This window comes from Oncorhynchus masou, chromosome 14 (assembly GCF_036934945.1).
Source record: "Oncorhynchus masou masou isolate Uvic2021 chromosome 14, UVic_Omas_1.1, whole genome shotgun sequence".
Lineage (NCBI taxonomy): Eukaryota > Metazoa > Chordata > Actinopteri > Salmoniformes > Salmonidae > Oncorhynchus > Oncorhynchus masou.
Window position 1 is genome coordinate 12,962,650 of NC_088225.1, and position 67,839 is coordinate 13,030,488.

Genomic DNA, 67,839 nt, shown 5'->3' on the forward strand with positions numbered 1-67,839 from the left:
AACCCTAACTCTGTAAGCTAGGGCACCCTCATAGACGTCATCCTGACCAACTGGCCCTCCAAATACACCTCCGCTGTCTTCAATCAGGATCTCAGCGACCACTGCCTCATTGCCTGTATCTGCTACGGTGCCGCAGTCAAACGACCACCCCTCATCACTGTCAAACGCTCCCTAAAACACTTCTGTGAGCAGGCCTTTCTAATCGACCTGGCCCGGGTACCCTAGAAGGACATTGACCTCATCCCGTCAGTTGAGGATGCCTGGTCATTCTTTAAGAGTAACTTCCTCACCATTTTAGATAAGCATGCTCCGTTCAAAAAATGCAGAACTAAGAACAGATACAGCCCTTGGTTCACTCCAGACCTGACTGCCCTCGACCAGCACAAAAACATCCTGTGGCGGACTGCAATAGCATCGAACAGCCCCCGCAATATGCAACTGTTCAGGGAAGTCAGGAACCAATACACGCAGTCAGTCAGGAAAGCTAAGGCCAGCTTCTTCAGGCAGAAGTTTGCATCCTGTAGCTCCAACTCCAAAAAGTTCTGGGACACTGAAGTCCATGGAGAACAAGAGCACCTCCTCCCAGCTGCCCACTGCACTGAGGCTAGGGAACACGGTCACCACCGACAAATCCATGATTATTGAAAACTTCAACAAGCATTTCTCAACGGCTGGCCATGCCTTCCGCCTGGCTACTCCAACCTCGACCAACAGCTCCGGCCCCCCGCAGCTCCTCGCCCAAGCCTCTCCAGGTTCTCCTTTACCCAAATCCAGATAGCAGATGTTCTGAAAGAGCTGCAAAACCTGGACCCGTATAAATCAGCTGGGCTTGACAATCTGGACCCTCTATTTCTGAAACTATCCGCCGCCATTGTCGCAACCCCTATTACCAGCCTGTTCAACCTCTTTCATATCGTCTGAGATCCCCAAGGATTGGAAAGCTGCCGCAGTCATCCCCCTCTTCAAAGGGGGAGACACCCTGGACCCAAACTGTTACAGACCTATATCCATTCTGCCTTGCCTATCTAAGGTCTTCGAAAGCCAAGTCAACAAACAGGTCACTGACCATCTCGAATCCCACCGTACCTTCTCCGCTATGCAATCTGGTTTCCGAGCCGGTCACAGGTGCACCTCAGCCACACTCAAGGTACTAAACGACATCATAACCGCCATCGATAAAAGACAGTACTGTGCAGCTGTCTTCATCGACCTTGCCAAGGCTTTCGACTCTGTCAATCACCATATTCTTATCGGCAGACTCAGTGGCCTCGGTTTTTCGGATGACTGCCTTGCCTGGTTCACCAATTACTTTGCAGACAGAGTTCAGTGTGTCAAATCGGCATGCTGTCCGGTCCTCTGGCAGTCTCTATGGGGGTGCCACAGGGTTCAATTCTCGGGCCGACTCTTTTCTCTGTATATATCAATGATGTTGCTCTTGCTGCGGGCGATTCCCTGATCCACCTCTATGCAGACGACACCATTCTATATACTTTCGGCCCGTCATTGGACACTGTGCTATCTAACCTCCAAACGAGCTTCAATGCCATACAACACTCCTTCCGTGGCCTCCAACTGCTCTTAAACGCTAGTAAAACCAAATGCATGCTTTTCAACCGATCGCTGCCTGCACCCGCATGCCCGACTAGCATCACCACACTGGATGGTTCCGACCTTGAATATGTGGACACCTATAAGTACCTAGGTGTCTGGCTAGACTGCAAACTCTCCTTCCAGACCCATATCAAACATCTCCAATCGAAAATCAAATCAAGAGTTGGCTTTCTATTCCGTAACAAAGCCTCCTTCACTCACGCTGCCAAGCTTACCCTAGTAAAACTGACTATCCTACCGATCCTCGACTTCGGCGATGTCATCTACAAAATTGCTTCCAACACTCTTCTCAGCAAACTGGATGCAGTTTATCACAGTGCCATCCGTTTTGTCACTAAAGCACCTTATACTACCCACCACTGCGACTTGTATGCTCTAGTCGGCTGGCCCTCGCTACATATTCGTCGCAAGACCCACTGGCTCCAGGTCGTCTACAAGGCCATGCTAGGTAAAGCTCCGCCTTATCTCAGTTCACTGGTCACGATGGCAACACCCTTCCGTAGCACGCGCTCCAGCAGGTGTATCTCACTGATCATCCCTAAAGCCAACACCTCATTCGGCCTCCTTTCGTTCCAGTACTCTGCTGCCTGTGACTGGAACGAATTGCAAAAATCGCTGAAGTTGGAGACCTTTATCTCCCTCACCAACTTCAAACATCAGCTATCTGAGCAGCTAACCGATCGCTGCAGCTGTACATAATCTATTGGTAAATAGCCCACCCATTTTCACCTACCTCATCCCCACAGTTTTTATTTATTTACTTTTCTGCTCTTTTGCACACCAATATCTCTACCTGTACATGATCATTTATCAATCCAGTGTTAATCTGCAATATTGTAATTATTCGCCTACCTCCTCATGCCTTTTGCACACATTGTATATAGACTCCCCTTTTTTTCTACTGTGTTATTGACTTGTTAATTGTTTACTCCATGTGTAACTCTGTGTTGTCTGTTCACACTGCTATGCTTTATCTTGGCCAGGTCGCAGTTGTAAATGAGAACTTGTTCTCAACTAGCCTACCTGGTTAAATAAAGGTGAAATAAAAATAAAAACCCAATGATCAGTTAGAGTTAACCCTAACCAAATGATAAGTTAGAGTTACACGCTTCCGTTATTTTTACAAGTTCTGAAGGAGCATCTTGTTCATGTAAGAGAGACTGCAGAAAAGCCTTCAGGCATGTGAGAAATGATGCATGGTATTGTGAACACACCAGATGGGGTCCCGAGGCAGAGTACACTGAGGTTTAGGGTGTTAATGAGATGGAAATGTAGGTAGCAATGTAGGTAGCACAGGGCTCATTTTAATGGATGACGCTGCAGGGTTACTCAGGTTGGAGCAGGCTGGCATCCCACATGACAGGTAGAAAACCTGCATGCAGAAAATATCCCATTTGTCAAATTTGGCTGGGGACACAAGCTCATTATAATGACAAGAAGTGCACCTCCTACAGAGCTGATTATTAATCACTGTCTCATGTGTACACTATCAAAGGAGCACTCCCATAATGACTCCACTCTGCCTTGGTGATAGACCATGCAGTCAGCCAAGCAGACACTATTAGTGGATTAAATGGTTTCCTTCTCCTGAAATATCAAGTAATAATCAATGGGTTTTCAATGGTGTAAATATTTAAAAAATGTATAGGTATGCTTACACATATTGAGGCCTTTTCCAGACATGTGACAATGACGTTTACAATCGAGTGCATACCATGGAAGGGTCCCTAACATGTCTACTGTGTGGTATCTGGCCATAGGCTTCACCTAGTTATCTTAACTTAACCGACCCCTAAGAAAATCGAGATAACCAAGGAGGGAGCAACCGACCTCAAGTTAACGTTTCACTTTCTTTCTTTTTTTCGCTACCTATCCTGGCAGCAAGACATATTCTAAAACGGTTTTTAGAATGTAAAACGCCAAGACTATTGCGGTAGTTACAGGTCTCGATCATTCTTCTGGAGCATGCTATTCTTCTTCCCTGGTACCTTCCCTGAACGAGAGGCGCGCCGAAGTGTTCATTATGGACTGGGCTACTCTAGCCTCCTATTACGTCTCGCTGAACTTTGTGGTCACTCCCACAAACGAATTGGTGTTTTCTTACTAACTTCCCAGCAGTTTTCATACCAAACGTTACACATCGTAGAAGTGGAAAATACAGTCAAATCTGATTGAAGAGTTCATAACTTTTTCAACCTGAGTCCTTGAACCATATCTTTCTGTGCGCTTGTTCTACATTCCAACTGCGAGTGAAAGTTACGCAAGGTAAGGCTATTTACCTATTTGTTCAAATGCTTTACACGTCATTTCAGTTGTATGTAAACTATTGTAGTTCATCATCTCTTTTAAAAGCCCACTCTGCCTGTCAACTTCGTATTATCATATCCAATGAAGTTGTACCATGTGTATCCCACATGTTTTGTTTTGCAACATTGCTTATTATAATGTTATAACTGGGCTGGTTCAATATAATTACACATTTTTATGAATATCATGTGAAATTAATCTGTTCAGCTTTCATTGTATTTCTGTTCAAAGTGGAAAAACGAAGTACCTGGCATCATTTCACAATAGACTGACTGTTGTTAAATAATAAAATGGTCCTCTTTGGGCATTCCTGAACTGAAGAACTTTGTCACCTCACTTGGCAAAGTTTAAGACACAAATCCCTGATTTTGGTATAGGAGAGATGACTGTGACTTGGTGCATTTAAAATAGCTGCTTTTGTGGACCACTCAATACTGATAAACAAGCTGTCTGTCACAGACGACTGACACATCTCTAACAGTGAGCGCTTCATTAACTAACCTACTCCATGGCAACATCCCCTAAAATGGCTTCAATGCTTAAGGAGACAAATTGCTTAGAGATTCTCAGCCAGGACACAATAATCAAATTGAGTCTAATTGGAATGAAGTGCTACTATATTCCAGACACACCGCACCCTCCCAACACCACCACTCCAGCTCTGGCCTCTATGCTGCAGTACAGACAGTCCCTCATTCCTCTTGCGACGTCTTCTGCCACAGAGCTTAAACACATATCAGCATCAGGCTAAGGATCTTCATAGGAGATAACTAGTCTAGAATTGACACAGGCTCCACCTACCAAATATAGAGCTTGTCGTCAGGCAAAGTATCACACATTACCATAATGATAGTCATGTGAATAAGGATATTCATGTGAATATGAATATCAAAGCAATGTCTTGTAATGAATGAGTAAATGGGTAACGATCATAAAGAACATTAGCAATGATCAGGGCACTAATGTTCATATTGATTTCACATCATCAGAGTGGTAATGTTGGTGCTGGGGTGGACGGAGTCTGAAGCCATCGCTCTGCACTCTGTAAGGGAGGGAAATATGCAGCGAATAGAGTGTCTGCCAGTGTTATGAGCATCCAGATTGGGCCTGAGGCAGGTGAGACTCACTTAAAGACACCCACATGCTCCAGCAAAGTGCTTCATTAGGTAGAACACAGAGGGAGGAACACCGGGGGAGGGGGATGAGGGAGATGAAGGGATGGTTCTCGTGGCTCCATCTGGTCAGAATCCTGAACTACATTACGCTCCTGTGGAGTCAAGCCTTTACAGCCGGTTCGCAGCCTGACTTCTTGACGGTGTGTACAATCTCAAGCACTAAGGTCAAAACAGCCAACTAAAATTCCCGTTGAAGAGATTGCGAGAAACAATATGATAGTACCAAAATATTGTGCCCCCTTAAACATTCAGAGTATTGGTTGTTTGGTTGGAACTAATCTTTCCTGGACAGACTACATAAACATAACCAAATTATGTGAGATTTTAGTTCTGGGTTAACCGAGTTTAGGTTGGAACTCAGGCTTTGCACCTGTCCAGAGCCAACAATTTTCAGTGGTGGTGTGCGCTGCGCTTGGAAAGGCAGGTGAATTTTGATCTCTTGAATATTTGATGTTTCCCATCACGTCAGGTAAGAGACGTACTTCAGAAACTCTTGGTACATGGCTAACTTATTGTCAATCATCTCAAAGAGAAGCAGCGCTGTTTCCTGAAATATGGCTGAGTGGTTCAGGTTCTTCCGAGCCATTACAGTTAAATGTCAGAGCTTCAGTCACAGGGAGGAAATTGTATTCCAGAGAGAGGGACATTAACCATGCAGTTTGATACTGAATATCTGCTGCTCCATAACCTCAGGCAGTTCTGGTCTGGATCAGGTGTGGAGGAATTAGCTTACTGTGCAAAATACTTTTGTACTGTGGTTTGTATGATTGTTACTGTAGATTGAATGGATGTGGAAATGTACAGTACTGTTCCTTAGATGAGGCCAAACTAAAATCCTGCCCGTGGATTTGGAAATCGAGTGTCGACTCAATTAACACATTTGAGCACTGCTCTCCGTGATATCTCCTTGGTGATATCAGCAGCACAGTCTCTCACACAACTAGATTGATGGAGAGCTTTGAGCTGTTTGCATTCAGCCATGCCCGCTCTTCTTCTCCCCACAAAATCTCCATCCAGTCATCAGCTTAATGTAGCCCGTGGAAAGCTGACAGCTTGAGAAAACCCTGAGGATTCTGGGTTCCGGGGGGAGACAATGGGCTGTCACTCCAGAGTCGTGAATCAGACTTACACCTTGATGAAAAGACACCATTAGACACAAAACCTCAACGGATTTGCCTGACAAAGCTGGGCCTACAAATGTGATTATAGACAAAGGATTATGGCTGCTGCGGCTAACAGCGCCTTGCTTTCCCTTCTCTATTATTTATGGGGTTGCTCTGTCCTGTTCCACAGCCCCCATTACTTTCACATGTGACCCACTTTTAAAGGGGATGGATGCCACTGCAGGGGAAATGACTGGTAGGGGACAATAAATCAACATTTATCGGAACATTTCCCATCCAACCCTGACATGACTTGGGCTGTCCTATGTTGGGTGGTTATCTATTGAAAGGAACTTCCACGAAGCAATACTTCAGATTTTGAATACGTCTTTATACTGTACACAAATTCATTCAGTAGTACGCCCAAGGGATATGAGGTCAGATGTGTAGGATTCGGATTGACATTCGGAGGCTCATCAGAGAATGGCTCTTCATTCTGCCTCAATCTAATCTATTTGTAGTTTTTAATTTAACCTTTATTTAACTAAGCAAGTCAAATAAGAACAAATTGTTATTTACAATGGCAGCCTAACAAAAGGCCTCCTGCGGGGACGGAGGCTGGGATATACTTTTTTTAGAACAACACACACATCATGACAAGAGAAACACTACATAAAGAGAGGCCTAAGACAACAAAGGCATAGTAGCACAGCATGGTAGCAACACAACAACAACAAGGTAACATGGCAGCAGCACAACATGGTAGCAGCACAAACACGGTACAAACATTGTTAGGCACAGACAACAGCACAAAGGGCAAAAAGGTAGAGACAACAATACATCACGCAAAGTATCCACAAGTGTCAGTAACAGTGTCCATGATTGAATCTTTGAATGTAGAGAGGGAGATAACATGGATCTAATTACACTTCAATAAGACTATAGTTGGGCCCCTTTCCCTCTAGTGCTGCCTCATAAATAACGTACGGTCCTATTCCAACAATGCGGTGTTAAAATATAAGCCTGGCAAGTGAGGCTAAGTGCTTGATGAATGCTCTTTCCCGTTATGGAGCCATGAACTCATTAGACTTGCACTGTACATTGACAAGGCCCATTTTATTTGTTAAAGTGCTTAAATTGTAACCTCTACCAAGAGACATTGAGCTATTTCAGGAAGCTGCATTAGAATGCTCTGGAAACATCTAAAAATGGTTTGAAATGCTTTTGCTCCATTGCCGTTTTTATGCTGAATTTGAATCAGTGAAAGTACTTGTCAAGTGAGGTGTAGAAGAAAAATATATGAATTGTGCATTGAATACCCTTTTCCAAAGAGTAAATTGAGTGTAAAGTACTTGTGACAGGCTGAATGCACTATTTTCCAAAGCGTTTACACATTTGAATGGACAATCTGTCTTTCATAATCCAAGCTGAAGGAACCACAGTTGACTTCACATGACAAAGCCATGCATACCTTAACGCTGAAGTCAACAACATGACTTCATCTCTAATCTGACTTGAAAAGACACCACCATACATATATTCCGCATATTCCACCCAAATGATGTAACCGTCCCTCCCTAACGGGAATGCAGAGGAGAGAGGCTGCAGGGTCGATGGCTGAAAAACAATGTAGCTAGGGGACAACAACAGCTTAGGTCTTCTGTTTGTTTCTCCAACTGGATCAGGGTGCTGTGGAGGAGCACCTGGTGTGATGAACTGGACGCCATGACTTATCAGATGTGCGTGAGCCTTAGCCTACACAGAATAAACAAGGATTAAGTGGAATATGATGTGCATAGAAAGCATGCGATACGATTTACAGACTGTTGGGGAGGACATACTAGTGGTGCATAATGTATGTGTATATGTGGATCCTCATATGTGTATAGTTCTGCATTTGAGTTCTAGACTATGTGCATGACAGCAGGCCATGTCCTTATGTAGTTGTGTACATGGTTGAGTGCATTTCTGCTATCATGTACAGGATGTCTGGGTTCGGGTCAGGTTCACATGTGTAAATGATTGCATGCATTTGTTTACATATAGTGTTTAGGCTGGTCTATGTTCAGTTCATACACTATGTTGCACAAAAGTATGTGGACACCCCTTCAAATTAGTGCATTTGGCTATTTCAGCCACGTCCGTTACTGACAGGTGTATAATATTGAGCACATAGCTATGCAATCTCCATAGACAAACATTGGCAGAACTGGAGAGCTCAGTGACTTTCATTGTGGCACCGTCATAGGATGCCACTTTTCCAACAATTCGTCAATTGTCTGCCCTGCTAGAGTTTCCCCGGTCAACTATAAGTGCTGTTATTGGGAAGTGGAAACGTCTAGGAGCAGCAACGGCTCAGCCGCGAAGTGGTAGGCCACACAAGCTCACAGAATGGGACTGCTGAAGCGTGTAGCATGGAAAAATAATATATCCTATGTTGCAACACTCACTAACGAGTTCCAAACTGCCAGGAGAACGCTACCTGCCCGAATGCTTATTGTCAACTGTAAAGTTTGGTGGAGGATGAATAATGGTCTGTATGCTACAGCATACAATGACTTTCAAGACGATTTTGTGCTTCCAACTTTGTGGCAACAATTTGGGTAAGGCCCTTTCCTGTTTCAGCATGACAATGCCCCCATGCACAAAAGCAGGTCCATACAGAAATGGTTTGTCGAGATCGGTGTGGAAGAACTTGCCTGGCCTGCACAGAACCCTGACCTCAACTTCATCGAACACCTTTGAGGTTCATTGGAATGCAGACTGCAATCCAAGCCTAATCGCCCAACATCAGTGCCCGACCTCACTAATGCTCTTGTGGCTGAATGGAAGCAAGTCCCCGCAGCAATGTTCCAATATCTAATGGAAAGCCTTCCCAGAATAGTGGAGGCTGTTATAGCAGAAAAGTGGGTACCAACTCCATATTAATGCCCATGATTTTGGAATGTTCAACGAGCAGCCTGTTTCTATGAAGGAGGTGGAAATCCTACAGAGGGAATGACAGCAAGACATCATGTGACTTTACTAGACTATGAGATTACAGGAGATTGCATTATGTACACTCTCGCTCTCTGCAGCCTTCTTACTGTCTCTGTGTGTACAGTAAATGTGATCTCATTGCCTGGAATGTGTGAAGACGAGACGTGAGCAGGCTTTTCAATGACCTTCGTCTTGAAAGTGTCAGAGTTCAGCGCTGCTGTCAGCTGAACGAAACAACCAGTCAGAACAGTGACCTATTAACTAGTGTTCGCGTAAATAGGTGATCTGAGTGTCTATGGGACTGAATATCAGCTTGTCTTTTTTTAAATTTATTTTATTTCACCTTTATTTAACCAGGTAGGCTAGTTGAGAACAAGTTCTCATTTACAACTGCGACCTGGCCAAGATAAAGCATAGCAGTGTGAACAGACAACACAGAGTTACACATGGAGTAAACAATTAACAGGTCAATAACACAGTAGAAAAAAAAGGGGAGTCTATATACAATGTGTGCAAAAGGCATGAGGAGGTAGGCAAATAATTACAATATTGCACTGGATTGATAAATGATCATGTACAGGTAGAGATATTGGTGTGCAAAAGAGCAGAAAAGTAAATAAATAAAAACTGTGGGGATGAGGTAGGTGAAAATGGGTGGGCTATTTACCAATAGATTATGTACAGCTGCAGCGATCGGTTAGCTGCTCAGATAGCTGATGTTTGAAGTTGGTGAGGGAGATAAAGGTCTCCAACTTCAGCGATTTTTGCAATTCGTTCCAGTCACAGGCAGCAGAGTACTGGAACGAAAGGAGGCCGAATGAGGTGTTGGCTTTAGGGATGATCAGTGAGATACACCTGCTGGAGCGCGTGCTACGGATGGGTGTTGCCATCGTGACCAGTGAACTGAGATAAGGCGGAGCTTTACCTGCAAAAAAGCTCATATTTAGGATGATAATTATTCATCAAAAAATGTTTTAGATGAAATATCCTTGGAAAGGGCCTCCCAAGTGGTGCAGCAGTCTAAGGCACTGCAGTGCTAGAGGCGTCACTACAGCCTGCTAGGCCTGCTAGCTACCTAAAGCTACTTGGAACCCTACTAACTCCATGACTGGTCTATCGACGTCACCGCACAAAGAGGCAAAAACAGACTTACCCCCATCGCGACGTCCCCCAAAGGCTAACTTGCTAGCCCCGGTCTACTAACTGCTAGCTTGCCTGCCACGGTCTGCTAACTGCTAACTCCAGCTAACTGCTTGCTTGCTAACCCGGTCTGCTAACTGCTAGCTTGTTTAGCCCCGGCCTACTAACTGTTAGCAAGTTAGCGTCGGCCTGCTAACTGTCTGAATCGCCGTGTTCCCAGTCAGCCCAACCACTTCCTGGACCCATATGTTCACATGGCTACGCATGCCTCTCTCTAATATCAATATGCCTCGTCCATCACTGTCCTGGTTAGTGATTACTGTCTTATTGCACTGTAGAGCCTCTAGCCCTGCTCAATATGCCTTAACCAACCATGTTGTTCCACCTCCTACATATGCGATGACATCACCTGATTTAAACATCTCTAGAGACTATATCTCTCTCATCATTACACAATGCCTAGGTTTACCTCCAATATACTCACATCCTACCTTACCTTTGTCTGTACACTATGCCTTGAATCTATGCTATCGTGCCCAGAAACGTGCTCCTTTTACTCTCTGTTCCGAACGTGCTAGACGGCCAGTTCGTATAGCATTTAGCCGTACCCTTATCCTACTTCTCCTCTGGTGATGTAGAGGTTAATCCAGGTCCTGCAGTGCCTAGCTCCACTCCCCAGGTGCTCTCATTTGTTGACTTCTGTAACCGTAAAAGCCTTGGTTTCATGCATGTTAACAGAAGCCTACTCCCTAAATTTGTTTTACTCACTGTTTTAGCACACTCTGCCAACCTCACCCGTGTCTGAATCCTGGCTTAGGAAAACCACCAAAAACCTTGAAATCTCCATCGCTAACTATAACATTTTCCGCCAAGATAGAACTGCCAAAGGGGGCGGTGTTGCAATCTACTGCAAAGATAGTCTGCAGAGTTCTGTATTACTATCCAAGTCTGTACCCAAACAATTCTAAAAATTCACCTTTCCAGAAACAAGTCTCTCACTGTTGCCGCTTGCTATAGACCTCCCTTTGCCCCCAGCTGTGCCCTCGATACCATATGTGAATTGATTGCCCCCCCCCCATCTATCTTCTGAGCTTGTGCTACTAGGTGACCTAAACTGGGACATGCTTAACACCCCGACCATCCTACAATCCAAGCTTGATGCCCTCAATCTCACACAAATTATCAATGAACCTACCAGGTACAACTCCAAATCCGTAAACACGGGCACCCTCATAGATGTCATCCTAACTAACTCACCCTTCAAATACACCTCTGCTGTTTTCAATCAAGATCTCAGCGATCACTGCCATATTGCTTGCATCCGTAATGAGTCTGCGACCAAACGACCACCCCTCATCACTGTCAAACACTCCATAAAACACTTCTGTGAGCATTCCTTTCTTATTGACCGGTGTATCCTGGAATGACATTGACCTCATCCCGTCAGTAGATGATGCCTGGCTATTCTTTAAAAGTGTCTTCCTCATCACCTTAAACAAGCATGCCCCATTCAAAAAAAAATGAACTAGGAATAGATATAGTCGTTGGTTCACTCCAGACCTGTCTGCACTTGACCAGTACAAAAACATCTTGTGGCGTTCTGCATTAGCATTGAATAGCTCCCGTGATATGCAACTTTTCAGGGAAGTTAGGAACAAATATACACAGGCAGTTAGGAAAGCTAAGGCTAGCTTTTTCAAAAAGAAATTTGCATCCTGTAGTACAAACTCAAAAAGTTATTTGACACTGTAAAGTCCATGGAGAATAAGAGTACCTCCTCCCAGCTGCCCACTGCTCTGAGGCTAGGAAACACGTTCACCACCGATAAATCCACTATAATTGAGAATTTCAATAAAGCATTTCTCTAAGGCTGGCCATGCTTTCCACTTGGCTACCCCTACCCCGGTCAACTGCCCGGCACCCTCCACAGCAACCTGCCAAAGCCCCCACAATTTCTCCTTTACCCAAATCCAGATAGCTGATGTTCTGAAAGATCTGCAAAATCTGGACCCCTACAAATAAGCCGGGCTAGACAATCTGGACCCTCTCTTTCTAAAATGATCTACCGAAATTGTTGCAACCCATATTACTAGCCTGTTCAACCTCTCTTTCGTATCGTCTGAGATTCCCAAAGATTGGAAAGCTGCCGCGGTCATCCCCCTCTTCAAAGAGGGTGACACTCTAGACCCAAACTGCTACAGACCTATATCTATCCTACCCTGTCTTTCTAAGGTCTTCGAAAGCCAAGTTAACAAACAGATTACTGATTACTGCAATCTGGTTTCAGAGCTGGTCATGGGTGCACTTCAGCCACGCTCAAGGTCATTAACGACATCTTAACCGCCATCAATAAGAGACATTACTGTGCAGCTGTATTCATCAACCTGGCCAATGATGTTGCTCTTGCTGCTGGTGATTCTCTGGTACACCTTTACGCAGACCACACCATTCTGTATACTTCTGGCCCCTCTTTGTGTTAACTAACCTCCAGACAAGCTTCAATGCCAAATAACTCTCCTTCCATGGCCGCCAACTGCTCTTAAATGCAAGTAAAACTAAATGCATGCTATTCAACCGATCACTGCCCGCACCTGCTCGCATATCCAGCATCACTACTCTGGACGGCTCTGACTTAGAATACATGGACAACTAAAATTCCTAGGTGTCTGGTTAGACTGTAGACTCTCCTTCCAGACTCACATCAAGCATCTCCAATCCAAAATTAAATCTAGAATTGGCTTCCTATATCGCAACAAAGCATCCTTCACTCATGCTGCCAAATATACCCTTGTAAAACTGACCATCCTACCAATCCTCGAGTTCGGCGATGTCATCTTTAAAATAGGCTCCAACACTCTACTCAACAAACTGGATGCAGTCTATCACAGTACCATTGTGTCACCAAAGCCCCATACACTACCCACCATTGCGACCTGTACGCTCTCGTTGGTTGACCCTCGCTTCATACTCCTCGCCAAACCCACTGGCTACAGGTTATCTACAAGTCTCTGCTAGGTAAAGCCCCGCCTTATCTCAGCTCACTGGTCACTAGAGCAGCACCCACTCGTAGCACACGCTCCAGCAGGTATATCTCACTGGTCACCCCCAAAGCCAATTCCTCCTTTGGTCGTCTTTCCTTCCAGTTCTCTGCTGCCAATGACTGGAACGAACTGCAAAAATATCTGAAGCTGGAGACTCATATCTCCCTCACTAGCTTTAAGCACCAGCTGTCAGAGCAGCTGACAGATCACTTCACCTGTATATAACCCATCTGTAAACAGCCAATTTATCTACCTACCTCATCCCCATACAGTATTTATTTATCTTGCTTCTTTACACCCCAGTATCTCTACTTGCACATTCATATTCTGCACATCTACCATTCCAGTGTTTAATTGCTATATTGTAATTACTTCGCCACCATGGCCTATTTATTGCCTTAACTCCCTTATTTTCCCTCATTTGCACTCCCTGCATATAGACTTTTTGGTTTCTTTTGTTCTACTGTATTATTGACTATGTTTTGTTTATTCCATGTGTAAATCTGTTGTGTGTGTCGAATTGCTATGCTTTTTCTTGGCCAGGTCGCAGTTGCAAATGATAACTTGTTCTCTACTAGCCTACCTGGTTAAATAAAGGTGAAATAAACTAAATAAAAAAATAGGAAACAGACCCGGGTTCGATCCCGGGCTTTATCACAACCGGCCATGATCGGGAGTCCCATGGGAGGTGCACATTTGGCCCAGCATCGTCGGGTTAGGGGATGGTTTGTCCCGGGGGCTTTACATGGTTCATCGCGCTCTTGCGACTTGTGGCGGGCCGGTGCGCTGTAGGCTGACTTCGGTTGTCAGTTGAATGGTGTTTCCTCCGACACATAGGTGCAGCTGGCTTCCGGGTTAAGCGAGCGGGTGTTATGTGCGGTTTGGCGGTTTTTATGTTAAGAGAAAATTTGCCACAACCTAACAAATGGGCTGGAAACCTTTACAGAACCAATTTTGGTTTGCTCCACACAAACCTAAACCTGGCCTCCTGCAGGGCACAGGTACTGATAGCTACACCTTGAACTTCCTCAACAAACACTTTTGCCTTACATTCTTTTCTTGATATTTTAGTCATTTAGCAGATGCTCTTATATATACAGAGCGACTTACTGTAGAGTTCCTACAATTTCACCATGGGAATTGAACCCACAAAGCTGGTATTGCAAACAGCATGCTCTACCAACTGATCCACACAGGACTCCAGCCTCAGCTCAAAAGTGTGACCTAGCTGTCATTTCAGTGTGACCTAGCAGTAAATGAAAGGTCAGTAGTTATATTGCTCATTACTTATATTGCTAGAGTGTTTATTACTGAATGATAAATTTGATGTTGCCGGCCAGACAGTAATTGCTGTAATGCCGTAATGTTGGTCATTGTGGGTAGTTTCATTCTGATCATGGACGAAAATGGCTGAATCACTGAAAGTAACGTAAGGTTCACCAGCTTAAACTCATTGTGCTATGGCTTTTCTCTCCAGTGATGACAACTCTGCTGTTAATGGAACTGTATAACGTGATGATAATGGTCCACAGTGTAAAGGATGAGGTGTTGTGTGTGTGTTGGGTAGAGGTAGAGAGAAGTCTATGTGACCAGAGCAGGTTCTCAAAGTTAACCAGGCATGCTTATAGGCCACATTCTACAGACCAGAGCCATAGCTATTGAGTGCTAGGCAGCCCAGAAAAGTATGTTTCCACCTCCCTGAATGCATATTTTGTAGACCGCCGAACAAGTTGACCAATTCTTTTAAAAGCCCAGCTTTTTAACTATTTATGAGATTAGATTTTCCTGGGTCAACACTGTGTATTCTCGGCCCTCATTGTGCAGAATATTCCATTCACACAATGTGCTGTTGCAGACTGCAGTAACACTTCATGCAATCTAGAGCACATTGTTTCTGCCTGCTTGTTTATGCAGCCAAGTGTCCATGTGTATCCATGTGTATGGACAGTATGTCAGTGGAGGATTGAGGTGGGGTGAAAGCGTTGGCTGCATCTGATCATTTTGTACACTGGTCTGTTCCCATTAACTATAGCTAGGCTCAGTCACCTCGTGGCATTGCTTTGATTTGGCACGGTAGTTAGGGCAGGGAAGAGGATGCAGCCTGACATACTATACATACACAGCAGTTGGGACAGCGTTTCCCTAACTATGGTTCGTCTGGTTTGAAAATGATTTCGGGAGAGAAACTTGGTTCATGGAACTGGGGTTATGCCATTACCCTCCAGCAGGCACTAGATACAGTTGTAAGTAACAGAGCGGTTTCAGTTTTCTTCCTACACATGTGGCCCCATCATTTGAATGGTTTAAGCTACCAAATATCATGACCATCACTGAAAGGTAACACTCTAAGAAACATATGTGTCTGTGTCTTCTGTTTCCTTCTACCATGCCCACAAGCCACGCAGGACTCATTAAAACAGAGTAGACAAGACCAGGCCCTGATCTTCTGAACTTCCCAATACCTTTCTGATGCATTTAATTTACTTCAAACCATACTCCCTTCAGATTGAAATATGTCACAAGTACCAGCAGACTGATTTGTAATAAACTCTCATAGCCCCAATAATAAAAAAGTATACAATGGCTGTTGATTGCATTACTTTTTTTACATGGTGGGGTCACAAAACATTTTTTACATCAAAATGGGGTCACGGGCCAAAAAGTTTTGGGAACACCAGAGTTTGGATCACGTATTAACTGAATACTTGAACAGTTTATGCTCAACACAACCACACTTTCACATCTCATGGTCCCACCCTATTTTATCCAATGACAATAGGACAGGCATTTATACTGAACAAAAACATAAAAACAACATGCAACAATTTCAAAGATTTTATCGACTTACATGTAACGGCTTTCTTTAGGTGAAAGAGAGTCGGACCAAAATGCGGCGTGTCTATTGAGATTCATGTTTTAATGAAACAAGGAAACACGAATCAATACAAAAACGTAACGTGAAAACCGAAACAGCCTAAACTGGTGCAAACTAACACAAGAACAGAAACAACGACAATCACCCACGAAACACTCAAAGAATATGGCTGCCTAAATATGGTTCCCAATCAGAGACAACGATAAACACCTGCCTCTGATTGAGAACCACTTCAGACAGGCATAGACTATGCTTGAAAACCCCACTAAGCCACAATCCTAATACCTATGAAAAACCCCAAGACAAAACACACCACATACCAAAACCCATGTCACACCCTGGCCTGACCAAATAAATAAAGAAAACACAAAATACTAAGACCAGGGCGTGACATTACAGTTCATATAAGGAAATCAGTCAATTGATATAAAATCATTAGGCCCTAATCTATGAATTTCACCTGACAGGGAATACAGATATGCATCTGTTGGTCACAAATACCTTTTAAAAAATTGGGTTGTGGATCAGAAAAAGTCAGTATCGGGTGTGATCACCATTTGCCTCATGCAGGGTGACACAGAGTTGATAGAGTTGATCAGGCTGTTGATTGTGGCTTGTGGAATGTTGTCCCACAACTCTAAAATGGCTGTGTGAAGTTACAAAATATTGACGGGAACTGGAACACGCTGTCGTACACGTCGATCCAGAGCATCCCACACATGCTCAATGGGTGACATGTCTAGTATGCAGGCCATGAAAGAACTGGGAAATTTTCAGCTTCCAGGAATTGTGTACAGATCCTTGCAACATGGGGCTGTGCATTATCATGGTGAAACATGAGTTGATGGTGGAGGATGAATGGCACGACAATGGGCCTCAGGATCTTGTCACGGTATCTCTGTGCATTCAAATTGCCATCGATAAAATGCAATTGTGTTCGTTGTCAGTAGCTTATACCTGCCCCTACCATAACCCCACCGCCACTGGGGAACTCTGTTCGCAAAGTCGACATCAGCAAATCACTCGCCCACACGAAGCCATACACATGGTCTGCGGTTATATATACTGCCAAATTCTCTTGAAATAACTTTGGAGTCGGCTTATGGTAGAGAAACAAACATTCAATTATCTGGCAACAGCTCTGGTGGACATTTCTGCAGTGAGTATGCCAATTTCACTCTCCCTATAACCTTGAGACATCTGTGGAAGGTTCACCTGTGTAATGATCATGCTGTTTAATCAGCTTTTTGATATGCCACACCTGGCAGGTGGATAGATTATCATGGCAAGGGATATAAACACATTTGTGCACACAATTTGAGAGAAATAAGCTTATTGTGTGCATGGAAAATCTTTTATTTCAGCTCATGAAACATGGGACCAACACTTTACAAGTTGCGTTTATATTTTTGTTCAGTATAAACGGCACACAGTTCAGTACTCTTTCTAGGAAAACTGTTAACCTCTGCGCACCGTACCCGTTAGCGGGATGAAATTCGACAACATACGGTGATCGCTACATAAATAGTCATTAAACATTCATGAAAATACAAGTGTCTCACATGTTTCGAAAGCCTAGAATCTTGCTAATCCAACTGCGTTGTCAGATTTAAAAAAGGATTTACTGCGAAAGAATACGATGCGATTATCTGAGGATAGAGCCCCATAAAAAAACAACTATTTCAACCAGCACAAGCGTAACAAAATCACAAACTGCAATAAAATTAATTGTTTACCTTTGACGATCTTCCTCTGTTTGCAATCCCAATGCTCATTGTTACACAATGAATGGTCTTTTGTTTGATAAAATCCATTTTTATAGCCTAACACGAAACATTTTGTGAACCGCTTGTGTTGTGAATTCCGTCTCATTCCATTTTTGACGACACATTCGATGTAAATACACACAGTAAACGTGACTTTTCCAGTCATGTTTGGTTTTATTGCAATCAACTGGTTTGTTTGTAACACAACCAGTTGATTGCAATATGTAATGGCAATATGTAATGTTTATGTGTTGGAAGACCAAGCCATGTAGTAAACTCCGGCGTAAAGAGGGTCATTCGCCATTGAAGTTTCATACCGGAAGGAGCAACTCATGTTACGCACAGCCTTGTTTTGGTAAAGTGCATCTTCAGCTGTTTATATATCAATCAGTATGGCGACTAAGTCAGGGAAAGCTAAATCTAAGTCTAGATATACAGTCTAGATATACAGTACACACAATTTTAGAAGAAATTGATCGGGAAAGTGAGACAGAGATTGTTGGAGGACGATTCATTTAGCGATTCCCAAATGGAGGAATATTTTTTGAACGGAGAGGACATTGTTTTGGACTGGTAAGTTCTTCTCATGCTAATGCTGTTGTTTGCAATTAATAATATAAAATATTATTTGTGATTTTTAAACATTTTAGTAGCAATATATAAAAATGTAATGTAATGAAATGTGAGATGTGTGTGTCTGCCGGCCCACCCCACCCCCACATGAAATAGCCTATTTGAGGCTGTTGAGGGGAGGGCAGGCCCACAACAATGGCCAAAGTGAAATGGAGACAGTAGATACAGTTGGTCTGTTGTAATATAATAAAGACAGTAGATCTAGCTGGTCTGTTATAATATAATAAAGACAGCAGATCTAGCTGGTCTGTCATAATATAATAGAGACAGTAGATCTAGCTGAAATGTCATAATATAAAATAGACAGTAGATCTAGCTGGTCTGTCATAATATAAATGAGACAGTAGATCTTGCAGGTCTATAATAATATATTCAACCTTATGTTCCCTGTACTCCATATATATCTGTTTATTATACTATCTATTATCTATTGTGTTATATTCTCCTACATTCAATTCACATTTACTCAAACGTCAGAGTGTTTTCTTTCAAATGAAATCATATCCTTGGTTCTGAGCCTGAGCTGCAGGCAGTCAGATTTGGGTATGTCTTCAGGCGGAAATTGAAAAAAGTAGGGGGGTAGCTCTAAGAGGCTAAGAAGTGAGAGAGCATTTCCATCCAAGTGTGTTTGCCAAGGAAAGTTGGTGAAGTGTGTGTGTTAGTAAGTGTGGGTGTGTGTTCGTGCGCATGCGCGTTTTAACGTGTTTGAACACATGCATGTGATAGGCGGAGCTCCTGTGTGAGCTCTTGTGAAGTTAAATGGAGTGTATTGCTGCATCTTACTTCCTGTTGGGAAGCAGCATACTGTTTCTCCTTATTCTAATTAGAGACGTTGACAGAGAGGCTCAGACAAACAAACAGAGCACACATGAGCCATCTGTGCCACCAAGCACATCTCTGATGGTAATTGAACCCAATGACGAAGTAATCCACAATGACAATGCAAACGCTTGGTAGGCAACAGACACATGTCCTGCAATCTGGGCCTCAACATGGAAGGAGCTTCATTGTGGTGTGTGTGTGTGTGTGTGTGTGTGTGAGTGTGCGCGCGCACGCGTGGCCCAGGTGGAAGTCCCTAACAGAGAGTCCATTAATGTGAGTCAGTCTCCCCTGCTAAGTTGTGTGCTATCAGCTAAGTACTGGCCTGGAAGTCCTGGCTCTTAGCAGCCCAGGCTGAGGAGGGTTGGGGCTCTCCTGTCCTGAGCCTAGTACAGTTCCACAGTCTACAGTATGTCTGTACAACAGTGATTCCGATGGAACGTGCTGTATTCTCTAGTTGACTTCATTGTACTGGAATGTCAGCTGCACCTCTGTTCCTGGAAATGGTGGTGTTGGTTACAGAGTTCAGGACATCCCATAGTTACTGGTGTATGAATATTGTTGCTGGGTGAACACCTCTGCTAACGCCAATTATCTCCCTGATCCCTGCCTTACATCCAATTTAGAGATGTTTTGGATGTGAATAAAATATTTAGCTAGTATAACTACAGCTGTGTACTGGCCTACCAGGAGGGATGTGTGGCTTCCTGATAACCTCCAGAATCTCACTGGGAGCTTATACCGTTGTCACATCTCCAGAGTTCCCACCATCACATCAGTCACAGAGCTGTGAGCTTCCTCCTCCAGACCTGCTTTCGATTTCGGGGAAGAATGTTCTGTGAGTTATACTTCTGTGGCATTCAAATCAAATATTTCTGATTCCACTCATATTCTGTCACTTTTACGGCTCCCTATACTTTCAGCACTCAATCTACCAAACACACGTACACAGATTCACACACACAAACAAATGCATGCTGACATGCACACCCACAACGACTTAAAGCACTTGCACTTTATTAAAAACCAAAAGTATAAACAATTGAATCCATGCTTTCAGCAACGGGAAGTAGAGGAGGACTTGGAAAACAACGCAGAAAGTAACTTTAAAAACCGAGTTGATTCCGGGGGACATATAGAATGCCTTCCTAGTGCTGAATTATACATTAGAGAGTGGAGCAGTGTAACGTTTGTACATGACTGGTTTCTGGGACAGAGAATCGCTTTCTCTCTGGACTGGCTGACTCTCACCCCCATGTAAAATATGGCTAAGTGGCAGGGTCTGAGTTTGTCTCACTCTGTGGACTGAATGTGCCATGAAGACCAGTGGCCAGACCAGATTGGCCATTTCTTGTTTTTACACTAACGATTGCGATTACGATGCATTTAGGGCCAGGAGTTTTTCCCAGATCATGGGACCTGGCCAGAAAAAAATCTGAGCCCTAGTTATAGTCACAGCTAAGGCCAAGTCTTTTCCTGGGTAGATCACACAGTCAGGAAAAACTCTTGGCACTCAACTTAATGTATACCAGAAATCCTGGAGACCATTTGACCCCCATCCCGGGGCTGGTCTGGTCTCCCCCACAGTGAGTCCATGGGGAGCTCCAGGGAGAGATCCATTCCAGCCCCGGGTGGTCTGGTCTCCCCCACAGTGAGTCCATGGGGAGCTCCAGGGAGAGATCCATTCCAGCCCCGGCTGGTCTGGTCTCCCCCACAGTGAGTCCATGGGGAGCTCCAGGGAGAGATCCATTCCAGCCCCGGGTGGTCTGGTCTCCCCCACAGTGAGTCCATGGGGAGCTCCAGGGAGAGATCCATTCCAGCCCCGGGTGGTCTGGTCTCCCCCACAGTGAGTCCATGGGGAGCTCCAGGGAGAGATCCATTCCAGCCCCGGGTGGTCTGGTCTCCCCCACAGTGAGTCCATGGGGAGCTCCAGGGAGAGATCCATTCCAGCCCCGGGTGGTCTGGTCTCCCCCACAGTGAGTCCATGGGGAGCTCCAGGGAGAGATCCATTCCAGCCCCGGGTGGTCTGGTCTCCCCCACAGTGAGTCCATGGGGAGCTCCAGGGAGAGATCCATTCCAGCCCCGGGTGGTCTGGTCTCCCCCACAGTGAGTCCATGGGGAGCTCCAGGGAGAGATCCATTCCAGCCCCGGGTGGTCTGGTCTCCCCCACAGTGAGTCCATGGGGAGCTCCAGGGAGAGATCCATTCCAGCCCCGTCCACATAGTTAGGATTCCAGGGTGAGGTTATTCTGATCCTCCACACAGTGATAAACTGGGTTCCCTATGGAGGAGTAAGATTTACATGTTACATTTTCCCCTATGTTTCCACCCACCATTCCAAACATATGGGCAGTGCTCTTCTTGAGTATTGTTTGTACAGCATAGTGATTACAGTAATACTGAATGTGTAAAGCCTCTAAACTATTTCTGTATGCATCAGTAATGCATACTGTACTGTATGGTGTCAGGCTACAGAATGTGCCTCCTGCTGTGCTACTGGTGTAAATATCTCCCAGTGTTCCACCCCCCTCTAGTCTCACAGTCACATTCAGTGAGCCGTACCTTAAGCGGAAAACACAGAGGAGATTTCCAACCCCCTTGGAGAACATAAGGCGCTGACTGTCAGACGTCTTGCATTTGTTTGTGGCTGAGAAACACAGGTCAGATATATCTATCTCTCTCCCACACACACATCACCCACCCATTTACATCCCCCACCTTTCTGTACATACTATCTGTGTTCCCCTGTGAGACACACAATGTGACACACACAACACACTCACTCCGTCCCTGGATCTCACCCACAGCTGGAGAGAAATCAGTTCAGCCTGAGTGGGCACTCCATGTTCCGTGAGCACTCCTCTCTCTGCTGACGAGAGACAGAGAGCTCAGTGACAGAGAGCTCAGTGACAGAGTGGGGACAGGTGAGGGACACCCACACACCAGCCTCAGTGTCTGTGCTTCCATTCCATTTTGGTCCCGCTCCAAGACTCCGCTCAGTGGAAAAGGGTTGCAGGGATTCTGGCTTAAGTGCTCGATTTGTAGCTGTTGGAAGTACATTGTGTTTTCCCCTCAGGTCAGGTCACAGAGGACCCAGGTGTCTCTCTTTCCTCTATCTTTCTCTTTCAGGTCAGGGTCTCTCAAGGGGCTGAGTTGCAGTACAGTGTACAGGGACATTTGATGCATGGAAAGTTTCTGTCCCTTTGGCCCTAGTCATTTCTCCTCGGAAGTTAAATTTAAGTTAAGCAGAAACCCTGGGAAGCTCCCTGGAAGGTCCGGTCTCTTGACGTCCTCCCAGGAAATCTCTCTATCTCTCTCTATGGAGTGTGGGCTCTTATGATAAGCAGCACACATCACATTAGCTGATTCTCAGGAGAATGCCATGCAACAAATGGTGTCTAGAAACTGCAGCAACACCCCCCCCTCTCCAGGGTAGCAGCAGCAGCCAGTTGTACCCAGACAGACACAGAAGGACTGGGGTGTCCTAGTGGGTGTGTGTGTGTGGGGGGGGGGGGGGCTCTGGGATGGCTGGCGGTTGGCAGTGTGTAAGGCGTCCATCATCTGGACAAAGAGAGTCCCCCGGGTTGGCAGCGTCCTCGTGCTTCTTCTAATGAACCTCTGCCTGTGGCACTCCATCACCGTGACAGTGCCCACTAATGACCCCAGTGTTGGGTGTGAGACGTCACAGCCCCTCCCTCTCCATCATAGCCCTGCCGTCAATACAACACCCCCTCTAGAGCCGTCCGTCACCCTCACTACAATGCCCACCTGGGACTAACAATAGCCCTGTGTGGCTGATTATGGCTATATCACACTGTAGCTGTGCAGCCCTCAGACACCAAACAACCATCCTCAATCTCTAACCACTTATGCTATATAGTATCAATCTGAGTTGGACAGAACAGTACTTAAAATATAGTCACCCGTGCCTCTTGAGTACCATTCTCCATGGAAGGCTAGTTATACCAATCATGTATATCATGTGTATAGAATATTTGTTCATTTACAGATACAAGGTAAATATCTGAGGTTGAATTATAACCTGTACAATTAAAATAGTGTATAATTATAATCTCTTCTGCTCTCATGAAATGGCTGTCATTGGCTGTAAATCCTAATGGATATTTTATTGCTTAACACATCTGCAACTTCAATCAAGCAGCCGTCTCTCAGAGTGAGCTTTGGTGTGTGTGTGTGTGTGTGTGTGTGTGTGTGTGTGTGTGTGTGTGTGTGTGTGTGTGTGTGTGTGTGTGTGTGGCCATTCTGACAGTTGTTGGAGTTTGACTCAAGGGGCTCTTCCAGCTCTTCTTATGTCAACACTTCTAAGTATGTTTAAAGAGATGACAGGAGGAGATACTGTAGTACACTCTTTAGTAATACTCTGTAGTGTAGTACACTCTGTAGTAATACTCTGTAGTAATATTATGTAGTGTAGTACACTCTGCAGTAATACTCTCAAGTGTAGTACACTCTGTAGTAATACTCTGTAGTAATACTCTGTAGTGTAGTACACTCTGTAGTAATACTCTGTAGTGTAGTACACTCCCTAGTAAACTCTTTAGTAATACTCTGTAGTGTAGTACACTTTGTAGTAATACTCTGTAGTGTAGTACACTCTGTAGTACACTCTGTAGTAATACTCTGTAGTGTTGAACACTCTGTAGTAATACTCTGTAGTGTAGTACACTCTGTAGTAATACTCTGTAGTGTAGTACACTCTGTAGTAATACTCTGTAGTGTAGTACACTCTGTAGTAATACTCTGTAGTAATACTCTGTAGTGTAGTACACTCTGTAGTAATATTCTGTAGTGTAGTACACTCTGTAGTAATACTCTGTAGTAATACTCTGTAGTGTAGTACACTCTGTAGTACACTATGTAGTAATACTCTGTAGTGTAGTACACTCTGTAGTAATACTCTGTAGTGTAGTACACTCTGTAGGGTTACTCTGTAGTGTAGTACACTCTGTAGTAATACTCTGTAGTGTAGTACACTCTGTAGTAATACTCTGTAGTGTAGTACACTCTGTAGAGTTACTCTGTAGTGTAGTACACTCTGTAGTAATACTCTGTAGTGTAGTACACTCTGTAGTAATACTCTGTAGTGTAGTACACTCCCTAGTAAACTCTTTAGTAATACTCTGTAGTGTAGTACACTTTGTAGTAATACTCTGTAGTGTAGTACACTCTGTAGTAATACTCTGTAGTGTAGTACACTCTGTAGTAATACTCTGTAGTGTAGTACACTCTGTAGTAATACTCTGTAGTGTAGTACACTCTGTAGTAATACTCTGTAGTGTAGTACACTCTGTAGTAATATTCTGTAGTGTAGTACACTCTGTAGTAATACTCTGTAGTAATACTCTGTAGTGTAGTACACTCTGTAGTACACTATGTAGTAATACTCTGTAGTGTAGTACACTCTGTAGTAATACTCTGTAGTGTAGTACACTCTGTAGGGTTACTCTGTAGTGTAGTACACTCTGTAGTAATACTCTATAGTGTAGTACACTCTGTAGTAATACTCTGTAGTGTAGTACACTATGTAGGGTTACTCTGTAGTGTAGTACACTCTGTAGTAATACTCTGTAGTGTAGTACACTCTGTAGTAATACTCTGTAGTGTAGTACACTCTGTAGTAATACTCTGTAGTACACTCTGTTGTAATACTCTGTAGTGTAGTACACTCTGTAGTACACTATGTACTGTGGTACACTCTGTAGTACACTCTGTAGTAATACTCCGTAGTGTAGTATAATATGTGGTATACTCTGTACTGTAGTACACTATTCTGTAGTACACTACATAGTACACTCTCGTGTAGTACACTCTGTAGTACACGCTGTACTGCAGTACACAGTGTACTGTAGATTAGTACATTATGTAGTATACTCTGTAGAGTAGTACACTCTGTAGTATACTCTGTACTGGAGCACACTCTGTAGTACACTCTGTAGTACACTCCGGACTAGTGTCATTGTCATGTCATTGATGATCAAAGCTGTGACAGGTTGGTTTACAGCGTTTTATATACAGTTGATGATAACGTACGACTGGAGTGAAAACAGAGGGGGAAAGGCAGTGTGAACCGAAAACATCTTCTGAGAGCAGCTCTCCCCTCCCACTCTTACTGTAAGTCAAACTGATCCATAGTCCTTTTCTCAGCCTCTGTGTTACTTCCTCTTCTCATACACTTTATGTGTGTGTGAGGTTGCTGCTCCAGGAATCAATCGTTCCTTTCATTTCAATCAGCCTTATTACTGTTGGGAGCTCAGCAACTCAGCATCAAAGGCTGCTATGTGCTCTCCCTTCTCCCAGTTCCTCTCTGCTCTCTCACTTAGGGTTTTAGAAGATAATTATATAAGAATTATGTAGTAATCATCTCCAGTGCAGATTTGCTAACAAGCAGTTTTCCAGTCACCTCTGTGGAAAGTGTATCATAATATGAGCATGTAGTTGGTGGTTTGAAGGATGACAGGACAACACCCAAAGGACCCAGTACATGACAGAATACAGTAGTGTAGCAGTCTCTCCATGATAAGCCTCTGCACTGCTTTGATATATGACTGATCTAGGATCAGGCATCACATCATCACACTCTTTCATCCACTGTCCCACAGCGAGGGGAATTGAAAATCAGTTCTGCGCTTTCGCTAAATATGTGTGGAACAACTTTAAATAATTGAGTTTCATTTAAATGATGAACAGTTTTCTGGACTGCTACAGTAGGATAAAGTAACTATAACTCTCCTCTGTGTTCTGGTGTTGTAGACCCAACATGGACGAGGCAGAGAAGTACCAGCAGAGAGTGCAGGCTATAGAGGTGAGTCTCTGGGTTTTAGTTCCACCTTACAAATGTAAGCTGTGCATTGATAAAGACGCACAACAACGGTCAGGGATGAGAGGCTTTTACTCTGCATCAAAGCAGTGATCTGTAAATAGTTACCCTTTTTAACCTCACATTCTGCAGAAGTCAACACAATTAAAGACATTCTAACATTAGGCACACAACCCACACAGAGCACATTGACATGTACTATACATTATGCTTATATGATGGATATCTCCCCCAGCCATGTACATCCACATCACATACCTGCTCTCCCTCAGCCATGTACATCTACATCACATACCTGCTCTCCCTCAGCCATGTACATCTACATCACATACCTACTCTCCCTCAGCCATGTACATCCACATCACATACCTGCTCTCCCTCAGCCATCTACATCACATACCTGCTCTCCCCCAGCAATATACATCTACATCACATACCTGCTCTCCCTCAGCCATGTACATCTACATCACATACCTGCTCTCCCTCAGCCATGTACATCCACATCACATACCTGCTCTCCCTCAGCCATGTACATCCACATCACATACCTGCTCTCCCTCAGCCATGTACATCCACATCACATACCTGCTCTCCCTCAGCCATGTACATCCACATCACATACCTGCTCTCCCTCAGCCATGTACATCCACATCACATACCTGCTCTCCCTCAGCCATGTACATCCACATCACATACCTGCTCTCCCTCAGCCATGTACATCCACATCACATACCTGCTCTCCCTCAGCCATGTACATCTACATCACATACCTGCTCTCCCTCAGCCATGTACATCCACATCACATACCTGCTCTCCCCCAGCCATGTTCATCTACATCACATACCTGCTCTCCCCCAGCAATGTCCATCTACATCACATACCTGCTCTCCCTCAGCCATCTACATCTACATCACATACCTGCTCTCCCTCAGCAATGTACATCCACATCACACACCTGCTCTCCCTCAGCCATGTACATCTACATCACATACCTGCTCTCCCTCAGCCATGTACATCTACATCACATACCTGCTCTCCCTCAGCCATGTACATCTACATCACATACCTGCTCTCCCCCAGCCATGTACATCTACATCACATACCTGCTCTCCCTCAGCAATGTACATCCACATCACACACCTGCTCTCCCTCAGCCATGTACATCCACATCACATACCTGCTCTCCCTCAGCCATGTACATCCACATCACATACCTGCTCTCCCTCAGCCATCTACATCTACATCACATACCTGCTCTCCCCCAGCAACGTACATGTACATCACATACCTGCTCTCCCTCAGCCATCTACATCTACATCACATACCTGCTCTCCCTCAGCCATGTACATCTACATCACATACCTGCTCTCCCTCAGCCATCTACATCTACATCACATACCTGCTCTCCCTCAGCCATGTACATCTACATCACATACCTGCTCTCCCCCAGCAATGTACATCTACATCACATACCTGCTCTCCCTCAGCCATGTACATCTACATCACATACCTGCTCTCCCTCAGCCATCTACATCTACATCACATACCTGCTCTCCCTCAGCCATGTACATCTACATCACATACCTGCTCTCCCTCAGCCATGTACATCTACATCACATACCTGCTCTTCCTCGGCCATGTACATCTACATCACATACCTGCTCTCCCCCAGCCATGTTCATCTACATCACATACCTGCTCTCCCCCAGCCATGTACATCTACATCACATACCTGCTCTCCCCCAGCCATGTTCATCTACATCACATACCTGCTCTCCCCCAGCCATGTACATCTACATCACATACCTGCTCTCCCCCAGCCATGTTCATCTACATCACATACCTGCTCTCCCCCAGCCATGTACATCTACATCACATACCTGCTCTCCCCCAGCAATGTACATCTACATCACATACCTGCTCTCCCCCAGCCATGTTCATCTACATCACATACCTGCTCTCCCCCAGCCATGTACATCTACATCACATACCTGCTCTCCCCCAGCCATGTTCATCTACATCACATACCTGCTCTCCCTCAGCCATGTACATCTACATCACATACCTGCTCTCCCCCAGCAATGTACATCTACATCACATACCTGCTCTCCCCCAGCCATGTACATCTACATCACATACCTGCTCTCCCTCAGCCATGTACATCTACATCACATACCTGCTCTCCCTCAGCCATGTACATCTACATCACATACCTACTCTCCCTCAGCCATGTACATCCACATCACATACCTGCTCTCCCTCAGCCATCTACATCACATACCTGCTCTCCCCCAGCAATGTACATCTACATCACATACCTGCTCTCCCTCAGCCATGTACATCTACATCACATACCTGCTCTCCCTCAGCCATGTACATCTACATCACATACCTACTCTCCCTCAGCCATGTACATCCACATCACATACCTGCTCTCCCTCAGCCATCTACATCACATACCTGCTCTCCCCCAGCAATATACATCTACATCACATACCTGCTCTCCCTCAGCCATGTACATCTACATCACATACCTGCTCTCCCTCAGCCATGTACATCCACATCACATACCTGCTCTCCCTCAGCCATCTACATCACATACCTACTCTCCCTCAGCCATGTACATCCACATCACATACCTGCTCTCCCTCAGCCATCTACATCACATACCTGCTCTCCCCCAGCAATGTACATCCACATCACATACCTGCTCTCCCTCAGCAATGTACATCTACATCACATACCTGCTCTCCCTCAGCCATGTACATCCACATCACATACCTGCTCTCCCCCAGCAATATACATCTACATCACATACCTGCTCTCCCTCAGCCATGTACATCTACATCACATACCTGCTCTCCCTCAGCCATCTACATCTACATCACATACCTGCTCTCCCCCAGCAACGTACATGTACATCACATACCTGCTCTCCCCCAGCCATGTACATCTACATCACATACCTGCTCTCCCTCAGCCATGTACATCCACATCACATACCTGCTCTCCCTCAGCCATGTACATCTACATCACATACCTGCTCTCCCTCAGCCATGTTCATCTACATCACATACCTGCTCTCCCCCAGCAATATACATCTACATCACATACCTGCTCTCCCTCAGCCATGTACATCTACATCACATACCTGCTCTCCCTCAGCCATCTACATCTACATCACATACCTGCTCTCCCTCAGCCATGTACATCTACATCACATACCTGCTCTCCCTCAGCCATGTACATCTACATCACATACCTGCTCTCCCCCAGGTCTGTCCATGTTTGAATAATTCAATTGGGTTGCATGGTGTTTGCTCCAGGGCCACTACTGACCTCATCAGCAGGGTTAAACACTACAGGGACCTTGAGCATTAAGATACAGTAGAAATACACACACACACACACACACACACACACACACACACACACACACACACACACACACACACTGCTCATGCCTTCCCTCCATGCTTTATCCTGTCTTTCTTTGATGCAGTGGGGTCTAGCCAACTCCCACATGTTATGCCACAACACAGTTGTTATTGAATTAGGTTAGACCAAAATCGTTAATTAAAGTCTGATCAAAATGAGCTCTTCTGTTTAGTGTAATCTAATTGCAGTTGCTTTTGAAAGGAGGGATGTTGGGGAAACTATGATAGGTCCGAAGGGATAGCAGTGGTGGTTTCCTGTCTCAGGCCTGGATTGGTGCTAATGTATGGGAGTGAACCGCTCCTCCTGACAGAACATGAGTGTGCAGTATGTGTGATATGTGTGTTACTGTCAGACTAGCTGATGACGATGGAGTGCTGGCATGTCCACATGCCCCTTGCCCCTTCATCTCCGTTTCTCTGCACTTTGACCTTAAAGAACCAGCTGTTCCACCGGTCAACAGCATATATGTCTATGGGGCTTGACACTCTAATCTACTTTCACAGCTTTTCACTTATACTGTAGTATACAGTACTGTAGTTGTGCTGTTATCTTCTCCTTCACTAGCATCATTCAAATGACAACTATGACTATCTCAGTAGAGCTTGAAAGCAGTGTGAGCTGTGGGACTCTGTCTCTGTGGTGACACACGTCTGAGATGCTTAATTACAAGTGCTCCTCATTAGGTTCAGAAACATAATTATATATCTACCTCCACTCAACCCTAAATCTCTCTTTTTTTGTTGTTCTCTTTCTATTCTTCTCCCATCACCAGGACAAGCGACGTAAGCAGCAGGAAGACGAGAAAGAAAGGAGAGAGATGGAGGAGGAGTGGCTGACGCAGGCCCAGCGCAAGGTCTGTCTGGGTCTGTCTGTCTGTCCTTCCCTGTTGTCCTGTTGCAGGGAGCCACATGGCTGGCAGCTGGTTCACATGCCCAGGGTGGAGCACTCCTGTGTGATGATAAACTCAATTAGCTCCATAACACCAGACAAGATCCCCAATACCATGAGGTGTCCTGAGGCATTCTCTATTCCTCTGTATAAGAGTATTTTTCTTCCTCCTTCCTGTTCACCTCTCTTCTGCTCATCATCTTACCATGATCTCTGCTACCATGACCTCTGTAACGAAGAGAGAAATCACATGAAAGAGAGGAACTGAAAGGATGAGGTGGTTGTAGAGAAAGAGGGAGGGAGTGAGTCAGAGTGAGAGTGAGAGAGAGAGCTGTGCATTGTGTTGATCTTTGTCAGTAATTCTCTCCTCCACTGGAACCACCAGCACTGATCCCTGTTGGACCCCATTAACTCCTTCACGTCAGATCAGTGGTGGAGTGGCTAGAACCGCTCCATCAACACATATCACTCAGGCAGCTGCCCACACAAACAGTCTACTCTACATTACTGGGTTTGCCTGAGGATGTGTGCTGTGCTGGCGTCATCAGCCTTACACATGGCAGAGGAAAGGAGTTGTCTGAAGCCACAGGGCTTCCTTCTTCCTCAGTGTGAAGTGTGTGAACAGTCTCTTGTTCCCAGTCAGCCCAGAAGTTAGAGCATCTCTGTAAGCACAGCTCACTTCCCCTCCTGTCTTACATTTCTTTTCTGACTCTGAGCACAGTAAGAGACTGGTCTCACATGGAGTGGTCACACACTTTCCATCCAAAAGGTTGTCTTGGCAAATAGTTGTGAACAAGGCCAACTTAGTGTCACCACCACTCCAATATAAAGTTGTGTCATTGTCACCACTGTCTGTCTGTTGTTGTGGCTTGGCTTCCTCTCACACTCCCCACATCGTCCCCACATCGTCGTATGACTAATTGATGAGGCTTGGAGCCAGGTAGGACTATGTTCACCCCTCAGCTTGGTGTTGTCATACCTGAGTTAGAATGAAAGGAGGACCCCTCCTTTACTGTACCTCTGGGCTCTGGAAGGCTTCTGCTTCAAAGGTTGAAAGGGAACTAACTGAGTCGCAGCCAATGCAGGTTGGTCCATTTACAAACACTCTCAAAATTAACATGGCCAGGTTTATTATTGTCAGTCTCAATCAAACCCCTTGTGATCAAGCCTACATCCGGGTTTGGGGACAGTTTGGGGGCAGTTTCTCCCTCACAGACAGACAACACCAGGCTCTTGGCCTCACTCATCCTGCTGGAGATCCAAAATGGCAGCCAGAGCTCTGTGTCTAGGGGCTGTTTGTTTTTGTTACTGCATACTGGATAACCGTTTCAGTATTCATAGAGACAGAAGGCTTTTGTTTTTGTTAGCTTCTTTTGCTATGGGGAATTTGAGAGAAAAGGCTTGTTTTGGAAGGATGAGATGGCAGTTGGGGGAGCTGCATGCTGAGAGAGAAGGCTCAGAGCATAGGCCGTTTCATGCATATGCTAACTGCACAGGACATAGCAGACCCTAGTCATAGTCACCAACCCTCTTTCTCTCTCCATCCCTCCCTCTCTCTCTCTCTCTCCATCCCTCTCTCTCTCTCTCCAAATCTCTCCTCACAGCGGAAGTCCTTGAGGGACCAGTGGCTGAGCGAGAACCCCCAGCCTGTCCCTGGGCGCAGCGCTGAGACCTACACAGAGGAGTGAGACACCCACGGCACACACACACAATCTATCACTCCCCATGCCTGTTGGCTGAGGGAGTTGATATGCTCAGATGTTTATATATCTCTTGCATAAAGCACTTGATACTGACACACCCCTGAACTGTAGTCATGCCTCTGCATGTATGTATTGTATGTGTGAATGGGTTTGTATGTTAATGTGTTGGTGTTATGTTGTGTTACGGTCATCAACGTGTGAATGTGTGTGTATTAGGTTGCCGACTGAAGAGGATATAGTGGAGGTCATTGAATCTACAAGCTACACAGTCACCAATGCCCAGAACCACAGCCAGGCAAGTGGAGAAAGCAGAGACATTCCGAGAACCTGAGTTTCAATATGATTTTTAATATACTTAATCAATTAGAATACCTCTGTGCCATATTAAATATCTTAGCAGATTTTCCCCATTATACACTGAACAAAAATATACATGCAACATGGAAGGTGAGCATTTCTCCTTTGCCAAGATAATCCATCCACCTGACAGGTGTGGCATATCAAAAAGCTGATTAAACAGCATGATCATTACACAGGTGCACCTTGTGCTTGGGACAAGAAAAGGCCACTAAAATGTGCAGTTTTGCAGTTTTGTCACACAACACAATGCCACCTTCAATGTCGATTTAGAAAATTTGGCAGTACTTCCAACAGGCCTCACAACCGCAGACCACACGTAACCATGCCAGTCCAGAACCTCCACATCGCCTTCTTAACCTCTTACATCTATGGGGGCGCTATTTCATTTTTGGATGAAAAACGTTCCCGTTTTAAACAAGATATTTTGTCACAAAAAGATGCTCGACTATGCATATAATTGATACCATTCGAAAGAAAACACTCTGACGTGTCCAGAAATACCAAGATATTCTCTGTGCGTGCCCTAGAACGTGAGCTTCAGGCAAAACCAAGATGAGATGGCATCCAGGAAATGACAAGGATTTTTGAGGCTCTGTTTTCCATTGTCTCCTTATATGGCTGTGAATGCGAGAGGAGTGAGTCAACCCTTTCTGTCGTTTCCCCAAGGTGTCTGCAGCATCGTGACGTATTTGTGGGCAGATCATTGGAAGATTGACCATAAGAGACCACATTTACCAGGTGTCCGCCCGGTGTCCTGCGCCGAAATTGGTGCGCAAAAGTCACCTGCCAGTATTTTTCCATGGGATACAGAGAGGAAAGCAAGCTTCCACGAACTGCATATCAATGAAGAGATATGTGAAAAAACACCTTGAGGATTGATTCCAAACAACGTTTGCCATGTTTCGGTCGATATTATGTAGTTAATCCGGAAAAAGTTTTACGTTGTAGGTGACTGAATTTTCGGTTCGTTTCGGTAGCCAGACGCAATGTAGAAAACGGAACGATTTCTCCTACACACAGACGCTTTCAGGAAAAACTGCGCATTTGGTATGTAACTGAGAGTCTCCTCATTGAAAACATCAGAAGCTCTTCAAAGGTAAATGATTTTATTTATTTGGTTATCTGGTTTTTGTGAAAATGTTGCGTGCTAAATGCTACTCAAAATGCTATGCTAGCTTTGCATACTCTTACACAAATTAGTCAATTTCTATGGTTCAAAAGCATATTTTGAAAATCTGAGATGACAGTGTTGTTAAGAAAAGGCTAAGCTTGAGAGCAGACGCATTATTTTCATTTTATTTGCGATTTTCAGAATTCGTTAACGTTGCGTTATGCTAATGAGCCTGAGGCTTTAGTCACAAACCCGGATCCGGGATGGGGAGTTTCAAGAAGTTAACCTGCGGGATCGAGTATTTAGGTCTGTAATAAAGCCCTTTTGTGAGGAAAAACCCATTCTGATTGGCTGGGCCTTGCTCCCCAGTGGGTGGACCTGGCTCCGAAGTGGGTGGGCCTATGCCCTCGCAGGCCCATGCATGGCTACACCCCTGCCCAGTCATGTGAAATCCATAGATTAGAGCCTAATGGATTTATTTCAGTTAACAGATTTCCTTCTATGAACTGTAACTCAGTAAAAACGTTGAAATTGTTGCGTTTATATTTATGTTCAGTATACTTTTTTTACCCCAATGGTGTGTTTTACTCAATATTCTCAATGTTTTTACATCAATAACACCTGATTCAGTTTGGAACTGTGTAATATTAATAGATTCGATATTTCACAACTACAGCAGTTGAAGATCTTTTCCCTCACGAAGCCTTTGATCCTACAGATTGATGTTCAGCAGAAACCACTCCTCTCTATAGTAAAGTATCCCGTTGTTCATGCAGTTATGACCTTTTCAACAGATTGGTTTTTGCCTCCCTTTGGAAATCAAACCACAGTACATTGCAAGTACCGATCCCCTGTTTTAAAGTAGGAGTGGAAAACTGACTGTGACATTTAGTGACGTTATAGCCCTACACATTGGGGGAGGCCTAAAGGGTGTCTGGCTGTTGACTGACAGGACTTTGACCCCATACCAACTGTGAACTCTACAGGGGAACATACACTGAGTGTACAAAACATTAGGAACACCTTCGTAATATTGAGTTGCACCCCCTTTTCCCCTCAGAACAGCCTCAATTCGTCGGGGCATGGACAAGGTGTTCCAAGCATTCCACCAGTAGTGGTGCGTGGGTAAAATCACCGGGGAAGCCAAGCCAGAAAAAAAGGGATAATTGTTGTTTGCTCTATAACCTGTTAGTTCATATGCCTTGCCACTGTGATATACAGGCCTAAGGCAGAGACAATAATAAGACACAGTGGCAGAAAAATCAAACACACCTTTGTTTCATCACAAAACCCGGAGAGTAATCTCTGTCCGGTGCGGTCCACAAAGCATATTGTATGTAACAAAAAGACCTGCAGCATGGTCAAGCAAGTTAATGTTTTCAACATTTTCAGACTACTAAACAACTATTGATTTAGAACCACGTAGAGTTCCCGCAAGTCGCAAAGAAAACAGGAGCTGCCTCCACTAGTCCAGCACCATTTCAACTTCAACATTTCAACACCATCAAATCACCTCTGCTTAGTCTAATACAGTAACAACTTAAAGATACCAAAAAAAGATTTAGTCCAATCAACATACGCCAAACATGATGTGGCTGTCCATGGTGTGTGTGTGTGTGTGTGTGTGTGTGTGTGTGTGTGTGTGTGTGTGTGTGTGTGCGCGCGCATAATGGAAAAAACATGTTGACTCACCCTACTTAGAGAGAAACGCCAATGTCATCCTCCTCTCTTTCCTGTTGACGAAACAGGCTATCACTCTGTCATACAGCTTGTATTTTTTGTTGCCCTGTGCTACCTGGCTAAAATTCTTGCTCACTAGCCCAACTTCCTTTCATGGGCAACGTTAGCTAGTTAACATTAGCCTACTACATCTTGCTACATATTGAACTTCCATCCTCTCAGTTCAGGGGCACAACAATGTATGAATTCATGGTTGGATCAGAATCGCCGTTATATCATTGTCTAGTACGGAGAATTAAGTAGAACCAGTCCAAATCCTTATCTCCATCCATGGCTAATTTAGGAAAGGTAACATCAATAAGGGATCATAACTTTTACCTGGATTCACCTAGTCAGTCTATGTCATGGAAAAAGCAGGTGTGTTTTGCACACTCAGTGTATATAATATACTGACCATTACTTGAACTTTTACATTCCGGTTTGTGTCTGGTCCATCTTTAGCTCACACTAACACTTGGTATGGAAGTTCAGTGTGTATTCATCTCTAACACTCTAACACAAAGCTGAGCCCAGCGCCACACTGCTCTAATGGTTACTGTGACATATTTATGGCAGTGCGCAGGGCCTGGGAGAGATAAGGGAAGAAGAGGAAAGTGTTTGGGGGAGACAGTGACTGTAGGACTGTTAGGACCAGGGGTTCCACTTAAAATGGTCTCCTCTGTTTCCCCATAGGCTGACATTGACGAGGGTGGGATACAAGGTAAGCTTCACCTGCATGGTCCTTTAGCTCTAGTTCTGGACATCTCGTTCATTCTCACTTTCTCTTCGACCATCCTGCATGTGACTGTTCTTTTATCTCTTTCTGACTGACACTAATGTAATCAGGGTGACAGAATGAAGCCACAGCTGTGATTGTTTTATAGTTGATATGATATAACTCAAACGCATGATTGTCACGCAGCACATTAGAATTTGTTTATGGAAAGTACAATGGTTTTGTATTAGCTGTATCTTTATTGTTTAGACATCGTCAGAGCTGCTGGGGGTCAGCTCCCTGGGCCAGTAATGGAGGGGGTTCTCCATGAGAATGGACTGGAAGGTCGATCAGGTACTGTTTGGGGAGGATTCCTACCACAGAAATGTGATAGTGCTCATCATCATCCACACCATTGATTTGGGACGGGCCCAGCCACAGTGAAAATCTAAACATACCTTCACTATGAGGGAAACTGTATTTCTCTCCATATTTTTCTCTGTATCTGTTCCTGTGGCTGGGTTTTGCCTCCAGGGTACAGCTTAACAATGTGGCTGGCTGGGTTGAAGGGCTGGAGCAGAATGCAGGCGATAGTTATATTTAGGCCACTTTGTTTCTCTTGGTACATTTCTTATGCATGCTGGGGGCTATGGAGAGTTGAAAGGGTACTGGGTTGTGCACTGTGAGCCTGCACATTGACCTTGTGCTGTTTACTCATGTTGTGCAGGCTGACATTAGCAAAGAGGGCTCTGACATATGACACAAAAATGTGCCCTCTCGTCCTTCACCTACTGGTAATGTAGGCCTTGCTTTAGGGGAAAGGCTATATTGATAGTATTTGAGTAGTGGTATGGGTAGAATATAATATCCATGCTCTGACCATGATTCCAAATGTAGTGACTTGACTGTTATATTGCCCAGTATAATTTCTCCCTCTGTGTTGCAGTGCTGGGGATGGTTACAGTGCAGGTGGAGAGGGATTCAAAGACAGGGGTCACCAAGATCAGGTCTGTGGTGCCCGTGTCTGGAGCACCCAGGGCCTTGGGGCAGACGGTGTTCAATGACAGCAGGAAGAGCGTCCACCACGTCGGCGGGGCAGAGGGGCAGCCTTCTGCTGAGGAGCTGGGACAGCTCCTTAGTGTCATCAACGATGTCGGGATGCAAGTACTGCTGGATGAGATCCCAGTTGTACCACAACAGAAGGCAGAGGAGAAGATAGAGGTTGGTGGTGGGATGGAAGAGGAGGTGGACAATGTGGAGGACCCTGCCGCACCTACAACCCTGGGCTACACTAAGGAAGAGGTTGAGGTTGTGGGGAATGAGGATGATGAGATGCACGAGGAGGTAGAAATAGGAGTGGTGGAAATTGTGGAGGGCCCTATCCGACCGACCGACCTGGGCTACATTGAGGAAAAGGTTGAGGATCTGGGCTATGAGGATGATGAGATGGACAAGGAGACAGGAGTAGGTCAGGTAGACCTTGTGGAGGGCACTGTCACACTGACCTTCCTGGGCTACACTGAGGTAAAGTCAGAGAGCGAGGGTCTAGGCCATGAGGATGATAGAGAGTTGGTGGAGGTGGAGAGGGTGATCATTTCTGACGCAGGTGAGGAGGAGATTGTTCTTCAGTCTCCGGTTCTTGGGTCTGAGACTGAACCCTTCCTGGGCTACACTGAGCAAGAGGTAGAGGCTGTAGTGCATGAGGATGATGAGGAGGACGTGAGTGGATTGGTTGTCTTTGTGGAGGGCCCTGTCCCACCTGTCATCCTGGGCTACACTCAGGAAGAGGTTGAGGATCTGGGACATGAGGATGATCCCCCCAGAACAACCCCACGCTACAGAGCCGAGGAAACAGGAAAGAGGTCATCCAAACACAATACCAAGTGCTGCTCTATCATGTGATTCTGCACATGATAGAGCATCACCCCTCCATTCCTCTAAGCTGTGCCACTCATGATGAATGGTCTGTATGTGTGGCCTAAATCTACAACATTGTCTAAATTGCACAGGATGTGCTCCAGAGAAGCGTGTCTTTGCTCCTCATCTAAAATGTCACTGGTATCCTCTGAGACGACAGTCCCACATGGCTTGTGTCAAGGAGTGTTTACTGTTATCCTCCTCTCTTCAAACAGCTCTGTGAACAGACTCCAGTGTGACTGTTACAAAGCCCTTCTGCCTCCTGCTGGACACAGTTCAGTAATGCGACTAGGTTTTACTGCCAGAATCCCAGCAGCACTCATCTCACACTCCTCTGGATTGGTTGTATCAGCCCAAAAAAAGTACTCAGCATTATGTCCTCTAGGAATGAACCAAAGATGAATAATACAACAACCACTGATCTGTTTCTTTTTGGAAATAGATTTTTAAATATTAATCTCAGAAATGCCCAATGTGCCTATTTCAATGGCAACTAACCCTTTTGTTCTCTACTTTTAGAGTGTCCTTATCAGTAATACAAATGTTATGGTTATGAATATGATATTGTATTCCGTCAGTGACCAAAACAGTCTGTTAAAGAAGGGTTGGTTGCCATTACATCTATTCAGTGCGATTTGTATCTGTAAGCGTGTTTGGTAGTTGAATTTTGATTTAGCCATGTCTGTTAATTAATGAAGGTGGATTTTAAAAAAAATGGAATGTGTGTGATTATCAAAACACAATATATTTCATATTCTTAAAATGTTTGTTTGTCTCGTTCTTTCCTTTTGATCAGCAGTAGCAACGTTCCTGTCAGGACGTTCATGTATAGGACTCTTTATTGCAAATGAGCTGTGACATACCATTAAAGACACGCTATGGACCTTTTGGCGACTATTAAGTTGTTTTTTGACCTCTCTCTTTGGGCTGGATATGTCAATGTGTAGTTCATACATACTTAATATATGAGCAGAATTACTGTCTTACCACAATTAGCCATGAAATCCCTAGTATAAAAGAGATACTATTTTTCTGGAAGATGTGCTATGCCATTTTCCCTAAAATGTTCCCCACGTGGGCCAGCCCTGTAGCAATTCGAGTTGTAGTCAATGAGCTTCAGCCCCTTCGCCGTTTGAGTGACAGACAGTCTCACCTCTCACGTGTCTCAGCAGCAGTCTAGCAGCATCATTCAGACTGAAGCCTGGACACAGCCACGACACTGCAAACAGGTGGGTCTCTTTCTTATTATTCATTTTACAGTACCTTGCTGTATTCTGATATTATACTGTTAGCTATCAACGTTTTGTCATTAATAGCACTCACAGATGCATATGATTAATTTACATTTAATTTCCATAACCCATTTAGTTTTCAGAAACAAATAATATGTATGGCTGTTATTATTGATCACAAAGTAACAACTCTTGAAACAAGCGTCTAGCTTTACTTTAATATAGATATATACAGCCTACAGTTTATTGCCATAAAAAGGCTTTAAATATTTGAGATTTCAGGATATTTGATGTGTCATGAGGTGATATGTATAATTAATTGTGGTTTTCAAGGAAGAGCTTGTATTTGTATCACTGAGAAATGTTTGGTTGACTTCCTCTTAATGGAGGAGATAAGCTCATTAAATATCATTAATATTTTGCGTTGCGATGCAATCACTTCATACATAGTGTGGCTGGCTTTTTGATAATCCAGGGCTAGTGTATGGCTATAAGCCTGAGGGTAAATATAGACATATAAATCTCACCTGCACCTGAGGTGACTACAGATGTAGGAATTTAATTTAATCATTCTTTTGTTGCTAAGAATTTTCCTGCACAGCAGAAAACACAAGCTTGTAGTGTTTTTAAAAGGCTTCTAAAGTTTGTCATTTCCACTTTGAAATTTTCAGACTTGATTTACAAAAATGGCCATTAATTATAATCCCCACAATAATTCACATTTCCTGCTGCTGCAGGATTATTTTCTTGCTGTAGCAAACTGTCTTAAAATTAAGATCCTGCATCTGTAGATTACATGGGAGCATTTGTAATTAGACACGATGACATACAGAACTGCACAACCTCAATGACAATGACAGTTCTGATCAGTTTGCCATTATGCATAGTAAAAGATCTGGTGTCATCTTAACAGGTGTGGTGTCTGGAGACATTCATGCAAATGACATACCGTAAACATGAATTTTCATTATGTGGTTTACTGGTTCTCACAGAGAGAGCATTCTAATTTGGCTGGAGTTTAAATTAGTATGTTGTCATGAAATCAATGTTTTGAGCTTAAGGCTGAAAGTGATATGGCTCTGGAGGAGAAAGCTGTGAAGGAGGCTCCTGTAGCAGATGCATAGTGGATGTGCCAGACAGTGAAAAGCTGATTACTCATCCCCCTAGTAAGCAGAACTCTGCTCAGGTCATCTGCATCACCATTGTAGTGTCAGCTAGTAAATATGTCAGGTGAGAGAGAACAGAATGCACTACAACTTTCAGATCATGTCCTTCATTTTAAAGCTTAAAAGGTGAAGTTGCAATTTGTGAGTATATATTTCTGAAATCCAAGTTCCATGTTTTAGTGATGTGAAACTCTCATACTGGAATCAATTCCCATAAAGTCACATTATGCCACAGGCCAAAGCTGGCATAAAGACAGTCAACCTTTCTTTCAACTGATCTGACAGCAGTCCTCAAAAGAAACTTGGGCAGCAGATTCACAAACGTTTACTTTATTGTCCTATTTCTGCTGGTAATACCTGACATCTACAACATTGCTATAAAAATAGACATTTTTAGTACACACTTGAAAGACCAACACATTTCGTAACTATTTGGTGTACTGAATGGTAGACCATCTAAGCCTTGTGATGTATGTTTTTTGAAGGGGCTCAAATAACATGCCTCTAATTGCAAAGTCATTAACATATATTTCAGATTGTGACACTGAAACTAAAGACAGTGAAAGGAGAAAAATAAACATATTAGACAGGTGTGAAGTTATACCCCATCACTATGGAAACAGAGCCCATGGTCAGCCCCCGATCTCCTAAGAGTCCAGTCTCCCAGGAGGATTGTGGTCTATGGATGGAGGTTGGCTGTAAACCGGCAGAGGACACAGATATGGCCAAAGACAAGTCCTCCCTGACTTCTGGGGAAAAGCCCTGTGAGGCCTGGCAGGCTGTCATACCACCTCCCCCTTTGGTCAGCGCAGGCCACCCCGATAGGATGGAGGAGGATGAGTACGTCTTCATCCTTCCCCCACCATGCAAAGACCCTTCTTGTCCAGAAGAGGGCAGCACTATGGAGCCCAATGTTGGGGCCATAAGCGTCACAGAGGCTAAAGAAAATCCCAGGAGCTTAGATGGAGTTCAATCTGAGCAGCCTAGCAGCACTCCAGTCATGGACAAGGCTACAGTAACAGTGGAAGAGGAGCAGCAGACTGAACTGAAGAAGGGAGGATCTGAGGATATCACAGTGCTGACTGAAAGACCTGGCTCTGCCACGCCACCACCAACAGACAGATATAAAGCTGTGGGTGCCAGTAACCCTGAGCAGCCACATCCGAACATGGAAACCAGCATTCTGAAAGAGACAGATCCTGTCCCATCATCACAGACAAGGGAGTCTGAGCCAGAGCACAGCCTTGACAACAATAGTCATCCAACCCATGAAGGGACCATCATAGAGCCAGAACATTCAGATGAGAGTAACAATAATGTTGAGGACATGGGCGATGGTAGATCACTAGACTACGACATGACCAAAGACGAGTGGGTCAGGAGAGACAGTGCTAGCAGTGACGTCCAGTGCCTCCAGCCTCACCTATCTATTTCAAGAGGCTTATCCAGAGAACAGGCATCAGTGCCCTCGCCTCAGTCACCTGCCTCTGAGCAGCAGGAGGTTAGCAGCCTGACAGTAGCTGAAGACATCCAGCAGGGGGAGCAGCTGCTGCATCGCCTGCATCTGGTGCAACAGAGACAGGACGGACAACACGTGCCACAGGAGCCCCCGCCCTCTCACCAGGTAGCCATGAAGACAACCAATCAGGATACAGGCTACCAGGAGGGAGAGAGAATCGAGTGTAGGAAGGAAGAGGAAGAAGAAGAGGAAGGAGAGAGTGAGGGAAGTGGTGAAGAGAGAGAGCAGGGAGAGCGAGTACAGACTGTCAAGGTGGAAGAGAGAGAGCAGGGAGAGCGAGTACAGACTGTCGAGGTGGAAGAGAGAGAGCAGGGAGAGCGAGTACAGACTGTCGAGGTGGAAGAGAGAGAGCAGGGAGAGCGAGTACAGACTGTCGAGGTGGAAGAGAGAGAGCAGGGAGAGAGAGTACAGACTGCCGAGGTGGAAGAGAGAGAGCAGGGAGAGAGAGTACAGACTGTCGAGGTGGAAGAGAGAGAGCAGGGAGAGAGAGTACAGACTATCGAGGTGGAAGAGAGAGAGCAGGGAGAGAGAGTACAGACTATCGAGGTGGAAGAGAGAGAGCAGAGAGAGCGAGTACAGACTGTCGAGGTGGAAGAGAGAGAGCAGGGAGAGAGAGTACAGACTGCCGAGGTGGAAGAGAGAGAGCAGGGAGAGAGAGTACAGACTGTCGAGGTGGAAGAGAGAGAGCAGGGAGAGAGAGTACAGACTATCGAGGTGGAAGAGAGAGAGCAGGGAGAGAGAGTACAGACTGTGGAGGTGGAAGAGAGAGAGCAGGGAGAGAGAGTACAGACTGTCGAGGTGGAAGAGAGAGAACAGGGAGAGAGAGTACAGACTGTCGAGGTGGAAGAGAGAGAGCAGGGAGAGAGAGTACAGACTGTCGAGGTGGAAGAGAGAGAGCAGGGAGAGAGAGTACAGACTGTCGAGGTGGAAGAGAGAGAGCAGGGAGAGAGAGTACAAACTGTCGAGGTGGAAGAGAGAGAGCAGGGAGAGAGAGTACAGACTGTCGAGGTGGAAGAGAGAGAGCAGGGAGAGAGAGTACAGACTGTCGAGGTGGAAGAGGGGGCAGCGGTAAGTGAGCAAGACACAGAGATTCCAGAGAAAGAACATATTGAAACAGTGGCAGGAGAGAAAGCGGAGGAGGTCCAGTCTCGTCCTTCTGCCCAGCTCAGTGTCCAACCTATGGTCAGGATTGAGATGGAATGCAGTGACGATGACCAGAGTGACAGCGGGGTGTCCACTGACTTCTCCCCTGTCAGCACACACGAGATCCACACGACCACAGCCCCCATCATAGACAACAAGGCTCCCCCACCCCAGAAAGAGACTCCCATCGAGAGGGAGATCCGGCGATCTGCTGAAAGGGAGCAGAGCCTGCCACGGTCCAGGTGCATGTCAAATACCCAGGAAGGTCAGGAGGTGGTCGACATCTCCCTGATGAAGACTCCCCTACTGGCTAAGACACTGTCCTCTAAGGCAGGGCCGGGGCAGGGCGCTGACTGGCAGTTCTCAGAGAAGAAGATGCAGAAGGAGATCAGCCAGGAGATCCAGAGGGAGCTTGTCCTGGTGAACATGGGGAAGATCCCTGGAGTCTATAGCAAGGGAACAGTACGCCAGATGAGGGAGAGGAAGCTGCTGTTTGAAGCCTTCCAACAAGGCAATGCAGAAAGACCCACCAGGCACAGGAGACCCCTCACCACAGCAGGTCTGGGGATGAGAGGTCATGTCTACCCCTCTGTGCTGGAGAGGACGCGTAGCATGGAGCTTATCTCTTTCAAAGGCTACCCTCTCTCAAGAGCCCACTCCCACCAGCTGTTTGACTTAAAGGCCCAAAAGGAGGCTAGCTCAGGCCAAAACCCAAGTGCAGAGAACCAACCTGCCGCTAAAGGAGCAGCAAGGAAGGTGGTTATTCTGGCAAGTGACGACACAATCATAGCCCACTATCCAAACCGAGACATAGGAGCCCAGCGCCTCTACAGAAGCCTAGACTGCCTAAGTATAGGGGGCACTGTCTCTACAGAGGAGGAGCACACGGATGAGGTGAGGGGAGAACAGCCAAGGAATGAGGACGAGGGCTCTGACATCCTTAGGGAGAACCCCTTCTTTAAGCTGCGTCCCTCCCTGGCCATGAAGCCGGAGGTGGAGAAGGACATCCGGGAAGCCAGGGAGAGGGAGGAGGAGCTGCGCAGGCAGAGGTGTAGTCTGTACGGAGAGGCAGGAGTCAGTGGGGGCAGGCCAGACGGCACAGAGGACCCCAGCCCAGAGTCACCTACCACACGCATTCCCTCATCCACCTCCTCTTTCACAGCATCAGGTCAGTGGACATGTCCTATATTACATGTATAATTCCTTTGTGTTTGAATTGGGGCAAAGTGAGGGGGAGTCACATGTTCAAATATTTGCAAAAAGTATTTGTTTGTACCGTCGTGATATGGTGTTGCGTCAACGTATGATAAACACACCTAGCTGAGGGAAAGTGGATAAGCCAGTTATAGCCTCATTCATTCCATAGCACACATTCATCTCAGCCCAAGCACTTTAATGTCTGCCTATTTGCATTAGCATCAGATAATGTTATTATGGGCACAGTATTGTCGTCAACTTATGTCATCAAGGGCAAGATCACGCTGGCTGAACCCTTATCTGAATCAGCAGCACATGCCACAGAGAGACTTTGTAGGATGTAACCAAAGTTACCACAGCAGTACAAAGGCCAGGAAGTTCAGATCACGGGTGTTCTGGGCATCTGCATGTTTGAGATGGCAGATATGTCTTGGGAAGCAGCAAGGGGTTCTGTGAGCACAGTGCACTCACAGCTTATTCCTGAATCAAAGGAGTATGTATATTCTAGATTGATAAACTTGTGGACATTGGGATGTCTATTTATATATATATATATGGCTGTGACCTGTGACCATTGATATTAGGGGTCTGGGGGGACAGACGGAAGGAGATAATTTCCTTGACTTCTAGCATGATTAAAATAAAATGAACTAGTTCCAAAAATAGCCATCGGAGGAATTACAATATGAATTAGAGTAACTGCAATGGATACATCTTCAAATGGTACGGAGTCCAGAAGGAGTTTGTATTTTTACTTAGCAGTGTTTTGGAGCCTGCTTGATCAGTCTGTAAATCCTTTCCTTATCCTGCCTCTCTGCAGTTGATGGCCGACAATCCAAGGGGAAGTTGGATCGGACCTGGCCTCCTCCCAATCCTAAGAGTGCTAGGGAGAACCTTGGACAAACACAGGTACAGCTCTGCTTTCCTAGAAGTATCCTCCCTGTGACAGGAACACAACATGTCATTCACTCACAAGCTTTGATTGCAATTATACTGTTTGTCTGTCTCTGCTAGCAATGTAACCGTAGTTACAGTAGTAGTTGAGAAGCGGTGTATTTACACTGGCAAAGCTGACCTCAACATTTATTTTCAGGAGTAACTGGCCTATAATGTTTGACATCTGACAAGGGATGTGTTTATATTCAAGTTCTGTGTGTGGCTAAATGGAGATTGACTGACATGTAAGAAAACCTAACCTGCTAATCAGACTAGCTAAATCCATTTCCTGTGTCCTGCATTATCTCTCCAGGAGCCCAAGGTTTACAAGGCAGGCAGCCAGAAAACTCCTCTGTGGCAGCGTTGGGAGGCAGGTATGGTGAACGGGCCACTGCCACGGGAACAGGACTGATACTGGAGGTCACCAATACCAGGACTTCTATAAGATTAGCGTTTCAAATGTATCACTAAGGAACTGGGATGGTAGAACTGCATAATTCACTACGATGGCAGAAACCAGAATTAGTATTAGCTTGAACATTCCATGCGTTGTAAGACTAGCATCTGTTTTGTATATGACGTTACAATTTCATGACAAATATTCACAATGTATAAAAAGACGTCCTCTCTCATTTAACTGCTCTGCTTGTAAAGGTTTAACTCCTGTTCAGTGTTCGATCAAAATGACAAATGTCATCCATAATACAGAGAAATGTCATTATCAAGAATTGCATAAATGTGAAGGTAATCAAAACTACTATAAATGTTTCAGTAAACGCACAAATGCCGCAATCAATATCTCAGTTTTGTCCCATCAGGCTCTGCTTATCAGTATTGTACAGTTTGTTAATACAATCCAGTGAGGAGAAATTAAGTGCATACATTAAATATCCTTTTCAAATCAACTCTGTCTAATTTATCTTGCTACAGGAAGGTTCCTGCCCTTCATGTTATAGTCACGATAGTGAACAAACAAGGACCTAAAGTAATTGGCATTTACATTTTTTTTGGTTATTTGCTTGGACCCAGATGCATTTTGAACACCAGACGACTATTATCCTGGGTGCAACCATGTTTTTTTATTTTTTAAATTTATTTGACCTTTATTTAACCAGGCAAGTCAGTTAAGAACAAATTCTTATTTTCAATGACGGCCTAGGAACAGTGGGTTAACTGCCTGTTCAGGGCCAGAACGACCTTGTCAGCTCAGGGGTTTGAACTTGCAACCTTCCAGTTACTAGTCCAACGCTCTAACCACTAGGCTACCCTTGACTCAGCAAGCATAGTTAGCTGACCATAACCCACCCAGTCTACTTCAACATGAGCTCGGGCCTCTGTGGCTAAGGTTTGACTGTGGGTCTCTCTATCTGCCATAATTCACAAGTTAGAGGTGAGACAAACAGCGTTCTGGCCTCTCAATGATTGAATGGAGTATGACATAATGACATGGAGTAACCAAAGTTCAGTCCATCAACATATAAAACACTGTCATGATATGACTCAGATGAATAGTGGAAACAGGGTTCTGTTTTAACACCAGAAATGTTTGAGTAAAACACTCAAACACCAGAAATGTTTGAGGCATAGGCAGGATGCAGTAGATGGTATAGAGTACAGTATATATATATTTTTTTCTCACCTTTATCTAACCAGGAAGGCAAGTTGAGAACAAGTTCTAATTTATAATTGCGACCTGGCCAAGATAAAGCAAAGCAGTTCGACACATGCAACAACACAGAGTTACACATAAAGTAAAACAAACATAAGTCATTAATACAGTAGAAAAATGTCTATATACAATGTGAGCAAATGAGGTGAGATAAGGGAGGTAAAGGCAAAAAAAGGCCATGGTGGCAAAGAAAATACAATATAACAAGTAAAACACTGGAATGGTAGATTTGCAGTGGAAGAATGTGCAAAGTAGAAATATAAATAATGGGGTGCAAAGGAGCTAAATAAATAAATAAATACAGTAGGGGAAGGGGTAGTTGTTTGGGCTAAATTATAGATGGGCTATGTACAGGTGCAGTAATCTGTGAGCTGCTCTGACAGTTGGTGCTTAAAGCTAGTGAGGGAGCTAGTGAGGGAGAAGTGTTTCCAGTTTCAGAGATTTTTGTAGTTCATTCCAGTCATTGGCAGCAGAGAACTGGAAGGAGAGTCGGCCAAAGGAGGAATTGGCTTTGGGGGTGACCAGAGAGATATACCTGCTGGAGCGTGTGCTACAGGTGGGTGCTGCTATGGTGACCAGCGAGCTGACATAAGGGGGGACTTTACCTAGCAGGGTCTTGTAGATGACCTGGAGCCAGTGGGTTTGGCGACGAGTATGAAGCGAGGGCCAGCCAACGAGAGCATACAGGTCGCAGTGGTGGGTAGTAATGGGGCTTTGGTGACAAAACGGATGGCACTGTGATAGACTGCATCCAATTTATTGAGTAGGGTATTGGAGGCTATTTTGTAAATGACATCGCCGAAGTCGAGGATCGGTAGGATGGTCAGTTTTACGAGGGTATGTTTGGCAGTATGAGTGAAGGATGCTTTGTTGCGAAATAGGAAGCCTATTCTAGATTTAACTTTGGATTGGAGATGTTTGATGTGAGTCTGGAAGGAGAGTTTACAGTCTAACCAGACACCTAGGTATTTGTAGTTGTCCACATATTCTAAGTCAGAACCGCCCAGAGTAGTGATGCTGGACGGGCGGGCAGGTGGAAGAGCATGCATTTAGTTTTACTTGTATTTAAGAGCAGTTGGAGGCCACGGAAGGAGAGTTGTATGGCATTGAAGCTCGTCTGGAGGTTAGTTAACACAGTGTCCAAAGAAGGGCCAGACGTATACAGAATGGTGTCATCTGCGTAGAGGTGGATCAGAGAATCACCAGCAGCAAGAGCGACATAATTGATGTATACAGAGAAGAGAATCAGCCCAAGAATTGAACCCTGTGGCACGCCCATAGAGACTGCCAGAGGACCGGACAACAGGCCCTCCGATTTGACACACTGAACTCTATCAGAGAAGTAATTTGTGAACCAGGCGAGGCAATCATTTGAGAAACCAAGGCTATTGAGTCTGCCGATGAGGATGTGGTGATTGACAGAGTCGAAAGCCTTGGCCAGGTCAATGAATAAGGCTGCACAGTATTGCTTCTTATCAATGGTGGTTAAGATATCGTTTAGGACCTTGAGCGTGGCTGAGGTGCAACAATGACCAGCTCTGAAACCAGATTGCATAGCGGAGAAGGTGCGGTGGGATTCAAAATGGTCAGTAATCTGTTTGTTGACTTGGCTTTCGAAGACCTTAGAATGGCAGGGTAGGATGCATATACAGTAGGTCTGTAGCAGTTTGGGTCAAGAGTGTGTCCCCCTTTGAAGAGGGGGATGACCGCAGCTGCTTTCCAATCTTTGGGAATCTCAGACGACACGAAAGTAATAGGGGTTGCAACAATTTTGGCAGATAATTTTAGAAAGAAAGGGTCCAGATTGTCTAGCCCAGCTGATTTGTTGGGGTCCAGATTTTGCCGCTTTTTCAGAACATCAGCTGACTGAATTTGGGAGAAGGAGAAATGGGGAAGGGTTGGGCGAGTTGCTGTGCGGGGTGCAGTGCTGTTGATCGGGTAGGGGTAGCCAGGTGGAAAGCATAGCCAGCCGTAGAAAAATGCTTATTGAAATTCTCAATTATAGTGGATTTATCAGTGGTGACAGTATTTCCTATCTTCAGTGCAGTGGGCAGCTGGGAGGAGATGCTCTTATTCTTCATGGACTTTACAGTGTCCCAGAACTTTTTTGAGTTTGTGTTGCAGGAAGCAAATTTCTGCTTGAAAAAGATAGCCTTGGCTTTTCTAACTGCCTGTGTGTATTGGTTTCTAACTTCCCTGAAAAGTTGCATATCACGGGGGCTGTTCGATGCTAATGCAGAATGCCACAGGATGTTTTTGTGTTGGTTAAGGGCAGTCAGGACTGGAGAGAACCAAGGGCTATATCTGTTCCTGGTTCAAAATTTCTTGAATGGGGCATGCTTATTTAAGATGGTGAGGAAGGCATTTAAATAAAAAAAAACAGACATCCTCTACTGACGGGATGAGGTCAATATCCTTCCAGGATACCCGGGCCAGGTCAATTAGAAAGGCCTGCTCACTGAAGTGTTTCAGGGAGCGTTTGACAGTGATGAGTGGAGGTCGTTTGACCACTGACCCATTACGGATGCAGGCAATGAGGCAGTGATCACTGAGATCTTGGTTGAAAACAGCAGAGGTGTATTTAGAGGGCAAGTTGGTTAGGAGGATATCTATGAGGGTGCCCGTGTTTACGGCTTTGGGGTGGTACCTGGTGGGTTCATTGATAATTTGTGTGAGATTGAGGGCATCAAACTTTGATTGTAGGATGGCTGTAGGACTATATATGACTATATACAAATGAGATGAGTAATGTAGGGTATGTAATCATTATATAAAGTGGCATTGTTTAAAGTGCCAAGTGATACATTTATTGCATCCCATTTTTAATTACTAAAGTGGCTAGAGATTTGAGTCAGTATGTTGGCAGCAGCTACTCAATGTTAGTGATGGCTGTTTAACAGTCTGATGGCCTTGAGATAGAAGCTGTTTTTCAGTCTCTCGGTCCCAGCTTTGATGCCGCTGTACTGACCTTGCCTTCTGGATGATAGCGGGGTGAACAGGCAGTGGCTCAGGTGGTTGTTGTCCTTGATGATCTTTTTGGCCTTCCTGTGACATCGGGTACTGTAGGTGTCCTGGAGGGCAGGTAGTTTGCCACCGGTGATGTGTTGTGCAGCACCTCTGGAGAGCCTTATGGTTGTGGGCGGAGCCGTTTAGGCCAAAGTCTGGAACCACAATAACTTCCACATTACATTATTTTTAAGTTATATCTTATTAAAATGTAGAAGAAAGAACCCAGGAGACTACCTGCTATGTCTGAGTTGCAATTTAGAAAGCAATAGCAATGTTTGAAGGATCAAAGGCTAGCAGCACCCTCTTATGGCACTGGAAGGCCTGGGTGTAAGTCCATAAACACTGTAAAATGCCACTGTAATCTAGTAATGTGCAGTGTCTTTATTAATGCAGATACACATTTGATACATACTGATACATACTGTAGCTCGGTCATGTGTTTACCAATATAAATATATCAGTCTCAAAAAGCTGATTATTAAAACAGTAGGACTTTCTCCGGTCTGTGATCAGTGGAGAGTCTAATCTGTGAGGTCACAGACATGACCACTGAGTTTAGCCTTGCTTAGCACCATCTGTCAGTCCCACTGCCAGGGCGGAAGGACTCCAGTCACAGTGTTAATTGTCTGACTGTTATCACCATTCAACGTAGGCCAAAGCCTGGGCATAGCCTACAGTAGATGGGACAACGGTTAAGAATGACCCTCTAAAGATCCCAGACATAGATGTGTGAGCTTGATTTGTTTGAGAAAGCTTTCTGTACTCTTAATGCCAAAGTTGATAGACTCTGTAAAAGAAAAATGATACCCCTACACACACACACACAAACAGCACACCTACAGTATGTCACTCCTCACTCACTTTATTTGCAGGACACAATGATCCTCCCACAAAGCCTAAAGCTGAGTGGCTGCTGCATCTCTACAGTATGTGAGAGTGCTGCTGTTGATGGTGCTGGTGGCGATGGAGCCTGTGGAGGTGGGGTTGGCGAGTCTCAGGCTGCTCTGCCTTTCTGCCAACAAACCAGGCCAGGTGGAGGAGCAGGAAGGTGACCGCCCCTCTCAGGCTCAGCAGTGACAGCTGCAGCAGGAGGAAGGCCCTGAGCATTTCCCACCCAGTATAACTCAGGAAGACAAGCCTGAACTCCAGAGAGGACCACAGCAGGAAGGAGTTGAGAAGGACAGCCAGGGCCTCAAAGCCACAGAAGACCCGCTGCCACAAAATGTTACCCCTGGGGGATGTTCTGGGGAAGGGGCGGCGTGTGCCTGAACACAGGTGCCACAAGTCCATGCAGGATTTAGCTATGATGGTCAACAGGCACCAGAGGGCACACTGGGGGTAGATGCCTGAGAAGAACATGACGTGGCAGTAGGAGATGAGGAGCTCCAGGTAGCTCCAGGTCTGGGTGTCACACAGTGGTCTGTTGCTCTGCTCTGTGATCTGTCTAAGGATGGGAGACTGATGTTCCTGGTGGGCGCGGCCAGGGGGCATCCTCATCCTCCTCAAGCGGCGCAATAGCGTGGCGGACAGCAGCTTAATGCCCAGGTGGGTGGCCAGCTGCACAGATAGGTGGAGGCGCACCATGGTGAGGTCATTCAGGACCAGAGCCCTGTAGAGGTGGATGGAAAAGTGGTTGAAGAGGCAGGAGAGGATAACCTCAGGGAGCAGGGGCTGTTGCCTTGGTGACTGATGCCCTGGCGGCTCGGGATCAGGGCTGAGGCCTTGGGACAGTTGGAATGCAACACAGTCCATCCCTGCCATGGCAACCGTGAAGGCGATTTTGGGGAGGTAAACAAGGATGTTGTGAAAGAGGAAACTGAGCTCTTCTCTCAGGAGGAAGTCCCCCACTAGTCCATCTAGGTGTAAATACATCAGGATTTGGATGGAGGAGAGGCAGAGGGTGCAAGTTAGGAAGGCAAAGGAGTGTTGCAGTCTCCTCAAGCTCATCTTTCCAAAAGGGTGGGCATCGATCTGGGACTGTGGTGGTGCTGTGCCCTGTGCCACCCTGGGCACCGCTGCTGCTGTTGATGAGTGACTGTGTGACGGATGAGTGACCACAGTCCCCCAGTCCCTCTGCAGGGCTTTGCTCTTCTCCCTCCAGCCCTGCAGGAACAGCTCTGACCACACCACACTGGAGAGGGTGAAAAAGACCAGGTTGTTCCCCAGCCTGAGGGGGTAGAAGGAGAGAAACATGGACAACGTGGATTTCAGGAGAAGAGCATTGACCAGCGAACCCTCAAACCCAAAGTAGAGGGCCACCGCCTCCCCGAAATAAGCCCTGATATCTTCCAGCAGCTGCCAATGCTCTCTCTGGCTGAAGGGTTTGAGGCCACACCAGCCAGCCCACCACCTCCCCTGGAGGCTCTGAAGCAGCGGGGCTTCATGTAGGGGGTAGATGCTAGTTAGGACTCTTAAGCGGGACAGACTGGCCATCACTGGTTCTCCTGGAAGGAGGGGAATCCGCTGGAGCACCTGAATTTCCTCCCCCTCCCCCACTCTCAGCCTGTCTAGGATCCTCTGCACCAGGGTCACACACTCAGCCGATGACAGCATCCCATACACCCCCTCTGTGGGGCGCGTCCCCCCCAGGTCCCCCACCTCCCGTGCCTGACCTCCTATAGGGCAGCAGGGCTTGTGTCTGAACAGAAGGTCCTCGTCAGCCTCCAGGAGCAGCCGCTCTGGCGTGGCCCCCACCACCATGATGGCACCCCCGGCCCTGGTCTGGCTGATCACTCTGGCCAAGAGGTCTAGTCCCCCCAGGGGCTCGGATGTAAGGATCTTCCCCAGGAGCCAGTCCACAGTGTCAGCCTCCACCTCAGGGTGGAACTCCAGCAGAATCAGAGAGGTGATCTCATTGAGGTGCTGCACAGGGAGCATGAAGGCTGCCATGGTGATGTTGGTGAGTTCTTTCCTCCGTGTGTTCCCTCCTCCTAATAACATGCTGTCCCGGCGGGCGGTCATGGTCCTTCTTCCTGGTGTTGACAGGGGGTTCTGCGTAGGTTTCGCCAGCCCCCTGCTTCCTCTCTTCTCTTCACAGGGTACAGGAACAGGGCTTCGATGGACAAGATTGTCTCAGCACACAGTGCCACAGGGATGTATGATGACACGAGCTGTAGCTGTGAGAATGTCTGACAGTGGGGCAGCACATTGCAGTTGCATTGTGACATCAGCACAATGTCATAGAATAATTTTTGTCACTAGTTAGCACAGCCACAAAGTAAAAATTAGCTTTTGGTTTTAATGTAGGGTTAGGGTTAGCAATGTGGTTAGGGATAAGGTTAGGTAAAAAAATATATATTTTAAGAAGATAAATTGTAGAAATTGGTGGGGTTTAGCCATAATTCAGACTTTGTGGCTGTGGTAACTAGTGACAACCTAGAAGAATGTCCTGTTTTCTCATACACTGAGCTGTAAAGAAATTAGCATTCATCTCATTCTGGGCACTGAGGTGGTGGCATTGAGACTGCTGGAAAACATTTTGCATACCTTTTTATAAAACTTTTTTTCCAAAACCTTGGATTTCTTCACATTTTATTGTGTTACAAAGTGGGATTGAAATGGATTTTATTGTCTTTTTTCCCCAACAATCTACACAAAATACTCTGTTATGTCATAATGGATGAAAATGTAAAAAATACAAAATAAAACATTAATATACCTTGATTAGATAAGTATTCAACCCTCTGATCCAATACATGTTAGAAAACCTTTGGCAGTTATTGCAAATGTGAGTCTTGGGTAAGTCTCTAAGAGTTTTGCACACTTGTATTGTGCAATATTGGCCCATTATTCTTTTCAAAATTCTTCAAGCTCTGTCAAGGTGTAGGGAATCATGGCTCTAGAGCCATTTTCAAGTCTTAGATTTTCAAGCAGATTTAAGTCAAAACTGTAACTTGGCCGCTCAGGAACATTGACTGTCTTCTTAGTAAGCAACTCCAGTGTAGATTTGGGGTTTTGTTGAATGTTATTGTCCTGCTGAAAGATCAATTGCTGTGGTTTTCCTCTATGAATTTGGCTGTGAATCTTTGCCATTGTTAAGCATTTTTATGTATTTTATTTAACTAGGCAAGTCAGTTAAGAACAAATTCTTATTTACAATGACAGCCTAAAGGGGAACAGTGGGTTAACTGCCTTGTTCAGGGGAAGAACAACAGATTTGGACCTTATCAGCTCAGGGATTCAATCCAGAAACCTTTTGGTTACTGGCCCGACGCTCTAACCACATACCATGATGCATCAGCCACCATGCTTGAAAATAAGAAGGCAGCTATTCAGTGATGTGTTGCGTTAGACTTTCCCTAAACATAAGGCTTTGCATTCAGGCCAAAAAGACTATTCCTTTGCCATGTTTTTTTTCTTTTCACTATTACTTTGCATACACATGCATGTTAAAACAAAACAAAAAAACATCTTCATATTTTTAATTCTTTTTATCACTCTGTCATGTAAGTAATTATTGTGGAGTCACGACAATGTTGCTGATCCCTCCTCAGTTTTCTCGCGTCACAAACATTGAACTGTGTCGCCCAATGGCCTCATGGTGACGTCCCTAAAGCAGTTTCCTTCCTTTCCTGCAGCTCAGTTCAGAAGAGCGACTGCATCTTTGATGTGTCTGGGTGGTTTAGTACATCATCCACAGCATAATTATTAACTTGACCATGCTTAAAGATATATACAATTCCTGATGTGTTATTGTTAACCATCAACCAATTACTTCCCTTCTTTAAGAGGCTTTCGAAAAACTCCCAGGTCTTTATAGTTGAATCTGTGCTTGAAATTCAATACTTGACTGAGGGACCTTACAGATGTTGTATGTACAGTATGGGGGACATGGGAAAGGTCGGTCCTTTAAAAATCATGTCAACCCCTATTATTTCACAGAGTCCATATAACTTATTATGTGATTTGTTAAGCAAACATTTTACTTCAGAAATCATTTAGGCTTGCCTAAACAAAAGGTGGTGAATACTTATGCATCGACTATATTTTAGTTATAGATTTTTTATTAAGTTGTAAAAACGTGTAGAATTTTCTTTTCACTTTGACATTATGGAATATTTTGTGTTTAATTCATGTTAAAAAAAAATGTACAATTTACATCTATTTAAATCCCACTTCGTAACACAACAAAATGTGAAAAAAGGTTCAAGGGGGTGTAAACATTCTATAGATTATGTACTCTCATAATCAAAACATACAATATCATTCATTTACTAACCTGAAAATGAGTGGTCAATTCCTCTTCAAAAAGTAAAAAATGGTTGATCCAATTAACAGTAATATGTAGGTCTATTAAATTAGCACAGCAAGGAGGCTCTGTGGGTGGATTCAGACATGTGATACCATCTTTTACCAGAAGATGGTGATATCACCCTTACAAATAGGAGAAAGCATTTCCTATACAGTACGGTAGTTCCACAAAGTCACTACAAGGGTAATATGAATCAGGGTGTTGCTGACGACTGAAAATAATTTATGCAACTTGTGTGACTAATCCAGCTATGAGTCACTAATATCCTACTTAGTGATAAAGAACACTGCTACCTGTGATGTGCACCAGTTAACACCAAGCAAAAATAACCTCTCAACAACACCGCCTGCTAAACTGATTCGTTTTTCTATTTCTGAAATACCATTGAAATATGAGTCGCTGACTCATAGGCTTGTATACAAAGCCTGCAGTGTAGTGTTTATTATGCAATTGATACAGTTGAGTCTAACAAAAGCCATTGGAGTGATGCCAAGCCTCACACAGCGTTCCAGCATTTCTTGGAAACCAATTGGCTGACTTTCGTAATTTCTTCCGGGAAAATGAATATGCATACCTCCAGCCAGAAAACAGCAGAGAAAACAGGGAGTGGGGAAGGGAGAGGGTGAGAGAGGAGGGTAAGATGCAGGAGTGAAAGAGAGAGACAGTACAGTCCATTCATTCCAGTCTCACTCTCCCAGTGTTCGTCAATAAGAGGAGCAGTCTATGTGGTCTCAGGCAGAGTGTAGCTGTGACAGCTCTGACATCACCACTCCTTCAAATACCCTGAGATGAGATGGGGGCCCAACAAACTGCCAGCAGAGACAAGCCTAGAGGATGACTCACCCACCTCACCCCCATCATACAGAGTCCATCAGGAAGCTCACAAGTGGCTCTGCCCGTCTGCCAGATATGTACAAGTTTTCTTCCACGGAACAGATATACATCAATGAATACTTCATGACCACTAAAAGCCTGTTTTCTTCTTTCAATCTAATGTAACTGACATCTATGAGGTCCTTTGAGGTGGATAAAAAGAAGAAAGGTTGATGAGGGAATAAATCACTTTTGCGTAGGTAATGAATGAGTCCAAGGTTTATGTTTGGGAAACAGTTTCAGTGCATTTGCATCTCAAATAAGAAAATATTCTGTAAAACTTGTTAATTAATGGAAGCACAAATATTTGACCTTACTTCCAGGAGGGCAGACCGTTTTGGTTCTACACATAAGATATATATAACATCTGTTTACAGGAAATTCTGACTTGCCTGTTCTACCATCTGAATAAATTAATTGAAATGAATAAACCAACATTGGAAGAGGGTCCATGGTGTAATAACAACCAACAGTCCTCAAATGGCCCAACTATGGTATGCCATTGTCCTCACTATACCCTGCTCTCTCCCTTTCTCCTTCTTTACCCCCCCCACCCCACCCCCTAAAAAAAAAAACAATTGTCTAATTCAATAAGACAACATTACAAGGGCCAACAACAAAGACAAGGTTGTCACAATTAGATGATGAATAGTTGGACTCTAGCCTTGCTGTAACTCCTACCGAAGGTGGCTCCCCTTCCTGTTTGGGTGGTGCTCGGCGGTCCACGTCACCGGCCTACTAGCTGCGACCGATCTCCTTTTCCCTTTTCTGTTGGTTTGGTCTGATTTGTTTCACCTGTTTCTTGTTTAGACTTTTAATTTGGCTATTTAAATCGGTAGGCCCGCCTGCTCTTCGTGCGGGCTTGTTTATTCCCACTTTGTATGTGTGGTAGTGCGAGCTTGGTTAGGTTTCTGTTTTGGGCATTTGTTTTATGACGCTCAGTTTCGTTGTATATACGATTTTGCTCGGTGCTGAATAAAGCGCTATTCAGAACTTTCTTCATACTGCACATAACTCCTCACCCACTACGCCTAAGATTGTCACACTTGCGAGCCGCATGATCCCACAAGCTTGCATGAGGGTAGTTCCACCTCAAAAAGCCCAAGAAAGAGGAGTTCGACACCCACCATCTCAGATTGTTCTGAAATTGTTTCTGTTGTTAGAAACAGATAATGCTACAGCATTCCTGCAACATTATTTTGTTGAAATATAATTTAATCTCTAAAAATGTACCTAATTAATTGCAACCAAATTTGCCATTTTAATTTATAGGATTCATATATTACAGAATAAATATAGTAGCTAAAATCCGATTCTAACAATGAGTTAGACTTGAGTAATTAAAGAAATGGTCAAAAACAACCCACGGACCCCCCACATCCCACAGACCCCCCACATCCCACGACCCCCCACCCCCCCTACATTTTCAGCTTCCAGGAGTTGTGTACAGATCCTTGCGACATGGGGCTGTGAATTATCATGCTGAAACATGAGGTGATAGTGGTGGATGAATGGCACAACAATGGGCCGCAGGATCCCATCACGGTATCTCTGTGCATTCAAATTGCCATCGATATGATGCAGTTGTGTTCGTTGTCCGTAGCTTATGCGTGCCAATACCATAACCCCACCATGGATCACTCTTTTCACAATGATGACCTCAGCAACCCTACACAACCCCATACAGGTGGTCAGCTGTTGTGAGGCCGGTTGAATGTACTGCCAAATTCTCTAAATTTACGTAGGAGGCGGCTTATGGTAGAGATATGAACATTACATTTTCTAGCAACAGCTTTGGTGGACAACCTTGCAACCAGCATGCCAATTGCACACTCCCTCAAAACTTGAGACAACTGTGTCATTGTGTTGTGCGACAAAACTGCACATTTTAGAGTGGCCTTTTATTGTCCCCAGCACAAGATGCACCTGTGTAATGATCATGCTGTTTAATCAGCTCCTTGATATGCCACACCTGTCAGGTGGATGGATTATCTTGGCAAATGAGAAATGCAGGGATGTAACCAAATTTGTGCACAACATTTGAGAGAAATAAGCTTTTTGTGCGTATGGACATTTCTGGGATCTTTTATTGCAGCTCATGAAACCAACACTGTAGATGTTGAGTTTATATTTTTGTTCAGTGTAGTATGTTCAGAGAAATTTGTCATTGAATTTGTTGGGTGTATGTCTCATTCTGACCACTAGATCGTGGGGAAAACAGTGGGGTACACGCCAAATTTACTGAGAATACATTACATAGGATGAAGATTCAAAACTCTGAGCCACAGCTCCATACTACTTGTCAATCATAGAGAACTGACACTATATACTTGTTGTGGTGGGATTGGCGTGGGGTTTGACTAATTATTTGGATTCCTCATGTCTTACTCATTGTTAGAAAAAAAGTTTGGTCCAAATTGGCTGTTAGGTACTATAACTATTGATTATATGAATTCTATATATTAAATCAGTCTGGTATATACCAGTTAGACTCCACCAGCTGTGAATCTTTTCTCTGTGGTGATTCAACACCAGTATGCATTATTGTACACTTCCACAATAAATCCTTTATCAATTGTCAAAGTAGCAGCATGGAGCATTTGAAAAACCCCAGGGTTTCTCAATCCAGGAAAGGAATGATAGCAATTGAGCCTCAGCCCAACCTATTGTCCCCATGTCACAATTACATAGCCTATATTTGATGACAGTAGATGACAGTTCCCATCACTGACCAATCAGAATGTGTTATTAACCTTGGTGGCTAGCTCTGGCATGGGGTTTGTTCAGAGGATCAGGGGCTGAAGTAACTTTGGGTTAAGCTCTTACAGCCAACTGTTCAAAGCCTTTTTTCACTGTTCTTCCTCTGTACTGCCATTACTCTATTTATGGAGTTAGTGGAAAGACCGTACTTGCAGTACCTTTACTTGATAAAGCCTGTGGATCTTTTTGTGGAACACCAATAGACGTTACATAAACCTCAACATCACATCATGGGCAAAACATTAGTCCAACAAGGAGTATCCATCACTGAAGCTGTGAATACTAATTCTGCTAACTAACTCTGAAAATGAATTGGTGTAATTACAGTGATGGAAAGACCCCTGTCTATCTGAGCATGTGCCTGGCAGTGTTGATCCAACATGTTACATTAGAGGGTGTTATGAAGTGTACTTAGTTGTCTCTGGCAACAGAATAAGTGAGTATGATGGAGGAAGTCCTCTCTGATAACAACACTAACCTCGTTCCTTTGTTTGAGTGGATTCACTCTGACACTACAGCACTAATCTGGAGAGTACAACATGTTTCAACTTCAAATTAATGAGAGGGAGGCGGTTATCTGAGGATGATGCAACAACTATTTTGAACATAGGCCAACTGATATTGATTGACAGGTCATTTAATGGTTTCACAATACACAGAGTTACACTGAGCCAGGCTGTGCTGATATGGTCATGTTAGCAGTGGGAAAAAAGGGAGTTTTGTTTTAGCTTTGGTAGTGTGGTGGAATCCGTATTGGAACTGGTCATAACCTCAGCAATGTTGGTGGAAGAGCAGATGTGACACGAGTAGAGGGACATTCCAAAATGTCTCGAGCATGGCATACTGGAAGAGTCTGTAGCTGTGAAAGTATAAATAGAGTAATGACAGGGTGGCTCTTGCATGCACACTTGGAAAATAATCTGTTTGACATGGCTCAGGGCCTTGCAATGTGTTAGGCCGTCATGTGTCATGTCATGTCTAAAAGTTGTCAACTACAGGAGGGATTAGCAAACCAAAAAAGTATGTCTATCAGCCCTACACCAAAACATCTGTGGCCATATTTGTCTCAACATTTTTATTGCAAATGCATTTTTTGTCTTCCTTAGACACATATCACTATATCTGACATAAGAAAAATCTGTAAAACGATACGTATGCTGAACAATCCCAAGCCTTTTCCCTTTGCAGCCAGCAGTGAAATTAGTGTTCAGGACACTGTGCCACTGGTATGCTGGCAGGCACAAGGTGGAAACTAGGCCATATATATCTGTCCTTGAGGCTGATTATGAATGTATTATGTAAGTGCACAGCATGGGTTACATAACACTAGTCATGCACTCACTCTCTACCCCCACCCCTCTGTGCTATAGATTGTTCAACAACACCAACCCACCAGTAAGAATAATACAACTAAGACCCCCCTCCCACACACAACTCCCTCCGTCACAAGCTCTGAGGATTTCAATCTTATTTCATGACAACTTAACAATGCGTTTGACTTTATGACAGATGTCATAGTAGAGTAGGTGCACAACAAATATACTAAATATATTTAGTCAGCCACATATTGTGCAAGTTCTCCCACTTAAAAAGATGAGAGAGGCCTGTAATTTTCATCATAGGTACACTTCAATTATGACAGACAAAATGAGGGGAAAAAATCCAGAAAATCACATTGTAGAATTTTTTATGAATTAATTTGCAAATTATGGTGGGAAATAAGTATTTGGTCAATAACAAAAGTTTATCTCAATACTTTGTTATATACCCTTTGTTGGCAATGACAGAGGTCAAACGTTTTCTGTAAGTCTTCACAAGGTTTTCACACACTGTTGCTGGTATTTTGGCCCCTTCCTCAATGCAGATCTCCTCTAGAGCAGTGATGTTTTGGGGCTGTTGCTGGGCAACACGGACTTTCAACTCCCTCCAAAGATTTTCTATGGGGTTGAGATCTGGAGCTAGGCCACTCCAGGACCTTGAAATGCTTCTTACGAAGCCACTCCTTCGTTGCCCGGGCGGTATGTTTGGGATCATTGTCATGCTGAAAGACCCAGCCACGTTTCATCTTCAATGCCCTTGCTGATGGAAGGAGGTTTTCACTCAAAATCTCATGATACATGGCTCATTCATTCTTTCCTTTACACGGATCAGTCGTCCTGGTCCCTTTGCAGAAAAACAGCCCCAAAGCATGATGTTTCCACCCCCATGCTTCACAGTAGGTATGGTGTTCTTTGGATGCAACTCAGCATTCTTTGTCCTCCAAACACGACGAGTTGAGTTTTTACCAAAAAGTTATATTTTGGTTTCATCTGACCATATGCCATTCTCCCAATCTTATTCTGGATCATCCAAATGCTCTCTAGCAAACTTCAGACGGGCCTGGACATGTACTGGCTTAAGCAAGGGGACACGTCTGTCACTGCAGGATTTGAGTCCCTGGCGGCGTAGTGTGTTACTGATGGTAGGCTTAGTTACTTTGGTCCCAGCTCTCTGCACGTCATTCACTAGGTCCCCCCGTGGGGTTCTGGGATTTTTGTTCACCGTTCTTGTGATCATTTTTACCCCACGGGGTGAGATCTTGCGTGGAGCCCCAGATCGAGGGAGATTAGTATTGGTCTTGTATGTCTTCTATTTCCTAATAATTGCTCCCACAGTTGATTTATTCAAACCAAGCTGCTTACCTATTGCAGATTCAGTCTTCCCAGTATGGTGCAGGTCTACAATTTTGTTTCTGGTGTCGTTTGACAGCTCTTTGGTGTTGGCCATAGTGGAGTTTGGAGTGTGACTGTTTGAGGTTGTGGACAGGTGTCTTTTATACTGATAACAAGTTCAAACAGGTGCCATTAATACAGGTAACAAGTGGAGGACAGAGGAGCCTCTTAAAGAAGAAGTTACAGGTCTGTGAGAGCCAGAAATCTTGCTTGTTTGTGGGTGACCAAATACTTATTTTCCATCCTAATATGCAAATAAATTCATTAAAAATCCTACAATGTGATTTTCTGGATTTTTTTCCCTCATTTTGTCTGTCATAGTTGAAGTGTACCTATGATGAAAATTACAGGCCTCTCTCATCTTTAAGTGGGAGAACTTGCACAATTGGTAGCTGACAAAATACTTTTTTCCCCCACTGTAAATACATTCAGTTCCTTGTTAATTTGTATTTCAATAGAGTGGAAGAAGGCAATAACATCTTGTATTGCATAATAGGCTATATTCCACTTGCTTTAATGCTCTTTGAAACCAATACAAGTGTTTATCAGAGGCTATGTTCAAAGAAAAAAGGACTACTTTCAATGAGCACTGCCTCCTACAATTGCACACTAGACAGCTGTCACATCCGCTCTGCAGCTAGCCAGGATTGTAGGTCAAAGTGTGCCCATTGAACAACACATGGATTGGTGACACATTGAGTCACATAATGGCATTAGGTGACAAGGTCATTACCTCCCAGTTACAGGAAATAATGCAGATTGGGCTCCTTCCTGGAGCCAACCTGGCACTGAGCTAGAGAACTGCTTACAGAGCTCAACCTAAAATAAGAACAGCAAGACATGGCTTTCATACTCTGTCTGCACATGCATCATTAACATTTGTGCTTTTCAACATATTGTGAAGAAAATAACTTTAGGCTGAAAGTATTTTTCTGGTTTATTGATCTGATCTGGATGTGAAAACACGATTTTCCATTTGTTACCTGCCCATTTTATGATTATTTCATCACATCCCTCCTCTCTGCAACCAGCAGTGGTTGCTGTGGCAACTGTGTGACGTATTTTCGAATCCAGGAATAGAAGCATGTGGAAGGAAGGGCTCTGAGGTCTTGTGTTCCACGTCACAATGCTCTGTTTTTCTCATGTTTTTCTCATGTGTGTGTCAGAGGTTAATACTGACACGCATGTGGTTTTGCCTCAAGGCAAAATGTTAACACAGAGTAAGTTCTGTGTGTTCATTGAGTGTTCATTGTGAGTTAGTGCATGTGCTTTGGATTTAGTAGATGGAGAGTGATAGACACAGTATAGAGTTAAAGGGGCAATCTGCAGTTCAAACTATAACAACGCTGCTGCTGTTCTGGTAAACAGCTGAGGGATGGGGCTGGGGAAATGTAACTCACTCTAAAATCCATAGACAAAGCTATGGATGCAAGGACTGACCATCCATGATGTCAATATTATAGTTTTAACCATGTTTTGAGGCTATACAGTGTTAGTTTATAATTGCACTGTTTACAAACAATGGAGTAAAATAAGCTTATATTTATGGTTCTGATGGGGCATGGCAGTTAAAATATGCTCATAAGTCATTTATAAGAATCAATGGGTATATATAGTTAACTTGTTTAAAAAAATGTATGTAGCAACAGCATATTGCCCATTTAAGAAGGCGGAGGCTAAGTCCCCCTGCCCCCTGTTATGAAACAGACCCCCAAGTTACACAAAATGAGTCATGTTCTATTTTTAGGAGCCGCAATACAACTCATATGATTATGATTATGAAGCAGTGGTGTGGCTGTGTGTATAGATGATTCGATGGGAGTTACATGAATGTGTTTCTGTGTGGAACTCTCAGAGGAGCATTGATTCAGAGCTTGAAGTTCATTCTAAAGCCAGGAAAACTAAATGTTGCAAGATTGTGGAAATATTCTATATAGAATTAAACTAGCATTTTACAGCACAGTGCATGTATGACTCTGTATGGAGGGGATATAGTGGAGGGATAGATGGTGCTGTGCCTATAAAGGAGGGTCAAATGTGGACATGACAGTTTTATTTCAGGTTGGGGTGTCTTTAACTGATATGCTGTAGTTTTACTAGACACTACAGCGTGTCAATGAGTGCAGGGCAGATAAGTGATGCAACGTGTCAATGTGTTACAGCCCATTATCTAAACTGAGACACAATAAACAGCTTCTGGAATGAGGCTGTGATATGATCCAAGACAGGCCAACAGGGTTGAAAGAGTTTGGCGAGAGATAGAGACTGCGGGGGGGGGGCACGATGAAGAGAGACAAAGAAAGAAAGAAAGAAAGAAAGAAAGAAAGAAAGAAAGAAAGAAAGAAAGAAAGAAAGAAAGAAAGAAAGAAAGAAAGAAAGAAAGAAAGAAAGAAAGAAAGAACTTTGACAAGGTGTGACAAAGACTTTGACAAGGTGTGGTCCAGGTGAGCAGGAAGTGTTGTGAAATCTTTTCCTGCAGTAATCCAGCCTGGTCTCATAGACTAGACGTAGCATAGTACATTTAAATCTGGTATTAGTATGAAATGTTATGTTTTGTATGGTTACATAAGATAGATGGTTACTAAGGCTAAGGTGGTTGGTTGTAGTGGATGAGTGGGCGTACAACGTGAACATCTAGGTTTCGAGTTTGAATCTCATCACAGACAACTATAGCATTTAAGCTAATAAGCAACTTTTCAACTACTTAACGTAACCTAGGTAATATTAGCCAGCTAGCTAACGTTAGCCACCTAACTAGAATTCCTAACATATTGTACGATTTGCAAATTCATAACAAATAATACAAATTGTAATTCGTAACATGTCATACGAAATGGGTGATGGACATCCACAAATGAATACATACCATACGAAACGTAGAATATCATACTAATTGGAGTGTCCCGGATTTACATACAGAATCAAATGAAATGCTCTGAGACCAGGTTACAGCAATCATTCATGTGTGTCAATAGAACAGTATGTACAGTACAGTGAAGTGTAGAGATCATGGCCTTTGTTCTCCTCAGTGGAATCCTCATGTTGGTATTTTAGGCACGATCCCAGTGTGTACCAGAGGACATTATACAACATCACTGTACCACCATCTTTCACTAAAACCTCCCTGTCCTTTCCCAGTGGTCAATTCTGTCGATCAGTCTTGCTGGGATTAACAGCCTGAACTGTGAGTCTCTCTGTGCCACTGTGTACCACCCACTTGGCAGGTAGGACAGAGATATTTCTATTTATAGAGATCACTATGTGATGTGAGTGTATAATGCCTCGAGTGAATGTGTATTTCAGGCAAATAATGCAAAGAAAAGCAGGCTGTGTTACAGTGTACTTACAGTTACATCAAAGTGTTCCTTTAACTCAATTGAAGACACTGATATTGAGTACCATTATATGAATTGGAGTATGACCTGTTCAATTAGGTCTGTGAATACATGCATGCATCCCAGCTATCTCCCGCCTACCCCACCCCAGCTTGCAGTTAGATAGATAGATATAATAGTGCCTGGCCCCATGATGTTTGATCTCCTTTGGCCTGTGATAGCCATGGCAAACACAGTGAGGAGGACAGTGACCTCACCATGTACATTGAGTTCTGCACAGAAGAACACCGGAGAAAATGGGTTATCCAACTAATCCCTGACCCCATACGGGTTGGGTAGGTTACTTTCTAAATGTAATCCGTTAAGTTACTAGTTACCTGTCCAAAGTAACATACATTTTGGATTACCCAAACTCAGTAACGTAATCTGATTACATTCAGTTACTTTTAGATTACTTTTCCCTTAAAATGCATTAGAAGAAGACAAAAATGTTTGTTACCAATTGAACAACTTCTATTGCAGGATAAATCCATGTTAAAGTTTACATAGCTGGCCACATATGGATATTACATTTTTCTTCATCTAACCTATTTCTGTCTACTACATATAATAATACAATTAAATTATATCCTTATATTACTATAAATAATTTATAAGTCCAAAATGGATGTAGCAACTGCAGACTGCCCATTTAAGTCTATCAAAAGGGTGTGACTTTGAGCATGTGTCCATTCGGCCTATGGATTTTTTTATCTGCATGAATTAGATTGCGCAATAAATGCCCCACATTTATTCCATATGCTGTTGCAAGAGCGCATTTTTCACTGATTGTCCACTGATTTCAAGAACAATGATTGATTTACAATTTAAACTTCTTGAATTCAACCATTATTGGGTTCAAATACACATTTCAATTTGTGGACAGCGATCCACAACAACCACAATCCGCACGGCGCAAATAGCTAAATGAAAGAGCAGCAGTGTGACACATCAATGCGCTATGTAGATATCAATAATAAGTGGATGTATATATCGGCATAGACTACACCACTGCTGTCATCCTTACCTCCAAGCGTTTATTCAAATTGGATAATCTTTAGTTGTACCATTGAAAGACATAAGTGATGCAACGTGTCAATGTGTTACAGCCCATTATCTAAACTGAGACACAATAAACAGCTTCTGGAATGAGGCTGTGATATGATCCAAGACAGGCCAACAGGGTTGAAAGAGTTTGGCGAGAGATAGAGACTGCGGGGGGGCACAACGAAGAGAGACAAAGAAAGAAAGAAAGAAAGAAAGAAAGAAAGAAAGACTTTGACAAGGTGTGGTCCAGGTGAGCAGGAAGTTTTCCTGCAGTAATCCAGCCTGGTCTCATAGACTAGACGTAGCATAGTAAATTTAAATCTGGTATTAGTATGAAATGTTATGTTTTGTATGGTTACATAAGATAGATGGTTACTAAGGCTAAGGTGGTTGGTTGTAGTGGATGAGTGGGCGTACAACGTGAACATCAGCGATCCACAACAACCACATTCCGCACGGCGCAACTAGCTAAATGAAAGAGCAGCAGTGTGACACATCAATGCGCTATGTAGATATCAATAATAAGTAGATGTATATATTGGCATAGACTACACCACTGCTGTCATCCTTACCTCCAAGCGTTTATTCAAATTGGATAATCTTTATATGCCGACAGCAGTTGTACCATTGAAAGACATACAGTAGCTGGGTCTATAGCCTACAAAACACTATTCCTGCTCTTTTCCCGCGGTCCATCGAACACATTTGATGTGTCATCATAGTGGTGGTCTCTGATTTGTGGTCAGACTCGCTCTGATGAAACAAACTTCAACTCGCGCGTTTTTTGAAATTCTGATTTGAAAGTCATTGAGAAAACAGAGAAGTGTCAAAAAAAATGTTTTTCGCAAATATTCTTTCTGAATTTAAAAGTAACCCTCGAAGTAATCAGTTTTTGAAAAGTATCTCTAATCTGATTACAATATTTTTTGCCGGTAGTGTAACGGATTACAGTAACATGTTTGTAATCCCTTACATGTAACGGATTACATGTAATCCATTACTCCTCAACCCTGCCCCCATAGAATTAGAATCTTCACAGCACAGTGTAGTACAGTTTAAAGGAGCAAAATCCTGATGTAACTTTGTAATGTGTTAGTTAATGAGAGACCTGCATTTTGTAACTATTACAACCTAATAGAAAATACATTGAGAAGAGACTAGTTTGTACTGCATCCCAAACAGAGGCTACTGCATGCCCACCAGTAGTATTACTGATTGTGCTCTTCTTGCAAAAAACAGGACTTTGTGCCATTTGCTGGACCAGATGGGCTGGAATTCATCCTGACCCAGAACAACCACCTCATTAGCTACTAATGACACACTGGCGGTTCAGTAACGTCAGAGGAGAGGGCCTCAGACCACCGCCACTAAAGAAGGATTCACGTGATCTTTTGTTTGTTTATATCTTTGCTTTGCATCAAACACAAATGATAAATTCTGCAACCAAGACCCACGCAAACAGCAAGCACTCACACAGGCTTTGTTGAAGGGATTGTTGAGTGGGAGAGGACCAAGGCAGGCACTGTGCCAGCTGTGGTGGGTGCGTAGTGGTTGCATAGTTAGTGGAGAGGGCCGGAGGAACGCCTGTGGTCATACCAAATGGACAGAGAGGGTGATGATTGGGAAATGACATCACCAGCACCTTGCAGCGCCTGGCTATTGTAGGCCGAGTGGGCAATGGACATCATACTGTATAAACAGATGAACAGTTAATATTAATTTAATCATTGTAATTAATTTAATCTTATTTTGCCTAAGAACAGATATGATATATTATGAAATCAGCAACCAGTTCATTGAGTATTATACACAGAG

At 44.2% G+C, this 67,839-nt stretch overlaps 3 protein-coding genes across 3 annotated transcripts; 2 read left to right on the forward strand and 1 right to left on the reverse strand.

Moving 5' to 3' along the window:
- The first annotated feature begins 3,599 nt into the window (after positions 1-3,599).
- LOC135554271 (paralemmin-1-like) lies at positions 3,600-39,025 on the forward strand. The gene is made up of 8 exons (XM_064986470.1): positions 3,600-3,876; positions 26,220-26,271; positions 30,497-30,577; positions 32,217-32,296; positions 32,532-32,610; positions 36,199-36,226; positions 36,491-36,574; positions 37,167-39,025. The coding sequence occupies exons 2-8, from the start codon at positions 26,227-26,229 to the stop codon at positions 38,120-38,122; spliced, it is 1,353 nt and encodes a 450-aa protein (XP_064842542.1). The 5' UTR covers positions 3,600-3,876; positions 26,220-26,226; the 3' UTR covers positions 38,123-39,025.
- A 3,185-nt stretch (positions 39,026-42,210) lies between these two features.
- LOC135554272 (uncharacterized) lies at positions 42,211-46,235 on the forward strand. Its single transcript, XM_064986471.1, has 3 exons — positions 42,211-44,365; positions 45,215-45,303; positions 45,644-46,235. Exons 1-3 carry the CDS (start codon positions 43,234-43,236, stop codon positions 45,740-45,742), a joined length of 1,320 nt encoding a protein of 439 aa, XP_064842543.1. The 5' UTR covers positions 42,211-43,233; the 3' UTR covers positions 45,743-46,235.
- LOC135554273 (anoctamin-10-like) lies at positions 45,107-52,575 on the reverse strand. Its single transcript, XM_064986472.1, has 3 exons — positions 50,870-52,575; positions 49,968-50,160; positions 45,107-45,334 (listed from the first exon to the last, which is right to left on the reverse strand). The coding sequence occupies exon 1, from the start codon at positions 52,559-52,561 to the stop codon at positions 50,930-50,932; it is 1,632 nt and encodes a 543-aa protein (XP_064842544.1). The 5' UTR covers positions 52,562-52,575; the 3' UTR covers positions 45,107-45,334; positions 49,968-50,160; positions 50,870-50,929.
- Between the last annotated feature and the right edge of the window lie 15,264 nt (positions 52,576-67,839).

Bases quoted from the DNA above. Each gene is read 5' to 3' on its own strand.
- LOC135554273 (XM_064986472.1), bottom strand. From the start codon at position 52,561: ATGCTGTCATCGGCTGAGTGTGTGACCCTGGTGCAGAGGATCCTAGAC.
- LOC135554271 (XM_064986470.1), top strand. From the start codon at position 26,227: ATGGACGAGGCAGAGAAGTACCAGCAGAGAGTGCAGGCTATAGAG. The intron at 30,578-32,216 runs GTCTGTCTGGGT...CTCTCCTCACAG, and splicing joins TGACGCAGGCCCAGCGCAAG to CGGAAGTCCTTGAGGGACCA. The intron at 36,575-37,166 runs GTACTGTTTGGG...TCTGTGTTGCAG, and splicing joins TGGACTGGAAGGTCGATCAG to TGCTGGGGATGGTTACAGTG.
- LOC135554272 (XM_064986471.1), top strand. From the start codon at position 43,234: ATGGTCAGGATTGAGATGGAATGCAGTGACGATGACCAGAGTGACAGC. The intron at 44,366-45,214 runs GTCAGTGGACAT...GCCTCTCTGCAG, and splicing joins CTCCTCTTTCACAGCATCAG to TTGATGGCCGACAATCCAAG. The intron at 45,304-45,643 runs GTACAGCTCTGC...TTATCTCTCCAG, and splicing joins AGAACCTTGGACAAACACAG to GAGCCCAAGGTTTACAAGGC.